The 72089-nt window shown below is 42.5% G+C and overlaps 1 protein-coding gene across 1 annotated transcript; it reads right to left on the reverse strand.

Annotated features, from left to right (window-relative positions):
- Positions 1-5845: 5845 nt before the first annotated feature.
- Positions 5846-33603, reverse strand: LOC128832134 (carbonic anhydrase 3-like). Its single transcript, XM_054019210.1, has 7 exons — positions 33495-33603; positions 32712-32909; positions 20354-20472; positions 18222-18314; positions 14205-14270; positions 12263-12418; positions 5846-6982 (listed from the first exon to the last, which is right to left on the reverse strand). The coding sequence occupies exons 1-7, from the start codon at positions 33535-33537 to the stop codon at positions 6863-6865; spliced, it is 795 nt and encodes a 264-aa protein (XP_053875185.1). The 5' UTR covers positions 33538-33603; the 3' UTR covers positions 5846-6862.
- Between the last annotated feature and the right edge of the window lie 38486 nt (positions 33604-72089).

Here is a 72089-nt window from a genome sequence, read left to right on the forward strand (position 1 = left end):
TCTTCCCCAGTTTATAAAATGCACCTTTGAGCAGGGGCAGCAGAACAAGATGGAACTTTTTTGGGAGGAGGGCTAGCACCCCCACAATAGAAAAATTTTGTTGGTTCCTCCCCCCCGACAAACTCCCACACACAGTGTGTGTGCATGTGTGCACACAGGACACAGAGGGGCTGGAGTGGCTGCCTTAGGGCCCACAATTACGCCAGGGAGTAGATGACTGGACCTGGAGGTGCTGGAACAGGCCCAGGAGCAGGAAGGAATTCCCCAGGACCCTCCTGTCCACCCTCATCCCCCACTGAGTCTAAGGTACCTCCCCTCACTCCCCCTCCTATCCATGCACCTCCCCATTTGCAGGGAGCTTCCTCCCTGTCTTTAGGCACAAAGAATCATAAAGATGTAGGGCTGGAAGGGACCTTGACAGGTCATCCTCCCACACTGAGACAGGACCAAGTAAATCTAGACTATATATGACAGATGTTTGTCTAACCTGTTCTTAAAATTTCTGATGACAGGAATATCCACAACCTCCCTTGGAAACCTATTCCAGAGCTTAACTATCCTTATAGTTAGCAACTTTTTTCTTAATCTAACCTAAATCTCCTTGCTGCATATTAAGACCATTACCTCTTGTCCTATGTTTGCGGGACCACCATCTTTATAACAGTCCTTAACATATTTGAAGACTCTTATCAGGTTCCCCACTCAGTCTTCCTATCTCAGGACTAAACATGCCTGATTTTTTTTACCTTTCATCATAGGCTCTCTAAACCTTTTATCATTTTTGTTCTTCTCCTCTGAACTCTCTCCAATTTGTACACGTAAAAAAGTGCACTCACCTCTGAGGTGCTCCCTTGTGGCTTAGTGTGGCATGGCAGGCTCTTTTTCCATATGACACACCCTGCTGACTGCTACTCTGACCCAGTGGTTGTCTTTTTTCCTGTAACTCAGCCTCCATCCAGGTCACAGTTCAATACCACCACTTTTGGGGTCACAAAGGCCAATAAATGAGTCCAAAATCCTTATAAAAAATGTCTTCAGCCCTAACTCAGGGCCAGGATCCTCACTCCCTTCTCTCAGGACTTTTTCACCCTTGTTCCCTACTCAGGGCCTCACACCTCACACCAGGGGTTGCTAGGGGAACCCAGGCCCTCCCACTTGACTGGGCTCCTGTCCAGGGATGCCAGTACAGGCAACTGAGGTTTACTCCACGAGACTTCTTGTTGCCACATCCCAGGTCTTCTTCCTTTCCCAGGCCTTCTCCCCCACAACCTCTCTAGGTTCACCCTTCTTTTAGCACTAGGACTCTCAGGGCCTTCTCCTGTAATCCCCCAACAAAATCCCAAACCAACAAGTATAAACTTCTGCCCTCTTGAGGCCCCCTTTCATCTCACTCTAGTTTCTCCTACTCTACTCATCAGTTAAATGCCTCCCAAGGGTCTTTTCCAGGGCACACCCCCAGATTATACTCCACACCAGTGAATGCTCTGTGTCTCTCCTATCTGTTTGCCAATCTTGACTACTCAGGGTTTACTCTCCCCCAAGCTTCCTCCTTGACCATCTCAGTCTTTAGTCCAAGAGAGTGACTATGCCACTTTCTCTCTTCTCTGCAATCCCCTTCTGCTCCAAACTTCTTCAGTTTAAATTAATGGCCCAGTTCCTCTCCCAGCTGGGACTCATCTTTAATTAAGCCTGACCCACTCTTCAGGTGCAGCCAGGTAGCATAATTGACTCTCAGGACCACATTAACACTTTCAGAGACTTTGTGGGGTACACACCTTATCACAGTTCACATCTTTCTTAAAATGTGATACTGTAGCAGGATGCTAGTGCAAAAGCACCTAATTAGCCCCTGCCCAGTCAGCTCCAATCAGGGAAAACAGACTGGGGCTGATGGAAAAGGCCTGATGCCAGTCTGAGGATTGGCAACATCTACTGGCCTGACAAGCCAAGGGCTATAAAGGCTGGGAGGGGGCCAGAAGGCAGGGGGCAGTCAGGAAGGAGTCAGTCAGGGAGGGAACTGGAGGTCTCCTAGCTGAAGGCTGACTTTGCCTGTAAAGGAGGTGACTAATCCTGTAAGGCTTGTATATAGATAGACATTTGTGGTGGGAGAACCTTTTGTAAATAAAGACACAGGTGTTACACAACCCTGAAGCCTCTCTGGGCCTTATTGGGGCAGCAAATGGGCCCTAGGAAGAGGGGTAGATTGTGAACCCTGTTACAGATACCCATAGCTAAACACAGGACTCCAGCTGAAGCCTCACCAGTGTCAAGTATACTGGGACAATTACTGTCCAGGTCTTACATACAACACTTCTCTTAATACACTCCAGAATGATATTTGTCGTTTTTTTGCAAGCGCATTACATTTTTGACTCATTTTCAACTTGTGATCCACCATAACCCCAAAGTCCTTTTCTGCAGTACAGGTGCACAGCCAATTGTTCCCTGTTTTTTAATTTCTGTATTTGCTTTTTCCTTCCTAAGCATGGTACCTTGCACTTGTCTTTATTGAATTTCATCTTACTGAATTCAGACCAATTCTGTTTTATCAATTTTATCATGTTTTCAGACTAAGTTTCCAATTTATCACCATCATTTTGAATTCTAATTCTGTCCTTGAAATCCCTCCCATCTCGGTGTCATGCACACATTTTATAAGTGTACTGTCTACTCCGTCATCCAAGCCATTAATAAAAATACTAAGTAGCATCAGACCCAGAGTACACCCTGGCAGGACCCCACAAGTTACATCCTCCCAGTCTGACAGCAAACCATTGATAACTACTCTTTGAATGCAGTTTTTCATGTCCATGAACTACAAAATTCAATAAGATCAGACATTGCTAATATCAAAACTAGTAACCAACTCTGCTATGTCCCTGGATGCTGAAAAACACAGGCACTGAGGGTGAAATTCAACCAAATGGCACATAAAAGTGGCTTCCCACAGTTCATTTTTTTATAGGGCCAACTGTATGTTAGTTCTATTTAATCCCAGTGCTGAGGCTCTGAGGGTTTGGCGTGCAAATGAAGAGCGTGCATGGGAGGGATCTAAACTAGAGTTGAACTAATAATTTATTTATTTTTTGTTTGGTGGCTGAACTGAACACTCTGGGGAAAAAATTACTTCATTTGAACTGAAACTGAATATTTTCAGTCTTTTCTTACCAAAATGCAAAACCCAAAATTTTTTCGCGCAGATCAAACAGAACATTTAGAATGCTAATTTGAAACAACATTTCATTTCAGAAATATCCATCTGAAATGACTTTTCATTGAAAAATGTCAGTTCAAAACTGAATACTGAACCAAAACAAAACATTAAGACATTTCCCAATCTTTTTCCCAGTTTTGTTACCTGAATTCATGAACAGTTTCAGTGCTCTGAAAAATGCATTTTTTGGCAAATTTACTATTCATTGCTTTACTATTCTACTCAGTTCTTTCAGTCTGGACCAAATTTTGACCAGTCCATCACATACAAACTGGGTGTTTGATTGGCTTTTATTACTGATAAACGACACTGAGGTTATAGTATATATTATTTGTCTTAAAGAAGTAATCCTATATCATTTCAGGCTGTGTCTTGGTTCCTTATCCCACATGTAAGCCTCTGCATATGGAGAGGAATGCAAGTGAATTTGACAAGGGTACAGCTGTTCCTTTACATTTGTTTAAAAAAGTGTCAAAATACAAGAGAATGCACTGTGCACCACAGATCCATCTTTTAATGGAAGATCAGCATAGCTGGGTATATGGCGTCCTTGTATAGACCACTGAAAGGCTATGTTTATTTGGCATTTCTGCCTTTGCAACAGAAAATATATTGGCCTTATACAGTGATGGGTTAACCCTTTTTATTGATAGGGGTTAAGAGTTTCAATTTTGATGCCCTTCCCCACAAGGCCACTGCATGTAAAGGCAGGAAGTACAATCTTACTAAGTCATGGGTGTTACTTTCAGCAAATGAATAAATATTAAGTGTATTCAGAGATCCATTGAACACTGCGTACAAGTTATGTGACAGCATTCAGAAAGCCACAGCGAAATGCATGACTGAGCCAAATTCAGTTGAATCAAAATGTTAGAATTGTCAAAGTGGTCGGGATACAAGAAAGGAAGGAGGGTCGCATGGTTCATTTGAGAGATTATATGGTCATGAATTATAAGCTGGATGTTGCTCATAATATAGCAATAGATGCCCACTGCAGAGCTGCTGAGGAAGCTTCTGCCAGGAATGACATACTCTTCTTATATAAACATTCGCACAACCTCACTGCCGATGAGAAAGGTCATTCACTTAGAATGGTCTACTCCAGTTCTGGTCAGATAATCAATATAGAAGCAAAGTGCATGGTGCACTGGAGTGAACATTTCAGCCAACTGCTAATGGTACCCCAACTTTCTTTGGACGCTGACATTAAGGTCACTGCCAAGTTGACCTATTCTGCCCATAATGATCCTTTCTTCACAATATCACTAATTAAAGACAGATTCATGTTATTCCTATGAGACTTTCTTGGCTCATGCTAGCTTGTTCCACCCTAACATTGTTGAATGTTTGCTTGTTATATTGACTTGCACAACTACACAGATGCATAATAGTGCATCTAAATAGATGCTAACAATGTGAAAATATATCCTGCACTATTCTATTACCCCTGCAGGTATGGGGTATGAGGACAGAAAAAGGCATTTTGCATTAGCACTAATGATGGAAGTTCTGGACCTATTGGTTCCAAGAGACTTAATTAGCACAAAATAACCAGCTTTTCTTCAGGCTCATTGGAATCTATTACCTGACTTGACTTCCACCTCACAGGACTACTGAATATCCTTCTATGTCCTCAGGGCAATGAAGCTGCTAATTCCATTCTTAAACCTTCAGGTTTGTGTGTTGCAAAGTACAGAGGCGAGTAATGGTTAAGAGGAAATTTCAAAGTGACCTAACTGTGTTTCCTTGTAGGAAACTATAGTTAATGTACAATGGCATTATTAGAAATGATCCAGATCAGTTCAGAAAAGTTCAAGCAGAATACTTCTGAATATATGGTTAGGTAGGATCCAGGATAGTACATGTCCAAATGAGAAGTAAATGTTATTAGGAATGAGGATTTTCTTGGAAGCAGAGGCCCCCAAATGACATCAGTGGGGGGCAAGTGCCAACTGGTGATGCCATGATGAAGTAGCACATCTTTGAGATGCTATCGGGTGTCATGACTGTATCTTTTAGTTCAAGCAAATAGCTAAATGGGTTGGGTACTACATTCTTCATCCATTTCTAAGTTATATAGAAATGTTGTGAGGGGTTGTACTGGGCTTTTGCTACCCTCTGCTGGAGGCCCTGCCCAAAGGAGAAAGTATCCTTTTGGGGAAAATAATGCCAGAGAAGTTAAACCTCCAGGAACTGCTTAGGGAGGCCTTCCAGCATCAGCCATGGAGGGAACCAATGAGAACTGATCCTCCATCAGCTGGAAGGACTGGGAGAGGACAAAAGCCAATCAGGCCTGATGGCACTGTAAACTGGCCTGGCTACTTCATCCAAAAGGCAATTCTGTCTAAAGCTGGAGGAAGTATCTTTCCTATCTTAACTCCAAAAGCCAGCTTGTTCAGCCAAAGCCTGTTTTGTTTACTTTGTGGAATGTAAAGCCCAGGTGGCCACCTTGAGTTGAATATCAATTTGACGGCTGTAAAATTACAAGGAGTCTGTTTGTGAGCTGCTCCACTGGCTCAGGTGAACCCATAATAGATGTATTATGGAAGATATCGACAAGTCTTCCTGTTAAATTTGTGTCTGTTATTTTCCCTGTCACCCAACATTAGAAATAAAACCAAAACCAGCATCTCTTATTTAAGAGTATTTATTAGTGTTGGTTGTCCTAAGACAGAAGTGGTGCTGTTACTTCAAGTGCAGTCATGCAGTCCTGTTTCATTGCTTTTGCTACCTTAAGATAAGTCCAACAGTAAAGGAAGAGAACATAGCAGTCAATTGCTTTTAGATATTGAATGAAATTCTGGTCTTGGATACTTGCACACAAATGTCAGTGACCTCAGGATGAAATACATATGTGCATGAGGGCAAAATTTGGCCTTGAGACGTAAGAAAAATGTTATAGTATTAAAAATGGAAGTGAAATAACTCTTAGGATGCTAAAGGGCTTTCTACGGAATCTATCCACCTTCATCCATCAAGAAGGCCTACAAATTCTATACTCTTAGTTTGATCTAACATCTTGATTTCAATTTTCAAAATAAAACTGTATAATATTAACCTTTCAGTTGATTAAAATCTTAACTTGCTTTAATCATCTATGGGAATTTAGAGAGTCTTTGTACTCTCCACAGTTCTATACGAATACAAAGGCCAAAACTCTGCCCTCAGTTACACACAGGAGTTCCCACTGGATTACATTAGTACAACTGATAATAGAATTTGACCCATATTGCCCATTTTAAATTCAGATGACATTGTTTCTGTTAGTTGGAAACCTCTATCGTCTTGAAAAAGGTGAGCGCTGAAGAACATAAAGACAGTGGGGAAATGCCTTTTCTAGCCATTAGTAATTATACATTTTTTCTTCCTTAGAATTATCCATAAAAATACTACTGCTAAAGCTAACACAATTGTTATTGAGATCCAAACACAGATTCCACATTTTCATGTTAAGGTTAGAGTTTACCTCAAGTAATTTTTGACCTCTCAACATTAGATTAATTGATCCATGACATTTCATTACTCAGCATTTCAGAATCAGACACACAGATCTGCCTCCAGAGGAAGAGCAGTAGAGAGCACAAAGCTAACTAGGCTTTGGGATGTAGGAATTTCCTCACTTGAAGACACCCAATTTTAGTACAGATTTTATTGGAAAGAGGCTTTCACCACCCTTCCCTTCACAGGCTGAGGAGGGCGCCAGTTATCCACCATGGGGCAAACAGGTTCTGTCTCAGCATTGATGGAAAGGCTACGGAGCTTTGCCATCTGCAAGGAAGCAAAATTAAAATGTCAATATGGAATTCACCTAGGGGCAAATCCAGGACGTAATGCCTAGACCAACTAGCTGGGCCAACCACTCTGTGTTGGGGGGGAATCTCCCTACAAAGTCACAGGAGCAACTGCATGGAGACTATTGCAGCCTAATGGCTGGAATAGCCTCTAGGGATCCTTGCACAGTAAATCTCCATAGCAGTGGATCCTCTGAACATGCCTGGCCTCTTCATGACCCATCTCTTCACATCCTTGCACTGAGGAGCTCTGTGATGCACAAGGGATAGGCAGCCCTTGTGTGCCCCTTGTGCTGTGGAACTGCAATGGAAATTACCTTTCATGATCAGAGAGGCAGGGTCAGAGTATAAAGGATGACAGAAATCATGGCGACAGCTTGCCTGCAGAGTACTTAGTTAATATTTTAAAAAGGCAGTGAAAAGTTCATCAGCTGGATTTTTAATCTGAAACATAATAACAAATCCCATCATGGACCTCATGGCTCACTGTATCCTGTGTTCAGAATGTTAAGGCTGTCTTATTAGGTTGGTGAAAAAGCACGAGTGGTTTAACAAGCTTTTGTTCCAATGAAGGAATGTAATTCTATTTTAGAGAACAGAGGCATGTGTTTTCCTTTCTGTGAGAAATCTGTCCGGTGCAGTATAAAAGGAAAATACACAGTGAGTAGCTGCACCAAAATGAAAAGCTCAGTTTGAAACTGGACTGGTGAATTCTGACCTTTGATGACAGTACTTTAACCAGAACGTCGCCGGAGTGACTGGGTTATGCACTGAGGCTCTCACTAGGGCTGGGGGAGAAGAAATTTCCCTCCTAAACCCACAGAGCCACAATGGCTGCAGTAACCCTCGTGGCCAGTGTGCTACCATCTATGGGATAAAATAGCCTGGGGATCCATTGCCTAGATACTACAGCAACACTCTATAAATATCGACAGGAGATAGATGGACAGACAGACAGACACAGTGGATAGATCCAGTTCCACGCCTGTATTCTCCAGCTCAGTCTTGCCCCGAGGCTCAATGTGATGAGGTGCAGGGAGCACTGGTTTGCAGAGTTCTGTGACATGCAAGGGAAATGGACCACCTATGCAGGGGCCCCAAATCCTGTCTCCTCCCTTTCAGCACACGAACTGCACCATTTGGTCCTAGAAATAGAGTCCTCAGAGGTTGCGGGGGAGGTGTCAGGATTTGGTCCTTTGTGAGAAGCCCTGAGGGCTGGATTTTTCAACAAATCCTTTGCTTCGGTAGTAAGCTGAGGCACAGACTATATCCTGCTGTGGTATAATAGGAAGACCCAGTACTAGTGACAGTAATATTATTAAGTAGGATGCTGCCTCCTGCAATGCTTTGGATGGGTTAGAAGCAGGACCTTCAGTTTGTTTCTTTTTTGCTGAAAAAATTAAAAATCCAGAGTTAACCTCTCTTTGTGTGATGCCACAAGCAGCATTTTCCAAGTACTCTTCAGGACTTGATAAAGTTCTCTGGCTCTGCACCCAAAGGGCCCTACTTTCAAAGGAACCCACTCCTGCTGTATCCCCTGCACACTGGAGTGCACCAATGAGTGTTTGTATATGCATTTGCTGTAAAGTTCCATGTACGCCAAGGGTGTTGTAGAAATAAGATAATAACAGAGTGGATTGGGTACTGGCTCAGAGCCTAATGCAAATGGGGTGAGCACTTCTTTCCAGGTGCACCAGTTACACACTGGACAATTCGGCCCTCAGTGTCCCGGCCATACAGAAGGAGAACAAACTTGGCCTCTTTGGCAAAGGAATTAGCACTTACAACAATTACTGTCAGCAAGTCTGAATGTTAGCAGGTTTCTAGGATTAGAGATCATTAAGGGTCTGATCCTGCGAACTTCTCTCAGGTGATGGTCACTTACACTGTCAGCTCTTTGGAGCAGGGACTGTCAGTGTTTGTGCTGCTCCCAGCACAGTGGGGCCTTGGTCCATGACTGGAGCTCCTTGGCACTATTACAAATATTACTACTACTAATTCTGTCCGTAAAGCAGCATAACCCCAAATAAACAACAAAGCACCAGCTACAAGTACTAATTATCCACTTTTTGAAATGATCAGGCTCTCCGGATGAACTGATCGAGGTGCTTCCTTGCAGGTTACACACAGGACCTGCTGCCTACTGGGAGAACAATTAATGCCTTGCCTAAAACCTGCTACTGACAGTATTTAGAAAGAAGAGCGCTGTCTAATATAACAGTGATCAGAAACACATCAGATGGAGTTGGATCAATGATTCAGCACGTAGCTGTTATATTCTAAATGAATTTCACACTAAGCTCAATCCTTAAAGTGGGGGAAGAAGAGGAAGTGATATTTTATTGCTGATGCAACACAGAGCTGTTCATTAATAGCTATGCCTTCATCGGAGTTCCAAATAAACCCGAACATGATCCCCCATAATATAAATAGCTAAGTCAGTAATGAGGCTCTAACCAGACTTGAGTTGTTGAGTCAGGAAAGCTGATCAGAGCCAATTTGCATTTTGCATGCAAGGAGAAGCTTTCAAATATCTAATACCTTTATATTTTGGTATAAATAGGGAAGTGACCTCCAGACCAGCTCTGTATTTGAAAGAGCTATGTAAATGCAGCAATGAGCTATGTAAATATAGTCCTACAGGAGCGTGTGCTAGCTTTAACCTTTGGGAGTAAGGTTCAAGTCAGCCCTCAGTTCTAGCCACAAAAGTATCAGGTCAGAATTTGGAAAGTAAATTGTTGTGTGATATGCTAATACCAACCAGAATCTATATGCAGTGTCAAAGATGCCTGCACTGGCTTATTTGTACCATATAAAAAAAGCACCTTGAGATTCTAGGATGAGAAGTTATACATATGTATAATCTAATACATATCTGTGTAATATGTCACTCACAGACTCCTAATTTTCATTTTCCTATTGAGCTAGAGTCTTGAAATTTGGGACACTCATACATTGTGGAATGCTGAGTATAGGAACAATCCTAGATTAGAAAACTGATCTTTACACATGAGATCACCAAAAGGATCATGGTCAGATTTCTACCATTTAAGTGCTGGGGAAGTGGGGGTGGAAATGTACAAATATATTTATTTCTCCTCAAAGACCATCATCTTGGGTATAAAGCCTTCAGCTCAGAGAAATGAAGGTCACCCGAAGTTACCACTTCTGTCTACTAGAATTTAGCAAGAAAATTTCCAGAAATGTACTTTTTACATAGAAATTAATGCAAGTTTTGCAATCGCCTTTGTTACACATTGCCAGCTAGAATGTGTGGGGCAGGTCACTTTAAGGTCACTGTTCTTTTGAAATTAGTATTTCAAATAAAATGGATTTTAGGGAAGAATCTTTTGAAATATTAAATAAAAACTAAATTAAAAGAACATTATAGCTGTAAAATGAATCCCTAAGAAATGCCAAATGTAAGGTCGCATTATGATACAGTTTTCAATTAGATGATCATAGGAACCCCTGCTTCATTCAGTGCGTAGTGTATGAGACATCTGTTGACTATTTATTATTAGTCTCGCTCATCCTGCCTCATGCATTGCACTCCACAGTAAAAGTATTTTTTTACTCAGTCTTCATTCAAGAATAATTGGTGATTTTGCTCAAATTTTCAAAAGGAAAAAAAAATCAACGTGAATAGACATCAGACCTGGGAAATTTTCTGCCTGAAAGATGGAAGTTGGAGGGAGTTATAATGGTGGGCATTTCATGGAGATATTTTAAAATTTGGTTTAGTTCGGAAATGAAAACCAAACATTTAAAAATTCTCTGAGAAAGGGAATGGAGCACAGGCTCGGGGCAGTCCCTTTGGGATGCTGCCCCAGGGCTACAGATCCTGAGGTGATCTATTTGTTGGGCTGTCCTGGAGCAGAGGACCATGGGATTTTGAGGAGCTGTGAGCCTGCAAGCCAGGTCTCCCATTATCCCAGGCTCTCAGTTCCCAGTCAGCCCTCTAGGCAGGCTGCTGAGGAACTGGGCTCTCCAGCAGGTGGCCAGGCAGGCTGCCAAGAAGCCAGGCAGGCAATCTGGCTGAAAACGGAGCAGGGTTTGAAACCTGTGAGACAGGCAGGATTCCATTGGAACCCTGCCTGGGTTCTGTCAAAACTGCATCAAAATTAAACCATCTCTGCCATTTGTTTAGATTTCAACAAAATGGCAAATTCCAATAAAACGTTTCATTGCATTTTTTCCAACCAGCTTTAACTGAAGAACCCTTTAGAATTTAAATCAGGGGTTCTCAAACTGGGGGTCAGGACCCCTCAGGGGGTCGCGAGGTTATTACTGGGGGTCGCGAGCTGTCAGCCTCCACCCCAAACCCTCCTTCACCTCCAGCATTTATAATAGTGTTAAATATTTAAAAAGTGTTTTTAATTTATAAGAGGAGTCACACTCAGAGGCTTGCTGTGTGAAAGGGGTCACCACTACAAAAGATTGAGAACCACTGATTTAAATGGTTTAAACATACATAACTATAACTTTTGTTACATGCATCAAATGTTCTACTGATTTATCACACTGCAGAAGTATCTAGATTAGTTGCTTACATTTTGATAAGCTTGGTGTATGAACAGTGCAGGCTTTAGATTTTGCAAGTTCCTATGTGAAGTAACGTGTCTTGTGAGTCACATCCAGCTCCATCTACTACAATCAGGGATTAAAGTAAGGAGAGAGCAGACAGAGAGGAAAGGGAGAGCTACCATTCCTCTTAGGCCGATGTGGTGAGAACTCCCTCTTCTCTTTCAATCTACTGTACCTTGCCTACAATCAGTCCCCTTCACATAGCCCAAAACTCTCATTCAGTTCCTAGTCACCTCCTGCCTCCCCCCTGTGAGCACCCCCATACCCCAGCCTGTTACAACAATTTCCAAATGAAGAAGATAGCTAGGGATTTCAGTCTCTGCTCCCACCTGCTGGCACTGGAATTATATAGACTGGGAAGTGGAGCTCGTGGGTTGGGGGCTATATGTGGTGGCAGGCCCAGAGAAAGCTGGAGTCTTATGCAGCTCTTTTCAGAGTCCCAATGGTGTTCCTAATGAAGCCAACTGAGTAGTTTCTAATAGAAGGGCCCAATCCTGAAATTCAGCTTTCACTCTGTTTTAACTCAGTCTTTATTCATGAAATTTCCCAATGACTCCAGTGGGAGTTTTCCGTATTGAAAGAGTAACATCAGGATGGCGTGTAAATAAATAATCTCAAATTGTGAAAGAACCATGACAATAGGGAGGGTAATGTCCAGCTGAAGTTTTACCTGGTCTGGGCTGACTTCAATAGGCTCCCTCAGAAGAATCCAGGTAATGCACTCTTCACAAGGAGGTGTAGTGAAGGAGCCATGGTAGGTCCAATAGTCCCGAGATTTAGGGAAAAGAATTGATGGATCAAAGTTTGAAAAAGGAGCCTCTTTCCCCTTAAATAAATAAAAGAGAAATCTCTTTAATAACACTAGTGGAGACACAAATCTTTCTTAAAGAGAGACCCAAGTTTCCATGGAATAATTAATGGACCATCCAGCATGATGTAACAGATTAACTTTTTCCTCCTTTCAAACATTTGCCCTACAATTTACTTTTCTAGAAATGACCACTAGCCCAAGTCCGAGATTTTTCATGTAAATAAAATAAGATGCGATTTATCAAAGTGTCCACTGCTGTAAATAAAGGTTGAAATATCTGACAAACTCTTATCACCATAATGTATGTTTACCTAGCAATTATAATTGTGCATGAAATATTTATGCCCAAAATATTTTTGCACTAACTTGTCCTATACATAAATAAGTAGCCTTGTTGAGATTTATACTTCGCCAAGAAAAAATAAGTGTAACAAATGTAATTCAAGGTACCATGTATTTATTTTTATTTAATTCCCTACCCCATGCTCTTATCTTTCTCTGCTTTTCCTGAACTATTTAATTAGCTACACCCCACTTCTGCATTGCTTTGATGTATGCACAGTGACTAGATTTCACTATCCAAAACTGAACATCTATGTTTCCATTGTTACTAAAACAAGGTGTAAAATCAGTTAGGGAATCTCAGATGCCATGTAATGGGGCTAGCTTCAATTCTGTCTTTTTACCATATTAGCTCACTGAGTTCAATCGTCTGTTAACTTTCTCAAGAACTTTTGGTTACAGTAGTGAGGTGACCCACATAGAGGTGCGTATAGGAGAAAGAGATGAATGGAGTGTTAAGGCTGTTGTCTTTGGCAGAGCAGAGAGGGAAAGAGAGGGTAATAAATGACTCAGGTTAATTAGGAAGAGGCAGAATTATGTAGGGATTAGAGGAGAAGAGAAAGAAATTTAAAGTTGAGGTGATGAAGAGGGGGGAGCCAGTGGAGGGATTCAGGACTTCACCCCTCAAGTCAATTGCACTACTCATGCACTTAAAGTTAAGTACAGACTTAAGTGCTTTGCTGAATTGGGGCCAAAGCACTCAGCAATTTGCAGAACTGAGCTCTCTCAAATACGTGGGTGACATGTCAATGTCGGAGGTACAGTGAAGAGTGAATTTTCTTTTAACAGAATTAGAATGGACCCCAATGTTGGTCACAGACTAATATTTTTAGGAAACATCTAGTGTTTGCAGTTACTTCCAGTGTTAAGTAAGTGGCCTGATAATATAATTCTTAGGCAACTAAGCTCCCTTCTGTGGGAGTTCTGCCTATATAAGGCCCTTAGGTAATGAATTAATTTGAAAAACAGTTTAGGATAGGATTTTCAGTGATCATTGTGCTGATATCAGTGAGGGCTGCCTGGCAACTGTGCATTTAGGGGCTGTTCGAAAGCCCATTGAAGTCAATGGGGGACCTTAGAGAAGTGAGATGAGGAAGGAGGGATGGCTCAGTGGTTTGAGCATTGGCCTGCTAAACCCAGGGTTGTGAGTTCAATCCTTAAGGGGGGCACTTAGGAATCTGGGGCAAAATCAGTACTTGATCCTGCTAGTGAAGGCAGGGGGCTGGACTCAATGACCTTTCAAGGTCCCTTCCAGTTTTAGGAGATAGTATATCTCCATTAATTTATTTAAATACATTTCTCCTTAAAGAAGAGAAGATATTCTGGGCCACAGTCACCAGAAAGCTCTGGCTGCTATGTGTTGCTGGAACAATGCACAGCAGACTAGCAAATCTGGCTGCCTGGTTCTTGCTACTGAAGCTACTGAGTTAACCTAATAAAATAAAAACTATTTTGTTACCTTTGTCTTAATATTATCTATTTCTTCAAGAATTCTCTTCATCTCTGGTTTGGGAGTTTTTCCTACCTGTAATGCAGAAAGCATACGTTAAACAGTAGATATGCCAGCTGAATTTGTTTTCCTTCATATCTCACGACTGCATGAAAAATACTACTTGACCCATCCCTGTCAATTAACATTCTCTGACCATTTTGTACTGAAAAACAACAAAACATCACTCCTGATGGAGGGAAAAAACACCCAGAATAATATAAGAATAAATTGCTTGATTTTTCATTACAGTAGTGTTTGCTAAAACTACCTACAAAGCTCAGTCATGCTCCAATTGAAGTGGCTAGTATAATTCCCACTGGTTTGAGTGGGGTCAGGGTGGGATGCAAAAGAAGACATTCTGATGATTAGAAGTAAATTAGTTTCACATCTCACACAATTTTTACTCATAACAAATAGAAAATGTATAGTTTCTTTAGCATATATATATATACACAATTTGGTGGTGATTTTCCTACTAAATGCATGCTTTAGCCCTTATGCAGTAGCCTGACTTTATTAAAGAATAAAACTACATGCTAAACTGAGTACGCAGGGAAAATAGAAGTGGAAAGCTGATATTTTTGCAAAGGATCTCATCTCATGTAAAGAAGTGTAAAGAAATACTACATTATGCCTTTTGATACTTCAGAAGAGGATAACAGCAGTCTAATACTAATGTACTTCTCATCTCTGAAAGAATGGGTTACAACCTGGTTCATGTCACCAGTAATGTACATTTGCCCTTCTTAAACTACCTCCTCTTGGGCCTTGTTCTGCAGGCTTCACATAAACCAAACATTCATTGAAGTAAGGCATCAGAGAAGACACCATGACTCGGTCTAGGATCACATAGAACAGGATGAAATATCTTTAGTGAATAATTTATTTGCTGAAAATGCAGTTTTGGTGACCCACAAGTATTTGTGATTTTGTGTCACATTTGCTGAATAGTTTTGACTGAACTGAAAAACTCAAAACATTTCGATAGCATCAAAATGAAATATGGAAAAGTGTCTCAGCCCTCTAATATGTGAGCATTCCTGGTGATCAGACTCAACGTGCATTTCCAGAGATGTGTGGAGAACTGCACACTGCACCTGCTACTACTACATCTGCTAATAACCAATGCTCATTCTCATCATGGACACTAAAAACCAAATGAGAAAGAAAAATCATTACAGATATAAAATATCTGAGGAATTTTCACTACTCAACTACTATTCAACCCACTAGTTATTTCTACACTGCGACGTAAGCCTAGTGTTAGTAGAATTCAAGTTAGCAGATCCTGGGATTGTTAACGTGGGTCTTGAGCATCTACACTCATTTGTAATCCCAGGATAGGAATTGTTGAACTCTGGGTCCCAACCTAGGGCTCCAGTGTCTACACTGCATTATGTGAGTACAAATCCAACCACACATATTCCATACTTTTCAGTGCCTTCCCAAAATGTGGCCCCTTTTGCCCTTTGTTTGTGGCGCAGTGTGGGAAAACTTGACTGTTCACCAAACTTGACTGTCCTGAGGACAAAGAAAGTCAGCCATTGTAATTGTGGAATACTTTTGTCAGACTCCCAGAGCACAAGTTCAGTGGGGCTGCATCTACACTGAAAAACAATAGGGCTTGAACTTGGGTCCCACCTTGAATCAGGATCAGACCCTCCATCCAGGGATCCTGGGTCTGAGCCCTAGGTTGGTGCAATTTGTGTGTAGGGGGATTAGGATTGAGCATTTGTTCAGACTCTGGGTTTATATTGCAATGTAGACATACCAACTGAGTTTTGCCTGTTTAAAGACAGACTTCAGTAAGGACTTTGAGATTGTGTCTATTAGTATTAGAGAAGTGCCTCAACCAAAATGCTGGATCTAATTCCAGAATTTGAAGATAGTTTGAATCAGGACCAAATCCAACCTTCATGGTGGGGTCCCATTTCTGCAATGGGCGAAGCCAGTGTTGTACTAATGTTGTGCCAATATTTAAAAAGGATAAACAGGACAACCCAGGTGATTATAGGCCTGTTAGCCAGCCATTGATCCCGAGCAAAATAATGGAACAACTGATATGGGACTTGATTAATAAAGACTTAAAGGAGGTTAATATAATTAAGACCATCAACATGGGTTTATGGAAAACTAACTTAATATCTTTTTTGATAATATTACAAGTTTGGTTGGTAAAAGTAATAGTGTTGATGTAACATATTTAGACTTCTGCAAGGCATTTGGCTTCGTTCCCCATGATAATTTGATTAAGATACTAAAATATACAAAATCAACATAACACATAATAAATGGATTAAAAGCTGGCTAACTGAGAGGTCTCAAAATGTAACTGTAAACAGAAAATCATCATCAAGCAGGTGTATTTCTAGTGGGGTCCTGCGGGGATTAGTTCTTGGCCCCACACTATTTAAAATTTGTATCAATGACCTGGAAGAAAACATAAAATCATCATTGATAAAATTTACCACTTGCACAAACACAGGGAGAGTGGAAAATAATGAAGAGGACAGGTCATTGATAAAGCATAATCTGGATGGCTTGCTAAATTGGGCACAAGCAAACAATATCCAAATGTAACATCATACATCTAGAAACAAAGAATGTAGGCCATGTTTGCAGACCTCTATCCTGGGAAGTGGAGACTCTGAAAAATATTTGGGGGGTATGGTTGATAATCAGCTAAACAAGAGGGTGACTCTCTGACCAAAAGGGCTAATGCAATCCTTAAATGCGTTAACAGGGCAATCTCATGTAGTCAAAGGGAGGTTATATTACCTCTGTATTTAGCACTCGTGAGACTGCAGCTAGAATACAGTGTCCAGTTCTGGTTTTCACAATTCAAGAAGATTGTCGATGAATTGAAGAGGGTTCAGATAAGAGCCACAAGAATGATTAAAGGATTGGAAAACTTGCTTTATAGTGATAGATTCAAGGAGCTCAATCTATTTAGTTTAACAAACAGAAAATGAAGGGGTGACTTGATTACAGGCTATAAGTACCTACACGGGGAACAAATATTTGAGAATGGGCTCCTCAGTCGAGCAGACACAGGCACAACAAGTTCCAATGGTTGGAAGTTGAAGCTAGAGAAAATCAGACTAGAAATAATAAGGCATACATTTTTAATAGTGAGGGTAATTAACCATTGAAACAACTTAGCAAAGGTTGTGGCAGATTCTCCATCACAGGCAATTTTAAAATCATGATTAGATTTTTTTCCCTAAAATATATGTTCTAGTTCAAACAGGAATTATTTCAGGGAAGTTCTCTGGCCTATGTTACAAAGGGAGTGAGACTACATGATCACAGTGATCCCTTCTGGGCTTAGAATCTATGAATAAAACTTTGGACCTGAACAGTGAGAAGGTTTTTATCATGATCCCTATATAAACGTAATGAGAAATCATGGCGTATATTGCTGAGGTCGGATGAAAAGCTTGTTGATGGGGGTGGCTGTGGGACAGGTTGCCATGAACAGTGGAAGAAGTGACCCTGGTTTTTAGCATGTTTTTGTCAGGGTAAAATTAAGGCAGATTCTTTAAGCGAGATCTCTGTCATGGAAATCATTCAGTGAGTAACACTGCACAGCTGATTGGTACTGAGCAGATACATACTATTGATACTGCACCCAAAGAGGAGGAGAAAATGCACCCTGGGTTCCCTCACTCCCCATCAAAACATCGTCTCAGTGTTGTAGATGTAGCAACAGGTACAGACTGCAGATAAAATTACTCTGATTCAGGTACATGTATGACACGCACTACTGAATGTTAGGGGTGGTGCTAAAAGACTGTTTTATGGGTGCACTAAATTTCTATGGATCCAGGCCCAACATAATCCCAATGTGTGCATCATTCTGAATATTATCCTCTAATGAGATATATTGCTGAGAAGTAAGTACAACAGGAACTTTTTTTTCCTGCAATTAGCATAAGAATACAGGTATGCAACAGTATAAAGAATGAACACTTCCAAACTTACTTTCAGAAAAATGCCCACAACAGCCACGCCATCAGCTTGTTTCAGAGCTTCAGCAAAATTACTATATTTCGGATTCCAGTGTACCAGATGAAGCTTGAACCAAAGAAATGTAAATGTTAGAAATACTGTTATGCAATAAAAAGCCATCACAGGGCAAGTCCTGCATTCCTTGTGCATCCTGCTGAAAGAGTTTTGAATGCACAGGGAATGCAGAATTGGGCCCCCAAAAGAAAATAGGTATAAATATGGCCTATTGCTTCTACTGCTCTTCCACAAGCTTGTGTTTTTTGCAACAATTGCTTGTCAACTACTTTAGTTTTAAATGAAGCATAAAAATTAGAATAGAGAGACTGCACAACATAATATAAAACTTGCTTGAAATTAATCAAATAATATAATAGAGGAGATGCTTACAAATGCATGTAACATGCACATATGCAATGCAGAAGTTATCCACTGATGTGTTTAATCTCAATTGTATTTTCCGGTTAAAGAAATTCTTTAAAAAAATTGAAATTTATTTGTGCTTTATAAACCATGGCTCTGCAGTTCTTGCTCTACTTTCCATCCCACTCCCCTGCACTCGTAGTGAATGGACCAGGTGACCCTGTCGTTCTTTCTCATCTCTACGGTCTACAATACTAAATGTTAAGGAAATTTTTCATAATGTTTTATTTATTCTTCCAGAGGACTGCTATCTATTTATTTAGCTTCTAATAACGTGGCCATCACCGTGGTATCTGAATATATGCAGAATCTGGACATATCTTCGTATTATACAAATATGGTATGACTTCATTCACAATGATATTATTCAGCAGTTTCATTAAATTTAGCTAATGTACACTGATATTTTAAAAAATAGCACCCTCCCTGAATGTGGCATATAATATATTGCTCTTTATTTACTCCTCTGTTGTTACTCGCATCATTGTTGAGGATAAAAGCAACATGGCCCACAGGCTCCACTTGTATTCTAGCAAAGCACTGTTCACTCTATATATTGTTTCTCCTCTGTGTAAAGGCCTAAGGGTTAAATCTTAGTCCCGCAAACAAAGGCAAAGTAAAAAGGCTTTTCTTGATGGAACTAAAAACAAAAGTTTGGGGGGACAGAATGCTCCCACTCAATCCACTAGTAGTAACTGGGATACCCGTGGAGCTGGACCATGACTGATGCTACTAGACAAAGGGAGGAAAGAGGAAAATCACGCAAAGCGCCCACACAAAGTTTTGGGCCAGGGGATCTATGATATGCATCTTGTCTACCACCATTTCTTCCTGATGGGAGCTGGTGCAGAGCTGCACAGTATGTACATGTGACATGTACGGGCTTTCCGAGTTGGAAAGAACTCTAGCAGGCTGCTGCATGGCTCCTCACAGAGAAAAAACATGTTGTTTCCATGGTAGTTTGAGACTTACACTTCCTCCCATGTAGGATGTGGAAAGAAGGCAGAATTTGTTATTAATTTATTGCTATCAGAGCTTAAGCCCACACCGAACACACACTGAGTCAAACTCAGCCATTAACTACAGTGAGTTTAGCCCTCAGTAGTTTGTGTGTTCATGCCAAAATAGCAGCAAATATTTATGTAAAACAATTCTAGACAATACACTGATAGATTTTTAAAATCAGATAGTTAGACTCTAGAGGATATTCTTCACCACACCAGTTTTAAACTAATTGACATGTCCTTGTAATAAAATTTTTTTCTCCCACTGGTAATGCGTCTGAAAAAATAAATCCTGGGACTTTATTCTTATAAATAATTAAATGTATACCAAAAACTCCTACTGACCAATAAAACCAGCAAAAAATGATATCAGAAGTTTGAGTAAAAATAAAATACGGCCACCAAAGTTGTGTTTGCTGCAAAAAGATCTCATTGAAAATGGTGAATTTAAGGTTGGGGCATATTTACAAAAATGTACAGTTTTAGTAGGGGGCGTGGGGGGGTGTATTTTTGTTATGAAAAGTTGTGTTTGTTGGCAGAAATGATTCATCCCAGGGCACATTTATGAATAGTCACAGCAATAACATATTTCATACAAAATCAATGAATACAAATAAATACTTGAAAAGGAAAGCGGTTAGTGTTGCCCAATATGCTAGTATATACAAAAACAGGTCCCACCTCTGCTGCATATTTCACTCCATCTACAATGTGCTCAGAGCCATGGTCATCAGACGAACCCCAATGAAAGTGGAACTGCCGCAGCCTGTAGGTTCCTGGGAGTGGTCCACCTCGCAGCACTGCAATTGACAATCCACATTAACATTAGGTACAGACCTTTTCAAAGAAGCTTTGATTCAAAATAGAGGTGTATACAGTTACCACAGAGGAGTCCAAAATTTTGAAGGTGTTGAGCACCTACAGCAATTCCAGCTGATTTCAGTGGGAGTTGAGGGCACTCAGCACCTTGCATGATTGGGCCTGTATCTACCTATCACTGGGCTAGACAGCACTATTTGATTTCGTAGCTATAGAAATTACCATGAATCAGGGTGAAACCACAGAATGGGATGCCAATTGTAGCACATATCCCATTCCCCTCATGGCCGAATGTATCATAGTTTGGGGAGGATGGGTGCTCCGGATGGCTCACCATTCGCCAGTGAATGTCCTGTTATGGAATTCACAATTTTATGCTGAGGATTTGATGGGAATCTCTGTGAAACTGGCCTAGAGGAGCCACATAGTACTGCTGCTGGCCTAGAGGTGCCATACAAGCCCTGCCTATGATCCAGTCCAGTAATGGCTTTTTAACCTATGTTGCAAGCAATGTTTACAGTGTAGTCTGTTATCTCTAGGGAAAGGTCTATTTCCTGAGGAAAGAGCAGAAGAAAAAGATAAAAACAGATGAGCTAAAAAATGGTTACTGAGCATTCAGACAAACTTTATTCTCTGAAAAAGTTCAGTATGTATAATAACCATGGCAACATTACCACCATTATTTCAAGCAATAGGAAGGTTTTACTTTGTAGACCACAAAGAACAAGGTACGTGTATTTTATGATATCATCATGAATTACATACTTTCCAACTATTAGCTTAGGTCTGATCCTTGCAGGCTCTGAGCATCCTCAATACCCATTGACTTTCATGGAAGTTAAAGGTGCTCAAACAGCTTCTACAAGGGATCTATACATCACAGGATTGGGTCCGTATGGTAAAGACATACCAGGTAGAGACAAGTATCAGGGGGTAGCCGTGTTAGTCTGTATCTACAAAAACAACAAGGAGTCTGGTGGCACCTTAAAGACTGTTAGTCTTTAAGGTGCCACCAGACTCCTTGTTGTTCAGGTAGAGACAATTACATCCCTGGATCTGAAAAGACAAGGAGTAAGTCCATGCCCAGCTCTTTTCTGAAATGTCCTAGAAAGAAAGTATCTGAAGGATACAGAAGGAGGCCATCTTCTTTTCAGGTGGTCTCTCAGACATGTAATACTGTAGGCAGTTTGTCAATGGGATCAGTAGCAGCTGTCAAGGTTATCAATTCTCCACTAAAACAGATTTATAAAACCAGTTATCCTGTTTGAAGGTCAATGGAGTGCAACCTTTATTTTTTAAGTGCAGGTACTCCACCTCCACCAGTGTATCCTGCCCCACCAGTATCAACCCCCGTCTCAGCACGTTTCTGTATAAAATGGCACCCTCCATGTGGTGTGACTTTGCATATACAGTGTGTGTGAGATCAAAAGTGCAGGAACACTGTTCACACACTTTTCTGCCCCACTACCTTACGTTGTTTTCACTTGTGAGTGATCACCAGTCATTGTTAATCCTTGTATCAGGTGAGGCTGTAAGACCTCATGCCAAAAAACTCATTGCTTCTCTCAACTGTAAATAGGGCTTAACTTAAGCGTAACTGATTTTGAACCAGAAAGACTATACTCTCAATGGGGGGAAAGTCTTTTTCTTTTCTGTTTGTTTAGAAATATGGTAAAAACACACAAAATCACATAATGAGAGTATAAATAGACTCTTTATTTATAGACAGTCTCTGGTGTAAATACCTCTCTTCCATATTCTAATCAGGTAAAAATTGATGAAATCTATAAGATATATCTTTCCCAAAAACTTGGTCCAAATTCCAATGGCTAAAAAATAAAAATGAAGTCCACAGAGGAGATATGGCTCAAAAGTAATAATAAAAAAAAATCTTTATTTTGTTTCAGCTTATGGACTGGTACCAAATTCTTTGAAGCTGCCCTCTTCTTGAAGAGGGAGAAATGAAAGGGGTGAGGTTTACTTTCAGTCAGAAAGGATGAAAGGATTAAGTACAATGCATGTGACCAAAGGTTGGGAAAGAAGCATATACACCTCTCCCTTGATATAGTATTTGGGGATGAGGGGGAAACGATGTGCTACTATTCCCCTCAAACACAATTACCTGTTGTTAAAATCAAAGGCAACTTGTTTTTATACATCATGGAATAATACCACATTATTTTCACTTGTGGAAAGTACCATCTTCTAGTACTTGAGATTCAAAACTGCCAAGCCTAACATTTCACATATGAAGACCATTTTATAAAGGTCCTGTCATCAAGCCAGTGAGCTATGGACAATTTTCTGGAGATGTCACATCCCCCCTGCTGCTGCTGTTTCTTTCTGTGAGTGGGCCCAAAAGGAGACACAGCTAAGTCTGCTGTTTTCTTGACTAGCTTTGATTGCATTAGACCAAACTGGCTTTCAAGGTCCTGCAACTGTAACAAAAAAAGTTGTCTACTCGATCCCCAGAGATTTTCCAATATATTTCTTTAAGCAGGATGGGACAGAGACTTCTGAATTCTATCATCCATGATCAGATGAAGCAGAACAGGAGGACAAGCTTTTTGGGTCGTAGTTCTCCAAGACTGAAGAAATTCACAATTATTTCTTCTTCCATGGTTCTTTCATTTTTAGGAAATGCAATTCTACCCCTCTGATGGACAAATACAACAGTAGGAGATAAGCCAGTTTTGCAGATGCGTTTCTGATATTCCATTAGAATTTGTCTATAGAGGCTAAGCGATTTAGTAAAACAATCACATCCCCACAATGTTTATATTGAAGTTATATTGATTCGGCTTGCTTGATCAGCATTCAGAATTCTCTGATCCTATTTACTTCAGGGAAAACAGAGGCATATTTTGACAATGCTAGTAAAGGTCCCTTTTGACTATTTCTAGCTAAAGAGACAATATCACAAGGGTGTTTTTACCTTCTGTGTTTGATTTTGCCCACAAAACAAAATCCCTATTGTAGGATATGTTGGTTGCACTTTTCGCACCTGAAAGCAAGAATGTGATGGCATGCATCTGAAATCCTCCAGAATGCAAAGATTCCCTGGCAGCAGGAATCTGATCATGGAGAATCCTTAACTTTTTGTAGTACTGGAGTTGGGGGAAACAGGTGGAGAAGTTCTGTGCCTGTCCAAGGAATGGAGAATGCATCCTTCCCATATTTTTGCATGGGGATCTTCAGAATCTCAAAGTTTTGTGTCTCCCATAGACGAGGAATGTTTCAGGGTCCAACGGCACTTCCTTCCAAAGAGAAGATTTACCGCCACATTCTCTGACCCTGGAATATGTTGAGCAGTTAAAGTTTCCAAATTTTATGTCCAGATTTTATGGATAGTGGTCATCCATGCTGATCCGGTTTCTACTAGTTCTAAGTAATAGACCAATCATAATATCGCCAATATTACTTTCCAAACAGTTCATGTTGCATCCTCATATTTTGCATGCTGATTTTGCCTGCTCTACATACTGAACAGAGGTTTTCATTGAGCTGTCCAAAATGATGCCTAGGTTTTAATTTAGAACCCAATTATATGAATCAATAGACTCATAGACTTTAAAGTCAGAAAGAACCATCATGATCATCTAGTCTTATTGCTCTTTCCAAGTAAATTTCAACTGCCATCATGCTTTTTATTCTACTAGCTTTATTAGGTCTCTCTGGAGTTTCTCACAGTCTTCTCTAGTCTCTTCTAATTGAAATAATTTTCAGCAAATTTTGTCACCTCACTATTCACTCCCTCTTTTGGATTAAACAACCCTGGTCCTAGTACAGAACCTTGGGACACCTCACTGGTAACCTTTTGCCATTTTGAAAAATTGACCATTTGTTCCTATAGTTATTTTCCATCTCTTAGCTAGAAAGACCCTTAAGGGGCCTTAACAGATATAGTGTGGGCAAAATATGCCGTATTAAGAACTCCTCTGACTTGCCACATTCAACATATTGTCTAAGGACAAGACTGTGAATAGACCCTATGACATCAATGGAACTATTTGTGTGGGGGAAATTATCCCTGAATAAGGTTTGCACAGTCTAGCCATATAAAATATACACACACGCACACACACATATACCTAAAAATATATACACACACACACATATATATTTCTTCACTCCCAGAGGCCTTGAAAGATGAATAACTAATCATGATCCCATGGTAAACATGCTCATAGCAACATGTAGACCAAACACCATTACCTTCACTGATACAAATTGCCAGCAGAGCCTTGAGATTTCCCAGTAGTTTGGATGCATAGGAATGAAGACAAGGATTGTGTTTAAATCTGTTATTTCATCAAAAATACCATTTTTAAACCATGAATTTAAAGTCTTTCTGGTTGACCATGAGAAATGGATGGGCACTCATAAAAAACTGCAAGGACTTTGAATGTAAGATTGAATTATATCTCTTGGCTGACACAGGAACCATAAAAATAGAGTTTACCCAGCCACCATGAGAATTTTCCTTTGGCGGTACTTCTAAGCCCTGAGACACTGGGCTTTCTATTATTTTTTCTACTAAGACTAGGTGTCACGGGGCAAGTATGCCCTGTCCCTCTTTGGGGCAGGGCAAGGGTGTCACAACTCTGCAGTTAAGTCCGCCTGCCTGCCCTTAGCCTCAGAGCAGAACATCTCAATGGCCAGAGTCAATGTGGTTGCCCTTGTCATCGGGGTAGTGCGACCGAATGTTCCAGAGTTAATATGACCACCCTTGCTGTCAGGGTGTGGCCTAATGGCTGGAGTCAATATAATCGCCCTCTCACTTGGACCATATAGCCTAGTGGCCACAGCCAGTATGGCTGACCTCCTTGGCATGGTTGTGCAGCCTAGTGGCAAGAGTCAATACAATCACCCTCTCGCTCGGGCTGTATGGCCTACTGGTCAGAGTCAAGACAATCATCCTCTCACTCGGGCTGTATGGATGACCTTCTCAGCACAGTTGTGTGGCCTAGTGGTCAGAGTCAATAAGCAGGGCTATGTGGCCTAATGGGCAGAGTCGGGAAAGTGGACCGCCACCTGGTGGGGAGAGGGTTGGCAGCCAGGGTAGGGGGACCTGGGCCCTCCCTCTCCACCAGGTCCTGGCCCAGGGCCTTGGTAGTGGCAAGTGTGCATGCCACTGAGTCAGATGGGATCCGGCCGAAACACGCTGACTCAAAATCCAGTTCACTGTCCACGGTCAAGTTCCCCAGGCTACTTCCTACCGTTCTCCCCAATTCTGTGGTCTGGATGTCTTCAAGATCTTTGTGTTCCTCACCCTGCACTGCTCCTGGCAGCTCCAACTTCCCATGGGCATCCACAGGTATCTGAGCATCTGCCTAGGTATCAGCACCTCTGGGTCCCGTGGTTTGGGGTTCCATCTGCTCCTGGGCTGGAGCCTGTGAGATGTGTCCTTACTCTCTGGCGGTCAGCCTACAACGAGCTGGGCTCCTCCCTTTTATACTGAAGCAGCAGTTGTAGCATGCCCAGCAGGGGCAAGGATGCATGGCTTCCTCTGCCCAGAGTGTGGGGTTAACCCCTTCTTGTCCAGAGCAGGGCAAGTACGCCCCACCACACTAGAGTAATAGCTCTAAGTTTATATATAAAATGGTCCCCCTGCACTGGATTAGAGGTGAACTATAATTTTAGCCTGCCTGGTGTCTATCACAGCATTAATAGGAGAAGATTGAACCTTTTCCAAGTTCAAACACAAAACCCTAGCATTCCTGCCTTTGAAAATGTCTGCTTTGACTGTTGAAAAGAATCTCTGGAAGTGAATGGAGAGTGGCTGCATTTAAAGGACTCTGCCAGTTTCAACCTCTTAGCCTGTAAGTCAATAAGAAAACTGTGCTTACCTTTCCCAGATCTCACATCGCCTGGTTGGTGAATAGTCTTGCCTTGAGATGGAGCGGATAAGTGAAGGTTGAAAATTCTTTTTCAGGCTGGATACTGCATCCTCTTGGTCTTCTTCCTGCTTGGCTTGAAGTTTGCTATCCCAGCCAAAGAGCTGAAGATGTCTCCTCTGTTCTTAAACTTCACTATTACTATGCCTTAGAAACACTGAATTGTCCAATTAGGGACCACAAGTGGTTTGGGCAGGACTTTTCCTACCCATGAGTGAGCGGCGGCTCCAGGCACCAGCGCTCCAAGCATGTGCCTGGGGTGGCAAGCCGCGGATGGCGCCCTGCCGGTCCTTGCGAGGGCAGCAGTCAGGCAGCCTTCGGCGGCATGCCTACGGGAGGTCCGCCGGTCCCACGGATTTGGTGGCAGGTATGCTGAAGCTGCGGGACCGGCGGACCTCCCGCAGGCGTGCCTCCAAATCCGCGGGACCAGGGACCTCCCACTGCCATGCTTGGGGCGGCTAAAAAGCTAGAGCCGCCCCTGCATGAGTTCTCTAATATTTGCTCTACATGGGCACTATTAACCCAGCAGTGAGTCTGGCCTGCTATAATGGAGCCTCCTCTTCCAAGAGAATGTCCCACTTTCCCATCTTCTGTACTAGCTCTGGGCAATGTCGTATTCAATGCAAGGACAGCTTGGAACCCACAAGGTTCCTCTGCACCTCGGTGCACATAATCCACATAATTCCTTTGTCCCTAAGCTTTGAATTTATTTTGTCCTAATGAGAAACACTTTTCTGGAAAATTAAAATTGGACAAACACCTCAGCTAAACTGAGGGTCTCCGAACAGTCTAGATTGAAATCCCAACAATATCTCTCAGCTTCTTTTAATGGTCTCTGAGCTGGGATTGCAGAAAATAGCAAGCAAAGGCTTAATAATGTAGCTCACAGGCTTTCTCATGGTGTTTGGGCATCCAGCATTTTTGTTGGCGGAGATGTCCACTTCAAGAGTGCCTTACCCTCTTTAAGCATTTAGTTGAGTGTTTGGCCTGATGTATCAGTTCTGGATTCTGGGAATTTTACACAGTCCATTCTTCAGGAAGTAACATTGTAGCCACATTGAGGGATCTACAGCAGTCAAAAAGTGACTCCCTCAGGTTTGCTGTTGCTGGGCTCAAGCAACATGGACTAAGCCATTTGGGTGCATTTCTCTAGGAGTGAAACAGCCCAGGAGGGTTCAGTGGAGAAAGTACTTGCAGGATTTTGGTTCTGAGAAGACCCTTGTGAAAACAAGCTCTCATCCCATTGGTCAGTGACTGGTTCATACTCTGTGTATTTGTACATTGCCTAACACTGATCTTGGATATGGCCTTTGGGCACCACAGTAATAAATATTCAATGAATAAGAGAAGTCAGTCCAAGATGCTTCCTGAAATTTAGTGTTCCTAACACCTATTTAAAAGCGGCCTCTGTCACAATGCAGGGCCTGTAACTGTGTGTGCAGAGACAGATGCCTGATAGAGTGGAGACTCTCCATTTCCTGCACTCCTCATGGTTATCCATCATGGAGCTGTTTTCTGATTAGCAAGAGGTAGAGTTTGGATCAAACAGTGCAGTTTTTCAGTTGTCAGTGAAGTCAGTGAGGCATAAGGTGAGCAGATACTCCTCTGTGTGGCTTGTCTCACTGAGGGTCAGGTGACAAAAATCAGTTTGGCACAGAAGGTCAGCCCTGTTTATTATAGACATGAGGAGGGTTTGTCCTTGCAAACATGTTTTAAAACACTCACCTGTTGCCTGATCTACAAGGCCAGGTGATAACCCACAAGGGAACATAATGGGGCATTATTCCCTGAGATAGAAAATGTTGCTTTGCAAGAAAACAAAGACACAATATCATGAGCAAATGTTACAGCTCATTATGTCAATGATACATTATAAAATCCATAAATAAATAAGCAATTGCTCAACAGAAGATATCAGTACACCCACAGTCATTGTGGTTAATTAAGTCAGGTAAGCACTTTTCTGAAAGGTCTTCAATACATAGTTACATCGCTGACATTTTTAAATGGAATTCTCTAAGTAACTGTTAAAAAGGGAAGATAACACTCAAAAGAAATAAGGGGTTTATTTGTATGTGAATTTGGTGTTCTTTAGGAACAAATGGCACTGTCTATGCTGAAGAATAAAGAGTGGGCTTCTCACACCATTTTCCAGCACACATCAATCCTGATTTACTACACAAAACAACCTAGTCTTTCAATTCTGGGCCTGTTTTGAGCAGACACTGGTATAAAATAAGCTCCCAAATTCATTTTCAGGTTTGACCTAAAGCAAGAATACAGCCCATGACTCCGGAGGCAGAAAACTGATAACCCAAACATCTATTGCAGTTCCAGAAGACAGGGTCTGAAAAGCACTGAAGTTCTGACCTCCAACAATATCATGGAGGTTCAAAGTTAACATTAATACAATTCTTAAATCCTCTTGTGCATAAGCACTGCTGGTCTCAAATTAATGCTAAATACCAGACATTCTGGAATATCAAGGGATAAAAGATGTGCTAAACACAAAATGAAAGGCTTAACTTTGCTGTTTGTCTTTAGTTGGCATGTGCCATATCCACTGGCATACATAAGAAAAGCATTATATTGGGCTTTAGCTGTGTAATTCTTGTAAGTCTTATTGACTTCAGTAATACATAAATAAATCATCATAAATAATTTGCAGTTATATAAAGCCTTTTATAAAAGAATCTTGAAGTGCTATGCAAAGATAAATAAGTATTTACCTGTAATTACTAGGAGCCTTAGTCATGGACGTGGCTAAGCACTGTACAAACACATTACAAAAAGACAGTCCCTGCCCCAAGGAGCTTTCAGTCTAAGTATGACAAGAGACAACAGATATATGCAGACAGAAAGGGGAATACAAGGAAATCATGATGTTGCAGTAATCGAGACATGAGATGATGAGAGCTTGGACGAGTGTTTTAGCTGTGTGGATGGATAAGAAAGACTGTATGTTAGAGATGTTATGCAGGAAGAACTGGCAAGATTTAGACCTAGCCTGGATATGAGGACCTAGACAGATGTCTGAATCAAAGATGGAGCTCAGGTTACATGTCTAAATGACTGACATGTTGTCCACACTGATTGAGAAAGGAGGTAATAGGGAGGGTGGGAAATGAAGATTAGTAGCTCTGTTTTAGCCATGTTGAGTTTGAGCTAACGGCTATGAATCCATGAGATGTTAGAGAGACAGGCCAAGATTTTAGTTTGGTCAGGAGAAGAGAAGAAGATCTGTGAGTCATCAGCATACAGATGGTAGTTGAATTGGTGTTTATGGATGAGATTAACTATGGATAAGATGTAGAGGGAGAAGAGAAGAGGACCAAGGACATAGCCCAGTGGAACACCCACAGAAAACTGGAAAGCAGATGAGACGGATCCTCTGAAGAACCCCTATTTCACTTTTACCTATGGGGAAACTGAGACAAAGGCTAAGTTACTTACCTAAAGTCAGACAGCAAATCAGTGGCAGAGCTGGAAAGTTTTCTGGCACAGTTTCCTAGTTCACAGCTAGACAATGCTGTCTTCCTGTAATGTGAGGTGTGGGTCTAGAATAGATTGCTGCACTTAAAAATAATATCTTTGGGTTTTTGGTTCTCTTTGACTTACAGATGGCTTTGTTTAACACACTAAATTTAAGTAGGATTAGACCAAAATAAAAGCCATGCTTAGGCTAGATTTTTCCAGTTAAAAACAGAGTTTTTAATTATTATTTGTCCTCATTGTTTCTATCTCAGAAGCCAACAAATGAACATTCATTCATCAAACGTTGATAAAGAAAATGTTCTTTGTGAAATGTCTACATATACAATTTTTACTTTAAAATTCAGTTATCAGGTTTAGGCATGGACTACTTCCAAAGAGAAACATGCCTATGAAAGGCTGTAATGCGGCAGTGGAAGGTCCTGCATGAACACAGGGGAGGCTTGCAGGAAAGTGTGTCTGAACTGTGCAGCACCACGTTCCTTTCCTGCAGCTTACAGAAAGTCAACAGCAGGAGGGTGGGAATGCAGATGGCCAGAGAATTTGCACATGAGGAGAGACACTGGTGCCTTCCTGGGGTAGCTCCAACCTTGGAAGAATCAGGGTCTATTTCCAAGAAAATATATATAACCGCTGCTGGAATACCATGTCCAGTTCAAGAAGGATGTTATTAAATTGGAGAGGGTTCAGAGTAGAGTACTCAGAGAATGATTAAAGGATTAGCAAACATGCCTTACAGTGATAGACTCTAGGAGCTAAATGTATTAAGATTAACAAACAGAAGGTTAAGGGGTGGCTTGATCACAGGTCTGTATGTACCTACATGGGAAACAAATACTTGATAATGGGCTCTTCAATCTAGCAGAGAAAGATATAACATGATCCAATGGCTGGGAGTTGAAGCTAAACAAATTCAGATTGGAAATAAGGTGTAAAGTGTAACAGTGAGGATAGTTAATGGATCAAGCCTGGCAGTACTAGACACTGTACAAATACATAAATAAAAAGCCCTGAAGAGTTTATAATCCAAACATAAGATGAGAGACAATAACAAGTTGATGCAACATACGGATGAAGAGCAAAAGGAAAAAGGAGACAAACATGATCAGCAGTGGTTATGGAGATCTTTCAATATACTCCAGCTACATCTCTTTAATGATATAACTTGATGAGGTTTATCAAGAAAAGAATTCTAATGCAAATGCCAACAAAATTAATCTAATGAAAATAAATAAATAACATATTAGAAAGAAATGCTATGTGATCTTAGGGAAGTAGATTTGTTTTTTTATTTTGCTAGAGAACTAATCAAAATCCTGCAACTATTCTCAGTCTTTTGTGTGTTTCTAGTTTTTTTATTTTATTGGATAACTCAGCTTGTACATATTTTGACTTTGGATTTATTTTTATTAACCCATCAAAAAATGAAAGAAAATCAAAATTAAGATGCACACACACTTAAATATTTAAGAACATCGAGTCTATTAGCAAAATTCCTCTTACAAATTATGACTATCCCTACTAACAATTCAGCAATAGTAGTTGAAGTTTACTGTGTAGTTTAGAAATAACACCATATGTTGTGTTTTTTGGGTGCTCTGTCACTACATAAAATGTACACATTTGTTTTTCCTTGCTGTAGCTTGGCACTACACATATTACAAATATATGGCAAAATCCTGCAGACCTTACACACAAGTACAAAGATTGTATCCTTGGGTCCAAATATTGTATAACTTTTCAAAAGCTGTTTGTGGCAATTATTGCTAGTCTGCATTCAGGATTATGCACTAAATGCTTTGCAAAGATGGAAGCAAGTTTAGAATCATTTGATTTCTAGAGATGCAAGAATTAGAGTTGTAATATTATTCATCTGATTTCCTTTTTAATGCAGTAGGGAAGAAATTTCACAACTTCTTGCCAGTTACTTTTTTCTATGAAGTGCAGCCAACAATATCAATATGAAATTTCAGAGGTTAAATCAACAGATTATAAATAAATATACTTGCCAAGCAGCATCGGTATATCTAGTAAAAATGTATGGCCACTCTAACCCTTAAGAGCCACATAATAAATATGCAGCATATTGCATGCAGTTGTAAAGTATTTGTGGGTGGACAGGTTAATAAGAGTAATGATAACAGTGTTAATGTTTGCTTTTAAAGAAGCTCATTTTAAGCTGAAATTTCTCAGACTTTTGTACCTGAGGTCTCATTTAGCAGAAATATTATAGGCCTAATCCTGCAGTCCTAACAGGCAAAAATCTCATTAATGTCATTGTTTGAGCAAGGACAGCAGGATTTGGGGTTTATCTATATAGCTACATTGTTTTATCAAAAAATAGTATGATTACACTTTTCAGAAATGATGCTTTGCTTTTACATAGGCATTCCAGCTGTGTACCTTAAAGCCTTTTGGATAAAATTCACTCCTCTCACAGAAAGCCTGAGGATTTGGGCTTCATGTAGGTGGAGTGCAGTGTGGCTGGGGAGGTGAAATCCAACCTCCAGCCCAGGGCCAAGATACCATGTCTGCTGCAGCCCCTCCCTCCCTCCCCCACCCCAACCTGAGACTGAACCTAGGGGCTGCTATAGCAGTCACAGTCTTCCTCCCCCAGTTGTGTTGAGAATTGGGGCAACTGGACCCTCTCAAATGCAGATCATGGTCTATCCAGGTTCCATCCCTAATGTGGCCTTCTGTGCTGGTCTGTTCAGGGCCAGTACAGAGATCCTTCAGCAGTAATGAATAAAGCAGAGCATAGGTTGTCTTCCAAGCACTTTGCAACCATTAACTAATTCAGAATAACTTCTTAAGATAAAACTAAAACTAACCTGATCTATCAAAAGTGTCATCAAACACAACTCTGCAGGTTCTCCCATTGTTCAGTATGGTCTTCGCTGCACCGGGATCATAACCAACAAACCAAGGCGGTAAAGAGGGGTCATGCTGGACCTCTTTGGAATTGATTTCAATAGGTGACTGATGGTCTCCTTTGGCAATAGGGTAATATTTGTGCCAGTGCTCAGGTCCTAGGAAGAAATGCAAAAGGAATGTCATGAAAATCTCTTCCATTTAGGCATAAAGTTGACATCTGTTTAATACAAATACAATCAATGTTACACATTATTCATACATCGCCTCACAGCTGTGCCATTCACTGAGGATATTTTTCCTCCTTTTGGTTTCCAGGCGGAGGCATTTGAAGCATTAGCCGTGACTCCTTTTAAGAAACTGTTTTACAGATGAATATCGTGCTTAGCCATCGGACTGCACTGCCCCTTACAGCCGGGTAGCTGGGGTTGGCCGCCTGGGTTGCAGCGCTCCCGGAGCTGTCCAGTAGCCACGTTCCGGGTGAGGGTGGAGATCGGACTGGGAACGTGGGCTGATCTGGCTGTAAAGTTGTGCCCAGATTTATTACAATGGAAGCAGAAGATGCAGGAGCCAGGAGCCAGCCCCCACCCAGCCCAGCCCAGTCTCACTCCTTACAGCGTCTGCCGGACAAGCGGTGCCGGACAGATGCTGTGACAGCGGAGACCGGGCTGGCCGCGAGCGCTGCAGGCTCCCGCCCCAGGGGATCTGCGGGGCGCAGCGGGGTCGCCCTGCCCCTCACTCACCGTTGTCACTGTCATAGCCCCACTGACAGGATTGCTGGGCCATGCTCTCGGCGCGGGGTCTCAGCACTTTGTGCCTGGGCTGCTCTGACCGCTCCTGCAGGACGGTGGCGCCGGCTCCGCCAGGGGCTTTTATAGGCTCCCGCCAACTCCGTGCCCCCGGTCGGGGTGGAGAGGGACAGAGGGGGCGGGTGTGTCTGGCCGGAGCGCAGGGGGCGGAGAGAGCGATCCCCTGGACTCCCCTCTGGCAGCAGCCGGGCAATCAGAACAGCCGGGCGCGTCTGTGCGCAGCAAGGGCCCTGCTCGCCAGCCCGGGGCAGCTCGCTCTGCCCCGCTGCCCTGCGCGTCTGGCTCGCACCTGGCAGGCTCGGCCCCCGCAGAGCTAGTTCCCGGCTGCAGCCCCACGCGATCGTTAGTTTGTATTTTTAATTGAACGAGGGGTTTGATCCGTCTCCCTCTCGGGAGGTGGGTCTGGGGAAGCGGGCGGCAGGTACAACTGATGCTCAGCAGCGATCCACATATTAACCAGACACTCTTCGTGCTGCCCTGTGCTGAGACATCAAAGAACCCTGCTGAGCACACTCGTGTGGTCGTTTTTTTACTTGGAATTGTCCATGTGCCCCACAAAGAGTGGGCTGATAACCCTGGGCATGAATGGCGGCTCAGCGTGCACCCCTGGCTTGGTTAGTGCCTGGGAACAAGATTTATCTTTATGGCTTGTTACTTCAGGGCGTTGCACAAATCATTGCACATCGCCGTGCGTGGGAAGAGAGACGAACTTATACTTAACCATATGTCTTATACCGCTCCCTTGCCGCAGAAGGTATTCACAAAAATGTCCATAGTGGCGGTTTTTGTTTTTTCAAGTTATTTGAATGTGAAGTGCGTTGCAAACGGGGCCTGGGCTGGAATCTCTGTGGCATATTTAAATTTAAGTTTCAAAAGTACAGCTCTTCTCCTTTGTGCTCTAGTGATTCCAATCAATTTAAACCAGTACTACAAATAAATTAACATCTCAGTAAATGCATCAGTGGCAGTGCAGAGACCATATAATTCATTAGATGAGATATGTCGTTAAGATGCCGCCCTTGGCTGACTCGGACTGGTTTTAACCGATACAGTCTATTTCATGGTTCTCAGTTTATGTTTCACGTTTCACCATTAATTATTAAATTTTGTGCTCATTTTTTTTAAAAGCAATCAATTTCCAGATTCCAGTCTGTTAGAGTCAGGGACAATCTAAATTTGTTCCTTATAGTGAACTTGTGGGAAAAATTCTGGAGAGAATTTGAGAAAGGAAACAGACTTCTTAACAAAGCTACTGTCTCCTCCTGCTGCTGTCTCTGCATGCATGTGACATGGTAGAAATCATTTTCATTACTGAAGGATTTAAAAATATATATGGGAAGCATAAACTGATAGGTTTCTATTCTTGAAAAAAAAATCTTGCTTCCCACTCCTACCCCTGCTGTCAATGTGAATTGGTCAAATTCTTTGGCCAGGTTGAAAAAATGCAGAGTATTGATATGTCACATTGAGTAGACACTGTCATAACACTGCAGCTGTCTGACTGTGCAGGTTGACATATAGAAGCTGCTCCATGCTAATAACTTCTCCATAGCATAAAACTTATGGTGCCACTGTTCATGTTTTATCATATTTGACAGCTGCTCCCATTCCTCTCTGGGTTCTGGTAGCAGGAGAAAAATGGCTATATACAGTGTGGAGATGGCTCCGGGAGAGCCAGTTTGTAACAGTAGGAGGGCCCAGATGGAAATAGTACCTCAAGGAGACACAGTTTCAACATTGTGTTGAATTTAATTCTGGGGTTAGAGTTCCACCAGGGATGAGTTTGCTTTAATCCCTGCATAAACTCTATAGTGTCCCATTGGCTTCACAAACAGTCTAACTGCACCAAGGCAACATTTGGAGTGAATATCCACTTTCCTAGCCTTTTTAAAGGAGCTACTTTCTATAAAGAGGAATCCTATTAAGCTGCAAAATCATTACGCTATATGAAGGTAGTCTCCAAGAACTTCCTTCCTTCCATTTTGACTTCACTAAGTAGGGAGTTATACACCAAATTGCACCCAAAACTCTAATCATACTTCAAGTATCAGGGGGTAGCCATGTTAGTCTGTATCTACAAAAACAACAAGGAATCTGGTGGCACCTTAAAGACTAACAGATTTATTTGGGCATAAGCTTGACTTGCACGCAGCCTGCAGGTGAATTACATATGTGGGGAACACACAGCCTGACCCAGAGCTCACAGTTGGAAGTTGATTTTCAAGGCTCCACTACAAGAATAACCAATTAACTTTTTTCCAGCATAGTACTGAAATGGGGCATGAGTGAGGGCTGACTGGTTGAAGCTCAACCCATATAAGACATTATATTGGTAGGTATGGGAATCAACTGGAAGCAATGGCAGTGATTACGTCATTCCCCTTGATTAAAGGTGTGCATTTGCTATTTGATAATCAAGTTTGCAATTTTGCAGTCCATGATCTGCACTGGTTACTTACTGGCTTCAAGGTGAAGTTTTATGTGTTATTTTGGACCTATAAAGCTCAAATGGTCTGATATCTGCCTATTGGGGAGACCCTTGTTTCCTGCAATACTACTACAGCTATGATCAGCAGAGATGCCTAAGTTCAGAGTCTCTCCAACTTAAATGGCGGGGGGGGGGGAGAGGGTTGCTGACAGGTCATTCTTTAATAGAGCTGACTGAGGAGTGCTCTAGACTGTTAATGTTGATTTCCCATAAGTCTTAGAACACAATGGAAGTGCCAGAAGACTAGAGGAAAACAAGTGTTGTGCCAATATTTAAAAAGGGTAAACAACATGACTTGGCTAATTATGGGTCTGTTAGCATGAAATTGATCCTGGGAAAAATAATGGAATGGCTGAATGAGGGACTTAATTAATAAAGAATTAAAGGAAGGTAATATGATTAATGTCAATTAACCTGGGTTTATAGAAACTAGATCTTGTCAAATTAACTTGATATCATTTTTGATGCGATTACAAGTTTGATTACAATTAGTGTTGATGTGATGTACATAGACTTCTGTAAGTCATTTGATTTGGCACTGCACAACATTTTGATTAAGCAACTAGAACAATATAAAAATCACTATGGTAAGCATTAAATGGATTAAAAACTGGTCACGGTGGACAATCAGCTGAACATGAGCTCTCAGTGTGACACTGTGGCTAGGGTTACCATTCGTCCGGATTCCCCCGGACATGTCTGGCTTTTTGAGCTAAAGTTAGCGTCCGGGGGGAATTTGTAAATGTCCGGACTTCCCCCCCCATGCAGAGCGCGCGCGGCTAACAGGGCAGCCGGCCTGATGGTGCCACTTACATGGGGCTCCGACAGCCAGAGAGAGCACGTCCTCCGCCTCCCCTGCAGTAGAGATCACTCCCTCCCTCCCTGCATTCGCCTCTGGCAGTCTGGAGCTAATCCCCCCCTGCTGCCCAGCGTGCCGGGACGGGACGAATGGCTCAGGCCGTTCCTGAGCAAGTTCACAGAGACATTAGGCGAAGGCCAACAACAAGGAGGCCAGGGGGTCGGAGAAGGGGCAGGGAGGTTTTGGAGGGGGCAGTTAAGAGATGGGGGGGGTCGGGAGTTCAGGGGGGGCTTTCTAGGGGTGGGGATGTGGATAAGGGTTTGGGCTGTCAGGGTACAGGTAGGGGGTAGGGTCCTGGGGGGCAGTTGGGGGGGGTCTTAGGAGGGGGCAGTCAGGGGACAAGAGGCAGGGAGGCTTAGGTAGGGGGGTGGAGTCCTGAGGGACAGTTAGGGGCAGGGGTCCCAGGGGGGGCAGTCAGGGGACAAGGAGCGGGGGGAGGGTTAGGAGTTCTGAGGGGGGGAAGTGGGAGGGGCAGGGGCGGGGCTAGGGCAGGATGAGGGGGGCTAGGGCGGGGCTCCTCCCGTCCTCTTTTTTGCTTGCTGAAATATGGTAACCCTAACTGTGGCCAAAAGGACTAATGCAATCTTTGGATGTGTAAACAGGGAAATATTGAATAGGAGTAGGGAGGTTATATGAACTCTGTATTTGGCACTGGTCCGACCACAACCAGAATACTGTGTCCAGTACTGTTGTCCACAGTTCAAGGAAGATGTTGATAAATTGGAGAGGGTTCAAAGAGTCATGAGAATGCTGAAAGGTCTGGAAAGGACAGGGCTGGGGAAGAGGCAGATGGAGGGTGGGGATGGGGCGGAGCAGGGCCTCAGGGGAAGAGGCAGGGTGGGGATGAGTCCATGGTACCGTGCCCCCCCTCCACTTCTAGGGAGCTCCCAGCACTCACGCAAGCCTCCCCACATAAAGAGTCATTTGCTGCATATGCCCTAAGTCTCACTGAAAGTCAAAGTCAATGGGACCTAGCTTCCTAAGTCACTTTTGAAATCAGGTCACAGGCACCTAAATCACTTAGGGATAGATCAAATGTATCTAGGCTCCTAAAGATACAGGTAGGCATCTTGTGAGATATTGAAAAAGCACCTAACTATGGAAATTAATGGGATTTAGGTGCCTAACCTGCTTAGGTGCTTTTGAATATCTCATGAAGTGCCAATCTGCATTTTAAAGTGCCTAAATATCTTTGAATATCTGGCCTTTAAGTATTTTTGAAAATGTCACCCAAAGGGAACAATCAGGAGAGAAGGTGGGATGGACCACATGGAGTGGAAAGCGGTTTAGAAGAAAACAAGAGGGGAAAAGTAGGCAGGGCCTACGCTATAGAGTGCTTTGGAAGTTAAGAAGAAGGAAGAAGACAGAACAATAGGAGACTAATATAAGCTTGCCAGAAGCATAAATGACTCAGAAGACAGACAGATGAGAGAGAGCATGAAGCTGGAGAATGTAGTGGTTGAGGCAGGCTGTTATAGTGATGGCACATACTTAGGCAAATGTTCATAAAAACTGACCCTTTAATGATTGCTTGGGATAATACTAGGGTATCAATAGTGTTAAAAAGCCCATGGAGAGTCAATTATACCTGTTCATTGCTATATATTACACAATGTTTGAAAAGGGTTATTTTTGAAAAAATAAGTACAAAGGTAAAACGAAAACCAGACTGGAAAGAAACATACATCAGAAATAAAAACCTCGGTATCTTATGGATATCAATAGTACTAAGGACCAGATTCTGCCACATGTAACACCTAGGGCACAGTAGAACACCCATTGAAGTCAATAGAAAGATTCCCTTTGATTTCATGAGTTTTGGATCAAGTCCATAAATAATATGGCAATAGGGGCTTTATAAATATTGATAGATTTAAAGGCCAGAATCGATTCAGCCATCTAATCTAATCTATCAGTCTAGGTACACATAACAAAGTTTTTGGCATTGAGCTCAACACAAGTTGCTACATAGATATTTTCCCCTGAGTGTTGCAATTTCAGTGAGACAAATGTTCAGCTGTGTATCTTTCCTGTGGAGTCTGGAGCCCTACATCAAAGGTGAAGTTAAAAAAACGTTACAGGTGAATTTCTGCTCTTTAAAACAACAACATAGGAATTCAACACATAGTACCCCATAATTTCTCTAACTAGTTGACTACTATATTTTTGCAACAGGCATTCGCATACATGGCACGCACACTGAAATCCAAGTCTCAATACAAGAATGAAAATGTGAGCTGAGCTCTCTGCTTTTATACACTCTGGCACAGTCTGACTCAGAGTAATCCAGGAATGAAAATCTGATCTAAGCTGTTTGCTTTTATAAACTTCAGACATGTCTGCTCTTAAATTCCAGCAGATTGGTGACTCTTCTCTGCAAAGGTAGAGCTTTGTGTCTCACGTTGACCTTGAATTGTACAATTTAAGGTGAATATTCAGTCAACTGGGAACAGATAAAACTGAAGGGTATCAGAACAGTTTGGAAAAAAGTGCAGATGACTACAGGGAAAGCCAGTATTTTTCCCTAGCCATCAACCCTAATTGCTGTGCCAGAAATATTAAGGTGAGTACCAAAATACACATACACAAAAGCTGAAACTAATCCCTACATAAACCATAACAATGGTCCCAACTCCCAATCTATTCGTATCTCTTACAATGTTCACACTTCCTTTTGAGGTGAGCTCACTTGATCATGTTAGGCATGATCTCTATTAGAAGGTACTTTGGGGATAGATGCTTATGTGCAAATATATTGTTAATCTGCGTGCTTTCAGCACTGTAAGACATATCCTGCTCTTATCTTGTGCAGTTGCACAAGGACCATGAAGTATTAGAACTGACTGCCATGGGGAGTGATGGGGCAGGCTGTGAAGAGGCTTCACAGAAGGAATTTACAGCCCTTACATGTCCATGAAAAGTGCTCAACAGAGGCATCTTCCATGGCAGTGCACAGCACAGTCTGAGTATGGGGGAATGGCAGGAGACTGGATTTGCAGCTATGAGGATCCACTGACCAAAGCCCCTGTTGGGTTAGTGGTGATGAGATCAGTGGGTACAGAGACTGCTATAAGCTATAGAGCCTGGAGCGGGTGTGCTTATGTTTCACAGACCACCACCAGACAGCAGAGGAGGATTCCGTTCATATCAGCCCTTACATAGCTCCTCTGCAAAAGTCCTTTTACTTGCACTTTGCTCAGGGGACCCAAAATTAGCACTGTCATTGATTGATTAGCAGAATATCACTTCTATATTTTACCTCTCTTCTTCATTATTTAAAGTACACCATAAATATACACCTCCCTGTACAGACACATGAAAAACAAGATCCCTAATCCAGGAGCCAGCAGTCTAATTTGGACAAGTACACTAACAATTCCAATGCAAGTGACCAAGGGGTATTGCTGGCTAAGAGATCAAAGTTGGAAGGGTGTATTTCCTTCTCACACATATGCTGTTTAGACTATACAGTGGTGGATAGATATTTTTCTCAGTAATGCTAATCACTGTTAGAATGAGGACTGTGACAGAATAGTGAAGAAGAGCCAGAAAGCTCATACCATATTGGCCAGTGAGAAAAAGACACACAGTAGGCACAAATGGCTAGATTCACAAAGGCTGAGTTAGGCACCTAGGCTCTCTGTGCAATGAATGGGGAGAGACTCTCAAAAACCAGCAAACGAAGTGGCTTCTTGCCTAAGTTAGCCAGTGGGCTACGCCAAAGCCAGGGGTGTGTCCTAAAACCTGCCCACCTCAGGCACTTTGGTGCCCAAGTCAGGGCTGCAGGGAGGCACCTTTCTCTGCTTGAGATTCTCAGCTGCAAACCCTCTCTTGGCAGGGGGTAACTACACTGTTTCTGAAAGAAGCTGGGGAAATGAGGAGGAGGCCAGAGTGAGCAAGCATGAGAATGACTATTCATTAGAGCATGTATGTGGGAGACCTAGGATCCAGTCCCCCTGCCCCAATGACTCTTTCAATAATGAAAGAGTCATTATGGGGGGAGGGATAGCTCAGTGGTTTGAGCATTGGCCTGCTAAACCTAGGGTTATGAGCTCAATCCTTGAGGGGACCACTTAGGGATCTGGCAAAATCAGTATTTGGTCCTGCTAGAAGGCAGGGGGCTGGACTCAATGACCTTGCAAGGTCCCTTCCAGCTCTAGGAGATAGGATATCTTTATTATTTAGTCACAAGGGAAGAACTTTTAACAGAAATACCTGATATCAGACTATCCCATAGCCTACTGGTTAGGGCACTCACCTGAGTGATGGCAGATCACTGTTCAAATCCCTTCTCCCCTTCAGATAAAGAGAGGGATTTGAACCAATGATCTCCCACATCCCAGGTGACTACCAAAACTACTGGACTAAAAGTTATGATGGGGGGGCCCCCTCCCCAGCTGTTTTGTGTGAGCTTGCCTATGGGGGCCCAATCCAGTAGGTGAGCTCTCAGCACACCTACTGGATTGGGCCTTGCAGGGTGAGTTAGGAATGCCTACCTTCCTCTGGTTTGCACATCGCCTTGGGGTTGCGGCTTCCAGACATGTAGACATAGGGCTGGTCAACACTAACCCCCCAGTTCGAACTAAGATACGCAACTTCAGGTACGTGAATAACGTAGCTGAAGTCGAAGTATCTTAGTTTGAACTACAAGGTACTTACCACGGGTCCACACACGGCAGGCAGGCTCCCCCATCGACTCCGCGTACTCCTCTCGCGGAGCAGGAGTACCGGTGTCGACGGCGAGCACTTCCGGGATCGATTTATCGCGTCTAGACAAGACGCGATAAATTGATCCCAGAAGATCGATTGCTTACCGCCGAACCCGGAGGTAAGTATAGACGTACCCTAAGGCTAAAGCGTGCATGAGCGGAAGCAAAAACATAGGTGTCTAGGGAACTTTTATTGCAAAAATATAGGTACTGAGTGAGTTTAAGCACCAACAAGGTATGGCAACAGCTAAGTGGGGGTCTTGTGAATCCCAGCGGGGCCTGATTTCCGGGATTTAGGCACATAAACTATCAATTAGGCACCTAAGTCCTTTAGTGAAGCAAGCCCAAAAATGCCTAAGTAGAAGGCCATATATTTTCCTAGGTATATGTGGGTTATATTTGGCAGTAACAAAGACATGGAAACCCTGTTCACAGCCAGATCTGCATCCACATGCCTGCCAAAACAAACAAAGGAGTATGTGTAAGTTATGTTGCCCTTATAGAGTACAAAGATACCCTTAATATTCCAAGTTACTCACTTTTTTTTCAAGAGAGATCAGAAACGAGCCCAACAAAACAGCTGCTCAGACCCTTTCATCTCTGGCCTCAGAATTTTCCCACTACTGTTTGATTGAGAATATGAGTAAGAGGCTATTAAAGCATTGTTCAGCCAGGTTAGAGGGTCAAATTGCAGCCTGTAAAGATTTTTAACATGGGATCATGTGGCTCTACAAATTCATCCCAATACCTCACTCAGACTATGCATGAACATTAACCTAGGAGTCCTCATATTACTTTTATGAATTAGTAAAGAATAGTCCTTCTGATATAAATGTATTATTACCTTCACTTCATACATTTCACATTGCTGGGATTTGGTCCTCTGCTGACAATTTATACTGCTTTTGTGATTCCTATTATGAAAATGTCACAGGAGAAGCACCAACTCCTGGTACTATTGAGCTAGAAAGATCAGGTCATTTGTAGGAGTGGCCTGTAAAAAATCTCATTCCTTGTGTGTTCCTTTAACGGTACTAGATTCAGCAAAATATATGGCAATGATTTGGAAACTCAGTATTGAAAAAGATAAATACATGTTTTCAGTTTCACAAAGGAATCGCTGGTATAATCTTACCCTTCATTACATGCCATCAGTTAATGTATTATCTCACTTTTGTTTTTAGCACATGCATATAAAACTGACCCCTACTGCAATTTTAATTCATAAATCTTAGCACAGGCGTTAATCCCTCAGAAATGGTTTCTTCCTCACCTACTGAGAGACAGAAACATTTATGAGATCATCAAATTCCATTTGGAGCAGCTCATAGTTGTTTGGTCATTATAAACAGGTGGCTTTAGCAGTCTTGCTGAGAGGCACATTTAATCTACTTCACATAGAAAAAGAACACATAATAGAGCCATTTATGGAAATAAGGGATACATTTTTTACTACAAAAAGAAGAGTCACGCCAACTCTTTTTCTGAATTGTTTTCTTCCATTTTTTTTTTTAAAGAGCAATCACTTCCATTAAGAATTCCTACAAACCACAGGAAAGCCTTTACGATTATAGCTTTCCAGTGAACTTTACTTGATTCCATTGTACAAACAAAATAAGTTCACTGTGAACTACAGAAAACTGTAATCTTTCAGCACAGGTTCACAGGTAAGTGACAAATGTAGAATCAGTCAAAAAAGTTATGTGGAATCAGTCACAATTGGTAAGCTGTCTCACATTCTATGGTTTTGACTTATATTTGTCACTCCTTTGCCTTTGCATTTCATCATGAAATGAATTGGACAAAGTAGAGAATGTGATACCTTTAGTTGGCTCAACAAATAGTCGTACTAAAATGTTTTTGGTCCTCTCCCCAAATATCCCTTCTTCGGATATTGGCAACAAAGGATCTTTTTGGTTCATAAACTTGTCATTAATTATTTGTCAACCTAAGATCCATCTTGTCCCCTTCCCCTTTTTCTTGCAGGCAAATATTTTCTGCAAATCATGAAATTAAGATATTCCAGCAGCCATCATTATTTGGTTAAGAAATGACCAGCCTTGAAAGCTTAAGCAGAAGATAAATACCTAATGAATTTACAACTGTGTGCAGCAAATATTTATTCTGTTAAACCTCTCCAGTGCTTACGGTCAATGCACTATCCAACAGAGCAGTTTCCAGAAGAAATAAAATATCAAAGGTCAGCAAAACAAGCTCAGTTTAAATCACTGCCAAGTGACTTAAGAACTTGTAAGTATGTAGGTATATAAAAACCACCTCACACTCCTAAATCACTGAAGTATCTGGGCATATCACAACCATTAGTAAATGGACCATTTTACAGATGGGAAATGAGACAGAAAGTTTAAAGGTGGGATTTTTAAAAATGCTTAATGAGATTTGTGCTCCTATATCACTTAGGTGCTTTTGAAAATACCAATTTGCCCATGGTTACACAGGAAGTCTGTGGAAGAGCAGGATACCAAACACAGATCTCCTGAGTCCCAGTCCAGTGCCTTAATTAGAAGGCCATGTTTACTCCCAGAGAACATATCTGCATACAGTAATGCTGAATAATAGCACTGTAACAGATGGACTTTGGTCACAGATAAACTTCTGTTTCACCAGAAAGATCAAATTTGCTACAATGACAAAATGGGATAGGAAGCAGGAAAGTGGAAGTAGGAGAGGAAAACTGTGGAAGTAATGAAATAGAGCCAAGACTATCACCCATTTCAGGAGTATTACTACTGATTAGGTTTAAAGAATGTTGGCAAGGTTGTTATCTATGATTTTAATTGCAGAGAGGAGAATGCTCTACTTATTCCTATTTTGTTTTTAAAACAAGAAACAAACAAGGTACCAGATAAACTGTAGTTTGAATAAATGCTAAATATAGAATATATAGCTTCTTATAACCCATCTTTGCATAATTACTGCAAAACACAGTCAGTACAATGATGATAAAATGTAAATATGAGTTAACAAGTCGATAAATCTGCTCTCCATTTTTAGTTGAAAGACTTAATTCAATAAAATATTCCAAATACAGGTGACATGACATGGAAACTGATTTTTTTTTAAAAGAATGCTAATTATGTACTGTCTCCGAGAAGATTATTGACAGATGGCTCCATTCTGCTCTCATATCTGTACATGTAAAGCATAAATAGGGAGAATAATCCAGGTACATTATTAGATGCTAACACAAGCCTTCGTGCTAAACTGCTTCTCTGCTACAATACGACAGTCACCCATAAAGTATGTTTCAGTAGGTCAGACGAATACACACATCATCCACTCCTATGTTTCAGGAAAAACAAGATGGGGTGTAGTTTGGCCAAAGCAGAGAGGTTTTAGCTACATTCCAGTTATATATACACTTATGTCTGAATATGAGGAATCTATTTCAGGACTGCAATATATTTCAAGAGATTACTGGAATAAATAACACCTGGTAGCCTCCTCTCACTCCTAGTCAATAAGAAACTGTCCATCCAAAGGGGATTTTGCACAGCTGTCATCTACGTGAAAAATCCAAACAGAAGAGCCAGCACTAGTTAACCGTGCATGGATGTGAAACACTTGCTGGTGGATTTTGAATCAATATGCAACTTCTCCCCTGGGACAGATACAATAGGCAAAATCCGGCTCAGTTTTCTTATGCAAGTAGCCCAACTGAGGACAGTGGGGCTTTTCACTTGAGTAAGGTGAACAGGATTTGAAACAATATGGATATGGGCCCTGATTCTTGGCTGCACCCATAGAACACAGTGCAATTAGAGGGGAGGGGATGTGCAAAGGTGGCTTTAGCACTCCACTAATCATGGGTCAATTGTATGCTGGGCTGGGCCAGTCCCTGGGCATAAATTAAAACAGAAGAAAGGCTGCTATGATCAAATTTATGTCAATTGCCAACAGCTTCCAGGTGCCAACATGGCAGCTGAGGATGGTTGATTTACAGAGAAGTTCTGGCTAAGGCCCTTGTAGCAGCAAGAAGAGGGGAGGCATAAGAGTTACTACACTGTCTGTATACCATTTGATACTGGTGTGAGCTTGCCTTACATGATCAGCTATACTTGTTTTAAGGCTATTTTGCACCATAAAGTGGTGCAAAGTGACTGTACTGCAGTGTGGAAGACGGCCCAATAATCTTATAAAATAATCCGGGCATAATTATTCAAAACACACTGCAAAAATAAAATATCCTTTTTATGTAACAGCTTTTGTGAGAGAAAAGAATACAACAAAATGGAAAATGATTACGCAAAGTAGGAGTGGGACTGCGGCGGTTGGTGGCATGTTGCACATGGCATGCCTGGCAGTTTGAGAAAGGCATGTCACACTGCTTTTGATTGAGGAATGCCATAGTTAGGAGGCATGTCACAGCCAAAGATCCAGATTGTCACTGTCTTTTACTTCACTGAGATGCATGCCTGGATATGGAAAGCATGGTAGGCGTGGATGGAAATCCCATTAACAGTCAGATCTTTGTAGGAAGAGCTGCCAAACCAAAAAGGGCAGTATATGGGGATACGGAGATTTGCCAGTTTATTTACATTTTCTTTTTTGACAAACAGCAGAATCTACCACACATAGACAAAGATTAGACAGACCTTTTCTATCCCTTTTTATTTCAGTAGGCATATAGTGATATACTGTCAGCACAGTACATAGCAGCGGACATGCGAAATCCCATCACAGTTATGCTACAGTTCAGCAACCAGTCCATCACCTACATTCATTTTTACTCAATGAAAGGTAAACTAGCATGAAAAAAATAAACAGCAGAGTTTATTTGGCATCAGCAACTAAGAGACAAAATAAGAGAGTTTTCCCTATGAAATCTGATCAAATGAGCATATAATAAAGAGAAGATCAGAATCAATGTATACATCTAATCAATGAATCAATACATACATATGGAACTTCTACAGCATAACATTTTTATCCATTTAAGGAACAGCTTCCAGATTTGATTCAGTGAACATCATAATCACTGTAAGTAAGTGACTATTATACATTTGTCATTGGAATTTGCTTGCATGACACGCACACTGAAATCCAAATCTCTATTCAAGAATGAAAATCCGAGCTGAGCTATCTACTTTTATACACTCTGGCACAGTCTGACTCCAAATAATCCAAGAATGAAAATCTGACCTTTTATAAGCTCCAGGCGTCTGCTCTGAAATTCCAGCAGACTGGCAACTCTTCTCTAGCAAGGTACAGCTTTACGTCTCTTATTGACCTTGAACGCTACAGTCTGACAAGAACATTCAAATAGGTGAGAACAGTTCAAATCAAACCACAGAAACATTCACGTAAGGCCAGAAAGACTAATAAAATATGGAGGCAGAGCTGTCAAACCACACTGATAACATTATCCATGTGGAAATATAGAATAAAAATCTTAGTTTGCAGTATATCTACGGATACAGCAGATTAGAAACTTTTGCCTTTGCCAACCACCTCAATAAGGGCATGGTAAATGAAAAAGGAGTACCTCAATAAAGGGAAGGTTGTACAAAGTGTATCACAACAAAATCCAAATGAGATACATGTGAGGTGAAGCAAACCACCAGCTTCTGCTCTAGCTAAAATATATATGGGGAGGAGGCTGGTGGCTGGCTGACCCATGCTCTCTAGAGAAAACAATATTATGGTGGGAAGGTCAGTTGTGGTCCCCTAAACTGTCCTAGAAGACACACACTTCCTGTACATTCTCCCTGGGAGACAAATGCTCCTCAATAAGTAACCTTTAAGAGATTCACATTCCATACATGCTCCCACTAAATGGGACACCCCTTTCCCATGAAATGCCTGACACCCCACATATGCACATGAGATATTTGCCCTTAACCGATATCCATAAACATCTGTCTCCAGATTCAGCAGGAGACCAGTGCAACTCTAATCACTTCTTCACCATGTCCTTTAGAAGATACTCCTCATTCCCCCTCTAACTTTTTGTGGGGGCTGCACATGGCTCTGTCCTTGATCACATTTTCTTCCCCTTCTACACTTTATCTATGGGTAATCTCATCCGCAAACACAAATTCAACTCTATGCTGACAACTTACATCTCCCTCTCTCTCGCTCGCTCTCCTCCAGACGTGTCTCTTTCTGTCCAGACTAAAATCTCTGCTTATCTGTGACACATTCCCATGGATGACCTATGGATGTCTCAACATGGCTAACACAGAGTTCTTAATCTCCCGCCTTTCCCCCCAAAGCATCCTCCCAGCCTCCTTTCTTGATTACTGTGGATAAAATCTCCAATCCTGCTGCTCACCCAGCCCCATAATCTGGGCATCATTTTAGCCTGAATGTGAGGATCTAGAGAAAAGTATGAAGCAATGTCTAAATGTAATCTTGCTCCTCTGATATGCATTCATAATGCTGTTGCAAAAATCATTCTGCTAGTTTCTCCAGAGTTTACATTTGTGTAAATACACTGATGTCAAAGGAGTTACTATAAATTTATTCCTATGTAACTGAGAGCAGGATTAGGTTGTGGATTTTAGGGCATATCTGCACTACGTATGTAACCATGTTTAATGTAACTGTCTTATTACATGCCATTGGAATAACAATTAACATGGTTTGACATGTCTAGCACAGCCATTTTTACTGCCTGTTCTCTCCCTCATCTCTATCCTCCTATTTTTTTTGTTCTATCCACATTTCCTCAGCTTCCTTCTCCTTTCTGCACATTTTTTCTGTGAAGGAGACCATTTTGTCATCTTCCCAGCCCCTCATTTTATATAGATTATCTTGGAAAAACTCCTTCCATCTAAAGTTTTTCTTTCCCTAGAGATTATTTAGAGCATTATACACACAAACACACAAAGGATTGGGGCTTGGCACTTGCTTCTGGCTGCCGGCTGCCAACACAGGTTTGTCTTAGATACCTACCAGCCTATCAGTGCATTTCTCTTTCTGTGAAGGTTGCAGAGCTTTGGGTGGATCAAGATAACAATATGCAACACATGTTCAATGTAAGTTTGCAACAACACCGAAAACTGGCAGCCCTACAAATTTGGCTGAGAAGGGGAAATGTCTATCAACATTGTCTTTGAACTTTATCTAATCTCAGATGTGACCCTGATATATCAGACCCAAGAGGCAGACACCTACATTCAATTATTTTCATATATATTTATTTCCCTGTGACCTCTGTGAGCAGCAAGTTTCAGTGGACACCTGTCATTAAAACACAGTCTGTCACTGTAAATATTGCAATTTCAATGGGACTACCCACATGCTTAAAGTGAAACGTGTGAAGTACTTTGGGGAGTGGACCAAAGTACTCAGAACCTTACAGGATTGAGCCCTGAAAGTATAAGCATACTGATTAACTTTTTGACACTTTAGTGGTTTTAAATTTGTCAGATTTGGAAGCCATCATGGTTGTTCCAGTCAACGGGAAGGGAGTATTTTCCGAGTACACCACGACACTTCCTAATTGCAGGTTGCTTCACTGTAAGAACAAACAGTATGGGTGGCCTTGATGTGCTGAACCAATGTGGAGCTAGGAAATTGGGGCTAGACACTGTAGTTGGAGGCAGGGACTGGCATTACTCTTTGTGCTGCATTTGTACAGAGTTACAGGAACAGGAAAATTTGAATAGGCAGCAGCATGCCAAGGAATGACATCAACACACTCCCTCTGTTATTAGTTGTTGCTTCTACTAGTGTAATGGCAACAGTGACTAGACTTAGAGTTTGGATGTGGTAGTGCAATATTAATGAGCAATGAATATGTCAGTCTAGGTACTTATGTTGTTGTCCTGTGAGTGCCACTATCGATAGTCCCCAGAGCTATCACGAACCCCAAACTTCAGCACTCCACACCCCACTTCCTATACCTCCCCACCCACAGCTATAATAAAGATCATGATATCTTTAATGGCTGCAGACACCTTTCCTTCCTCCCAATCATCATCATCATCATCCCCCTTATCAGAGGAGAAGGGGAACAAAACCCTTGACAATATAAACAGTCTCAGAGGTATGTCTGGTGCAGAGGATCCTGCTCAGTTCTTCATAAAAGGGGCAAATGGTTCCTTGCTGGACCCTTGCCTGTGGTCTTTCACTCAGTGATACTGAACTTGAATTACATTGATTTTTAGGAGACATTGGTTGATACTTCAGTTAAAGTCACGGTTGGCGACAGAAATCTGCTGCCGATTTCACTTTGCTGAGCTCAGAACTGCTTGTTACTCTCCTTCATCTGGAAAGCAAGCAAGGTGCTCATCATACTATCAGATTTGGTGCACACTGATGACTTAGCCATTTTGAGACAGGTGGTTCCAGATAGTTGCTAGCACAACAGTTCATCTACCAGCAAAAATGGATGCTGAGGTGCTTGCTGTGCCTTGCTATGGCTGTCAAAATCAAGTTGTTGGCATTTTGAATCAATCCCCCGCTTCCTTGTTACATAGGCAGTATTATCCTGTGGGATAGTTGGGAGGAATTCAAGTTTTAGAAGGACCTGAATACAGATCACTTTGTACAGCTGATGACACAATACACTTTGTGATGACCTGCCAGAGAGATCTGGGAAGCAGGCGGACTGGCTCACACAGTTACTTGAACATGGCTAGACACTGCTTTCTACACAGTAAAATACTCATTCTAGACTGATTCTGACAATCATGCCCTACAGAAAGATCAGCTACACTGTTATAGATGGGAGATGTACAGTTTTGAGGACATGAGCCATGCATTGAGTTGAGTTGAGTTTTAAAACTAGTTAGAAACTGAATAAAATGTTGTAATCTAGACAAGACCTTACTGATTCTTGTTTCACTACTTTAAAAATATGCTAAATTGGAATGGAGAAATAAAAAAAACCACATCAAAATAAATTAAGAATCCTGAAGGAGGAAAACACAGTAAAAAATCTTAAAGCAATCAAAGCTAAAACCTTTAGACTACTGCAGAATATATTACTCACACTTCAGCAACACCCCATGCAGATGTCTGTGATTTTCCCCCAGTACATCATAATTATACAGAAAGGAACAAGTTAGTGATTTGGACATGAACAGAAAACCAGCACCCCTCACTTCTAATCCCAGTTCTAACACTGACATCCTCTGAGGATTTGGGCAAATCACTCAGTCTCTTTGTGCCTCAGATCCTCTATCTGTAGAAGGAAGATAATAATGTTTCACCTATTTCGCAGGACCATTGTGAATTAATTAGATAACAGCTGTAAACTGCTTGACACATGACAGGAGATACATAAGTGCTAAGTATCAATTATTTAGTACTGGAACACCCATATTGCAGGATTTAACGTTGATCCACTATAAAAATCTACAAGGTTCAGTAGCTCTCAAATATCTCATTGTTTTCTTGTGGTGCAATGGTCTACAGAGCATGTGCTGGGTTACAGTTAAAGGTAGATATTTCATTACATTGGCAGCAACCTGAAATACGTACTGGTACTTCTGTGTTGACAAGTCTCTGTCTTTGATTTTGCATAGCCATCTTCACTAATAATTTTTCATCTGTGCACTTCTAACTGGCCATTTTCTAAACCCTCAATTTCATATACAATAGGCTTTAGCTGCATGTCTTTTTTTTTATAGCTACTTAGCAGAAAGTACAGCAAAGTACTCCATGACATTAGGCATAGAAGGAATTCTTTCTAATCTTACACCACTGTACCGTTTACCACAGCTGCCATGAAATCTGTGTTTCAATTATAGATCTTACACACATTGTTGGGCAACAAGTCAGCAACTTTCCCTTGTTTTTTCCAGGGCCAGTAGCATTTGTTTAGCTATAAATTTAGAGATGCTGTAGATGCTGGTAGCCATGCTGAGCTCCACTGAGACTGAGGAAAATATGTGCTTTGTTGATACCGTCTCATTCGAGAGACAGGAAACTTCACGGAATAAAAGCTCATAACATTTGGGATTTACATGTGGAAGCCAGGACCATTAAAAAGACAAAACACTTGGGCTATGAAAGATGAGAGGTACATGGTACTTTAATATCTTGCCTTGTCTACAAATTGCACAGGGGCATTAACTTCAGTCTTATGATGCTAGCCAAAAAAATGCCACCTGAATGGAGAAGAGAGATATATAGGAATAAAATGGTGGTCAAGTAATGTGTGTCCCTTCTCCCTTTGATCATTTAATGTTAGGCTGAACAAAGCACTAGTAGAAATACAACAGGGAATAAGCCTGCATTGGCAGAGAGATGAACTAGATGACTTTTCCATTTCTAGCTTCTATCCCTTTATACTATGATTCTATGCATCTGTAAGAACAGCAACCAGGACCCCAGCTGGACCATCCTTCAGGCTCTAGCAACATAAATTTGCACACAAGATCTGCAGACAAGTGTGTGAGGAAAATATAGGTTCTTTTTGCATACAAATGGATAGGAGACTTCTGTTCAAACAAAACATTAAATCTGAGGTCTTAGATATCAAGTGTAAAATTAGATATAACCCTTACAAACAAATGTTGCATTACAGTTGAGCTTTTCTGGTAGCAAGGGAAGCTGAGGCCACTTTTAGTCTGGCCCCACGTGGCTTCTGGTGGCTAGGAGAAGTTGGTGCAGCTGCCTACCCACAGTTCTGCTTAATGCAAGTGCTATTTACCTGTGACTTGAGTTCTTCCAGATGACTCTGCATAGTCACACTTATGGGTAATGCCAGAGGAACTTTCTCCAAGCAGTGCCTATTGGAGAGCACAAAACAATCCCTCAGCATTCATAAATGTTCTGACGGCAAGGTAATATAAGGAGGTGCTGTGCCTTCTGCTGCCTCAGTTCCTTTCAAAGCTCACCCCAAGAAAACTAAGATAGGACTCTGAGAAAGAGGGGGGAGAGGGTGGGCATGAATATGCAGTGCCACCTTGAAGAACTCCAGTTATAAGTAAGTAACCTTCATTTTGTCTTCAAGTGGTTTTGCATATTCCCATATATGGCTAGTTCGGCAAGCAGTTCTGAAAAACTCAGGAGGTGGGAATGGGCTCCTAATCAAATAGTGACTTAAACACAGCTCTATCAAACCTAGCGTCCACTCTAGAAACCAAATCCAAAGCATATGTTTAGTAAACATAAAGTGACTTCCAAGCAGCAGCCTTACAGATTTCCCCAGTAGGAACATGTTTAAGACAAGTAAAAGCAGGGCCGCCCGGGGGTGCGGGGGGGAAGTGGGGCAATTTGCCCCAGACCCCGGGCCCCACAGGGACCCCCACGAGAATATAGAATTCTATAGTATTGCAACTTTTTTTTTTATGGAAGGGGCCCCTGAAATTGCTTTGCCCCAGGCCCCTTGAATCTTCTGGGCGGCCCTGAGTAAAAGACACTGACACTGGGCTAAAAAAATGAGATCTTAAGCCATTAGGTACAGGGACTGCTGCTAATTTATAACATTCAAGGATACATTGTTTTACCCATCTGTAAATAACATGAGCTGGTACATTATACCCCATATGATTCTTAGTATCAGAAACAAATAACCTTGGAGACTTCCTAAAATCTTTAGTTTGATTTTAATAATATGCTAGAACCCTTCTAGCAAATAAAGTATGGAAAGCAGATTCCCCTTTATTAGCATGTGACTTTGGAAAGAACACTGGTAAATTTATTGTTTGATGTGAAACACAGATACTATTTCGGGTAAAAACCTGGGATTAGGTTTGAGAACCCCTTATTTTTTGAAAAAATAGCAAAAGGCAGGTCTTCCATAAATGCATACAAATCACTCATTCTTCTGGCTATGTTATAACTACAATAATCACAGTCTTAATAGATTATTAAAATTAAGTATGCTATGCCAACAATTCAAAAGGTGACTTCATAAACATAGATAAAACCAAATTAAGATCACCCACTGGAACTAGGTCTCTTAAAGGGGGGGGGAAGGGGGAGAATGTATGTTAGATCAGTAGTTCTCAACCAGGGGTCCAGGGCCCCCTAGGGGGCCGCGAGCAGGTTTCAGGGGGTCTGTCAAGCAGGGCCAGAATTAGACTTGCTGGGGCCCAGGGCAGAAAGCCAAAGCCCACCACTTGGGGCTGAAGCCAAAGCCTGAGCAATGTAGCTTTCTGGGGGACCCTGTGACATGGGGCCCCAGGCAACTGCCCTGCTTGCTACCCCCTAACACTGGCCCTGGATTTTGTATGCAGAAAAGCAGTTGTTTTGGTACAGGTGAGCAGTGGAATTTTTATTGTGGGGGGTGGGGAAGCTCAGAATGAAAAAGGTTGAGGGCCCCTGTGTTAGATAACCCCTTTGTGACAGTGCAAGGAGTGAACAGGTAAGCATGCATGGTGATCACTTAGAGGCCAATTAGTTCCCCAAAGAAAGCTGATTGAGGTAATTAGATAATCAGGCTGTTGGGTTTGGTGGAATAAAGAGCCAATTAGCCATCAATGGGGGCACAGGAAAGAAGAGTCATGGGAGAGAGAGACAGACAGAAAAAAAGAAACAGGGCTAGTTGAATCCAGTCATACAGGGAAGGGAGACCTCTGTTCCCCTCAGGTCCTGAGAGGGCCAAAAGCACAGAAGATATTGTAAATAGACTGTTGCATGGGGACTGCAGTGATATTGGTGGAGAGAACTCAAAATAAATGCCATTGTGAATGCACAACTAGTGGAATCTTTGCAGTTTCTGCAGGAAAAGAAAAAAGGAGCAAAGGCACACCCCCATTATACCCTTCAGAAAGCTTTTAACCATGTGATGCACAAATAACGATCTGCCATCAGTCAAAATGAGATAAGCTGAGAGAGTTGTCAGAGAGGAATTAGATAACCCCTCAGACTTTAGATACATCAAATATTCCAAAACACCAGGAATAGAAACTGTATCTCGTGACTCAGATTTTCCCTGAATCCCAAAATCTAGTCATTGTTAACATTTGCTTGTAATGTTTTCTAAAGTTAAGCAGTACATTCTGAACCAACAAAGAACAGAACCATTTAGTGTTAGTCAGAGTCCAATAGCCCAGACTGTCGGATGAAGAGAGTGGGGATCTGGATGAAGAATTCTGTCATGTTGCTGAGGCAACAGGTCCAGAGACAAGGGAAGCAGTTTGTACATCCCCTCCAACACCTGAAGCAGGTCCATATACCATTGCTGTCTCACCACACTGGTGCAACCAGGATCAGCCTCACCTTGTCCTGTCTTATCTTCCTCACCACCTTCGAATTAATGGGAAAGGAGGGAAAGCATACAGAAGGCCCTCTCACTAATGCATTAGATAGTGTCCAAGATGGACTGACTGTCCTAATCTTGAACTGTCAGAGAGCCCAAGTGAGTTCCCCATCTACTGTCTGATGCATCTGAGGTTATCATGACCAACTCCAAGGGAGGACAGAGCAGAACTCTCTTCAGAGCGCCAGTCACTGTCATGAGACACATCAGACCAAAAAAGAAAATATATATTTCTGGGTTTGATAACGATGAATCTCTGAAATAGATTACACTATCTTCAGAAATCTTTTCTCTGCAAGGGAAGCTCTTCCTGCTACTGAGTCCAGTACCAATCCTATAAAGAGAATTCTCTGAGTTGCACAGAGATTTGACAACTTCACATTTAGAAGCAGTCCTAAATCTGTAAGAAGGGAAGTTGGAAACTGAATGTGTATCAACAGATCCTCACACGAACTGAGTATAGCAGCCAATTATCTAAGTATGGGTAAAAAAAGATACCCAGTTTTCTGAGATGTGCCACTACCTCAAAAGGCCCTTTGTAAAGACTCTTGGCACCGCAGAAAGATCAAATGGTAGGACCTTGTACTGAAATTGTCTCTGTCCCCCACAAAATGGAAGTACTTCAAATGACTTGGCCAAATAGAAATATACATCCGTTAAATAGAGAGTTACAAACCAATCTATGCTTGAGATTGAGAGAATGATGGAGGATAGGTTTAACATTCAAAACCAAAACTTCTGGATGAATGTGTTAAATGTTCTTAAATCTAAAATTGAATAGAAACCCACATAAATTAATGGAGATATCCTATCTCCTAGAACTAGAAGGAACCTTGAAAGGTCATTGAGTCCAGCCCCCTACCTTCACTAGCAGGACCAAGTACTGATTTTGCCCCAGATCCCTAAGTGGCCCCCTCAAGGATTGAACCCATAACCCTGGGTTTAGCAGGCTAATGCTCAAACCATTGAGCTATCCCTCCCCCCTCATCTTTTTCCTGCACCAGGAAATATCATAAATAAAAGCTTTCACCCCTAAGATTTTTGGGAACTTCCTCTACATCTCCCATCAGAAGCAATTTCTGAACTTCTGGTAGAAGAACAACTTCATGAGATGGTTACCTTAAAAGAGAAGTGTAGAGGAAATTAAAAGGAGGTAGTATTTTGAACTGTATTGCATAATCCTTATATTATTTCTAGGATCGATTTGTCCAATGTAACAAGCCTCCAATTGCTGACAAAATGGACAAGTCTGTATCCAAACAAAGGGTAGAAAGGAATTTTGCCAGTTGGTCCACAACTCTTTACCCTCACATCAAATCTGTGGCTGCATATTCAATGAAGAAGGTGATGGAGCAGTTTGCTTTGACTTTGATCTACAAGTCTTCCTTTGTTATTGAGATGGAAAAGAAGGGTGTTGTTGATTTAGCAGTTGCTGCTGCCTTTGAGTTAAGAAATCCGAAGATGATTGTGGATAAAATTGCCTCTTGTAAGTGAAAAAAAAAAAAGAAGTAGATGGTCTCCTTTTAGCAATAGAATATAAACCAAGTAATCAAGCAGTAGATCTGGTTCCTTTTCATTTCTCCAAAAGTTTGTTTGTTTATTACTAAACAGACCATCACCCTCAAAAGGGAGGTCCTCAACTTTAAATCTAGTGCCCATAGCCAATGAAGAAGATCTTAACCATGTATGCCTTCTAAGAGTGACAGCAGACACTAAAGCCCCTGGCTGCTGTATCAGAAACATCTAAAGAAGTCCTGACAGCATATTTTGCCACATTCTGACCTTCTGTGACGATACCATTGGTAAGTCTTTTCTGATCATAGAATCATAGAATCACAGAAATGTAGAACTGGAAGGGACCTCAATATAGGTCATCTAGTCCAGTCCCCTGCATTTAAGCAGATTTAAGTATTATCTAGACCATCCTGACAGGTGTTTGTCTAAGATGTTCTTAAAAATCTCCAGTAATGAAGCTTCTACAACCTCCCTAGGTAATTTGTACTAGTGCTTAATGACTCTGACAGTTAGGAAGTTTTTCCTAACGTCTAATATAAATCTCCATTTCTGCAATTTAAGCCCACTATTGCTTCTCCTGTCTTCAGTGATAAGGAAAACAATTTATCACCCTCCTCTTTATAACAACCTTTTACGTATTTGAAGACTGTTATGCCCCCACCCTCCCTCAGTCTTCTCTTCTCAAGATTAGACAAACCCAGTTTTTTCAATCTTTCCTCGGAGGTCATGTTTTCTAGACATTTAATCATTTTTGTTGCTCTCCTCTGGACTTTCTCCAATTTTTCTACATCTTTCCCAAAGTGTGGTGCCCAGAACTGGACAGAGTCATCCAGTTGATGCCTTATTAGTGCAGAGTAGAGTGGAAGATTACATCTCATATCTTGCTTACAACACTACTGCTAATGCATCCCAAAATTATATTTGCTTTTTTTGAGAACAATATTACACTGTTGACTCATATTTAGTTTGTGATCCATTATAACCCCCAGATCCTTTTCTGCAGTGCTCCTTCCTAGGCAATCATTTCCCATTTTGTATTTGTGTGTAGTTGTTCCTCCCTGTGAGATTCGGAGGGAGGCCCTTCTGGGTCACTATGGCCACCATAACAGTCAGTCACCAGTTTCTCATTCTGGCCCCCTAGGTGGGCAGAGTAACCTACAGTCTATAACCCCAGCCACTTGGACAGGCAGATGGCAATTAGCAGTCTACAGGCCCTCACCCTCTGTGTGGGGCAGCCTCCAGTAAGCAGTCTTTAACTTCAGCCTTTGGTCTGGAGCAGACAGCAATTACAGTCTAGAGCCAGGGCAGGGCAGAGCAGGGAGCAGACTTTAGCCTAAGCCTCCTAGCTAGGGCAGACAGCAATTACAGTTGGAGGGGTGGGGGATCAGAGTAACAAGTAGTTTCTAGCTTCAGCCTTCAGGCTGGTGCAGACAGCAAACACAGTCGGAGCCCATAACCTCCGGGCTGGGGCAAACCACAAAAAAGACACAGGCCTTCTGGCCTAGGGGTGAATAGGCCACCATCTTAGGGGTGGGGTTGGCAGCATGGGGTAGGAGGACCCAGGCCCAGCCTACTCCACCCCAGTCCCCTAACAGTGGCGGGTGATTCCGCCACCAGGTCAGCGGAGATCCCACTGAAACACGCTGACTCACTTCCTGGCAGCACAACTGGACTAATGTCTGGTTCCCCTGGGCTACTTCCTACCACAGTCTGTTGTCATGGCACGGTTGGCCACATATCCTCAGCGGCTAGACAGCCAACAGAAGTCCCAGTAACTCCTCTTCATCCACGGTTCCCTCTGGTGGCATGGCCTGGAGTGGCTCTAGACCTGGTCCAGAGTCCTGCAGAGGGCTTGAGATGTCTGCTTCCTTCCCTGGCTTGGTCTCAACTTAGGGTTACCATTCATCCGGATTTACCCGGACATGTCCTTCTTTTTGTGCTAAAAATAGCGTCCGGGGGGAATTTGTAAATCACTCAAAATGTCCGGGATTTCCCCCCTCCCCGGCAGAGCAGAGCGAGCGGCTGGGAGGGCTGCAGGAAAGTCACCGGCTGGACTCCGGAGCAGCTGTAGAGGAGCTCCTCCTCCCCCCCCCGCCGCCTCCCTCCCTCCCTGCATTCTGAGCCGGCAGCTCCTCCTCCCAGGCAGCCCAGTGTCCCGGTCCGGCAGCACTGTGCAGGGCCAGGGACCGGGTTTTGTTGTGCTGGGGAGCGCAGCCACATGTCCGACTCGCACAGAGCCCAACACCCTGTTCTGAGCAGCAGGGTAAGGGGGCCAGGGGGCAGGAGAAGGGGAAGGGAGGTTCTGGAGGGGGCAGTCAAGAAACGGGGGGGTCGGGAGTGCAGGGGGGGCTTTTTGGGGGGAGTGGAGAAAGTTTTGGGCAGTCAGGGTACAGGTAGGGGGTAGGGTCCTGGGGGGGCAGTTGGGGGAGGGTCTTAGGAGGGGGCAGTTAGGGGACAAGGAACAGGGAGTCTTAGGTAGGGGGTGGGGTTCTGGAGGGCAGTTAGGAGCAGGGGTCCCAGGAGGGGGCAGTCAGGGGACAAGGAGCGGGGGGGTGGAGGGCTGGGAGTTCTGGGGGGGAGCTGTCAGGGGGCAGGAGTGGGGAGAGGGATCGGAGCAGTCAGGGGACAGGGAGCAGAGGGGTTTAGATGGGTTGGGAGTTCTGGGGGGGGCTGTCAGGGGGTGGGGAGTGGTTGGATGGGGCGTGGGAGTCCCAGGGGTCTGTCTGGGGGTGGGGGTGTGGATAAGGGTTGGGGCAGTCAGGGGACAAGAGGCAGGGAGGCTTAGATAGGGGGTGGAGTCCTGGGGGGCAGTTAGGGGCAGGGGTCCCAGGAGGGGGCAGTCAGGGGACAAGGAACGGGGGGAGGGTTGGGGGTTCTGGGGGGGCAGGAAGTGGGAGGGGCAGGGGCGGGGCTAGGGCGGGGCTCCCCCCGTCCTCTTTTTTGCTTGCTGAAATATGGTAACCCTATCTCAACTGAGCTAAGGGACCCTCTCTTTATATTTCCTGTCCTGCCCCTGCATTTCCAGCAGGGGTCGAGCTGGTTTAGCTCTGCTCACCAGGGGGAGCACAGTGGTTCCTCCCTGTCATGTTCAGAGGGAGGTCATGCCACCTCACTACATTGGGCAATTGATTATTCCTTCCTGAGTGGAGTACTTTTCATTTATCCTTGTTGAATTTCATTCTTTTTATTTCAGACCATTTCTCCAGTTTGTCCAGATCATTTTGAATTTTAATTCTATCCTGCAAAGCACTTGCTATCCCTCCCAGTTTCATATCATCTGTTAACTTTATAAGTGTACTCTCTATGCCATTATGCAAATAATTTATGAACACATTGAATAGAAATGGACCCAGAAAGGATCCCTGCAGGACCCCACCTGATATGCCCTGCCAGAATGTGAACCATTGATAACTACTATCAGGCCATGCCTACACTACAAACTTATGTCGACTCAAGATATGTCAGCATACAGCTGCTGCAATTAGTACATCACTTGAGCATAGGCATACTTGGCTCTTTGTGTCAGCGGTGCATGTACTCACCAGGAGTGCTTGTGTTCATGCAGAGTGCAATGCACCATGTGTAGGCATCCCACTGTGCAACTCACCACCATTCAGCACATTGACTTTTGGGGAGTTTGGCAATGCGTGATGGGGCCAAAATGGGTCACACCAGGGTGACTAGGAGCATGGGGTCATCTTCCCAGTTTGCAACTATCACCATCCCATAATTGTATCTATAGCGCACAATTTTCATGCCTTTTTTCAAAATCCCACAAACCTGCTCAGCCTTCCTCGCTGTCTGCTGTCTCTGACAGAACCTGCACAGCTCTGCACTATTGTCATGAGCATTGCAAGCACAGGGCACACAATCCTGGAGTATTTGTAGAGCTGCAAGAAGAACCGAATGAGTGGGAAACATAATGATTCCTCGGAGGACAGATTGCTGTGGGACATAGCGAGAACCAAATCAAGGTTTTTGGTGGCATTCACGGAGCAGCTGCAGATGATGGAGAGCCACTTCTGGGCTCGAGAAACAAGCACTGACCAGTGGGATCACATTATCTTGGGATGACAAACAGAAGCTGCAGAACTTTTTGATGCACGAGGCCTCATTCCTGGATCTGAGCGCTAACTTCACCCTAGCTGTCCAGGTCAGGGAAACCAAAATGAGAGCTGTACTAATAGTAGAGAAGAAAGTGGTGATCATACTGTGGAAACTTGCAATGCCAGACTGCTATCTGGAGTTGAAAATCAATCTGGAGTCAGGAAATCCACCATGAGGGCCATTGTCATGACCAGACCTAGATCTGTTTCATGCCGGTGCAAAGAATTTGGCATAGGGTAAGTATGAAAACACAAAAACCCCTCGTGTGGGAGCTGATACAGTTAGTGTGCCGTCTTAGCGATGGGCTGGTGGGAAGCAGGAGAAGCCCAAACTACTTTAGCAGGTTGCACGAGTCCATCCAAAATAGTTAAAGGGATCCTACTTCTCAAAGGTGCTCCTAAGATGTCAAATACTGGATGCAAAGTATCAGGGGGTAGCCGTGTTAGTCTGTATCTACAAAAACAACAAGGAGTCTGGTGGCACCTTAAAGACTAACAGATTTATTTGGGCACCTTAAATACTGGATGCAGTGTCTCTTCTGTAGCAACAGAAGGTAAGTTCAACTTAGATGCTATTCTATCCACCAACTCATGTAATTGTGATGTATCATCTGAAGTAGATGAAGCAGAAACAATGCTCACTTTTTCCATCAGGAGACTACTCTGTCTCCAGTTCTGAAGCCACCTGTTGTTGTTCCAGGAGATGAACCAACTCTTCTTCCTCAGACAATGTATTACGTACTATTGTCTGGGCTGCAGAGAGATCTGGGGCAATCATATCTGAAGAGACCACTGAGACCAGCGCCTTCTCACCTGGAGCCACACTACCCCATCCATTCTGTGGACAATCACAAAACTGTCAAGACAGGGCCCAATAAGGCCCTGGAGCCCAGGACTGCCAATGTCTCCAACAGTTTGGATTTGGAAACATACCCATAGGATGGGGAAGTACAAATCATCCACAAGGACTGCAGGAAACCAATTCTAGATGGAACAAACCTAGAAGGCACAATTCTTCTAAATCCATCTTGATCCTCTTCTAATTCTGGATCCAGCCTCAGATTCACAATGGATCTTACCGGGGATAACAATGGCACCAGAAGGTGAAGAGAAATGAAAGGCTGAGAAGGCTCTGTCTGATGATCTCAGAGAAAACCCCAGGTCTGAAGGATTGAAGCAGTTCACCTCTGTAGGGCACTTGCAGCTATAAGGAAATGAGATGGTAGGAAGCACAGCACCCGCTCATATAGGCTCGACCTCACAATGTTCATGAATGCTGAAGGGAGGGGCAGGAAAGTGTTTGTGTTTCAACAGGCACTGCTAGGAGAAGGTTTCGCTGTTAGGCAGCACGGATCGGCACAATACCCATTAGAGGGAATATGCAGAGCCACTTGAAGAACTAATCTAAGAACATACCTTCCATTCCTTGCTCACACTACCTCCCCTCTCTCAACCTCTGCTAGGTTTTTTTTAACAGCAATAGAATTCAGATCTCTTGACTCCCAATCCATTCCTCTGTCAAGGCCATATTGGTGGTCATGACATAGTGGTTGGAACAGGAGCCAGAACTGGAGTTGGGAGCCAAGCCAAGGGTTAGAGTCAGAGTCAGAGAACACGGGCAGGGGCAAGACCAGAAGGCAAGAAGCAGGAGTGGGTCAGTAAAGCAGAAACCAGGAGCAAGGCAGGGAAACAGGAAACAGGGACAAATCAGGAAGGCATGGCTCAGGAGTCAGGCAAGCGGGCAGGGTCCAATGTAGCAGCCAGCCAGGAATTCACCCAATTGCATGGACAACTTCCTGTGTCTCTTTTTGGTTTAAATAGTGTTGATAAATTGTAGAGTCAATTGCTTGACCACACATTTGTTCACTATGAAATATACTCAAGAGACCAAATAACCAATGTCAATCAGGTTTGTTAATATGATATGGGAAAAAGGTGCTATATGATAACAGTCTCTGAAGAGCTGTCCCATGGAGCGATGTTACAAGCACCTTATGCAGAAGGTGTGCTTCCCGAAGTTACACTTCTAAAGCCATCTTTTTATACCCTACTTATTTACCAGTAGAAGGTGCTATATACATCACCTGAAATTGGATTCAATGTATCAGCTTTTCAACTTGTTTGTTTCTGGTACTGTGGTATACCCAGTTATCTTTTGCTCTGAACCTATACATTCCTGGTCATGCTGAACCCTTATATGTGTTCTGAGCACACACATTCCAGGTACTAAGAGGGATGAAGACACCTCCTAGGTTTGTGTGGGTAACTTCTTTCCTGTTGCCATGAAGAAATAATCATATGTCCTGATACTGATAGTTTTCCTCTCTACTCAAGCCAAGTCTTACTTCATCTAATGCAAGGTGTTATGGGAAACGTTAGCATAAGCATATAGGATTATAACAAAGGTACAGATACTTAAATGCTTGGAATATATATTGCAGGTAGTATTATCAGCATAATATATATGTTTGCTAGCCACTGTATATTAGTCAACAATAGTGTACCTAACCCAGTCAGGGACTCTGGAGTTCCTTCAGTTAGGTTCCTGTGGGTGGTACCTTCAGTGGAGCATAAGGCCTTAGGGCACCCAGTTCTCCAGTCACTAGCAGAGCCATCAGGTGGAGTCGTGGATGCAGGAGCGTACTGGATTCAGGTCCCGCAGAACCTCACACCTTGCAGAAACTGAGACGAATGTAAAAACTAAATGAAGATCATAAGTAATGAACAGTAAATGGGATATTTGAAATTCTTTCATTTTTAACAAGATATTGTTATTAGTAATGTAAAGAACTTGTTTATTTACAACATACTTTGAGATGAACAATATCTCTTTATCGTGTTGGGATGCAGCTTGTATAAAAAAGCATATACAAAATATAACTATATTGCAATACCTGCATAAGACTACTACAGTTTGGCATCATACAGTCACAGAGAAGGATAACTCTGTGGCCTGCTCTACAACTTATGAATTCAAGTTGATTTTATGAAATTGCTATATCAATGAATTCCTCAGGGATGTGAAGTCAGCCATACCTCATCAAGATCGGTATCACATCTCTCCCCCAGTCCAGGGACAATGGAGAGTCATTAACCTGAATCAGGTTTCAGAGTAGCAGCCGTGTTAGTCTGTATCCACAAAAAGAACAGGAGTACTTGTGGCACCTTAGAGACTAACAAATTTATTTGAGCATAAGCTTTTGTGGGCTAAAACCCACTTCATTGGATGCATAGAATGGAACAAACAGAAAGAAGATATTTATACATACAGAGCACATGAAAAGGTGGGAGTAACCATACCAACTGTAAGAGGCCAATCAATTGAGATGAGCTATCATTAGCAGGAGAGAGAAAAAAACCTTTGAAGTGATAATCGAGATGATCCATCGAAGATGTGAGGATATTTTAACATGGGGAAATAGATTCAATTAGTGTAATGACCCAACCATTCCCAGTCTCTGTTCAAACCTAAGTTAATTGTATCTAATTTGCATATTAATTCAAGTTCAGCAACGAAAAAACTTCAAAAACAGATTCCAAAGAGAGACTAAACCCCCACGCAGGATATTTAAAAAGGTTCCTGTGTATTTAAAGCCAAAAATTCCTCTTCTAGCTCTCTACCAATAATGATAGTCTCCATGTCCTTTTCTGTGCTATTACTCTAAGGTCTGGTCTATACTACCCGCCTGAATCGGCGGGTAGAAATCGACCTCTCGGGGATCGATTTATCGCGTCCCGTTGGGACGCGACAATCGATCCCCGAATCGGCGATCTAACTCCACCAGCGGAGGTGGTAGTAAGCGCCGCCGACAAAAAGCCGCAGAAGTCGATTTTGCCGCCGTCCTCACAACGGGGTAAGTCGGCTGCAATACGTCGAATTCAGCTACGCTATTCACGTAGCTGAATTTGCGTATCTTAAATCGACTCCCCGCTGTAGTGTAGATGTACCCTAAAGGAAGTCTCCTGCCTTGAGTTGATTAGCTTACCCCATCCACCTGACTAATACTTTTTCCAAGCTAAAGGCATCCAGCACTACAGATACTAATGAACACGAAAGCAGTGTGAATAACATGATATATGGAACTCTATTTTGGAAACTGAAATTCAGGATATAAAATTGTCAGTTACCTAAGTACACAGAAAAGGATTAATCTGAATGAAGTCAAATGAAGATGTGGTGGAAAGTCCATGATGGCTAAGATTTAATAGGCTTGAACTAAGGTGATTATGCAGAGTCAGAGGAAGGAAGCAAAAGAGTCTGATTGACAGGGGCAAATCCTGAGATCCTTACTCAGCTTTCATTCAGTGCTAATGCAAGTGGACTGCTGTTGAAGTCAATGCAGGTATGTCTACACTGCAGCAGGAAGCATATCTCCCAGGCTTGGTAGACAGACATGAGCTAGCTCTGTTTGAGCTAGTGAGATAAAAATAACAGTGTGGATCATGGAGCATGGGCAGTGATGCCAAGCAGCCCGACATGCAGGGTCTGAGCTTGGATGGCTAGCCCAAGCTACCACCTGTGCCCCAACATCCACCTGCTATTTCTAGCTTGCTAGCTGAAGGGGAACTAGCCCAAGTCTATCTACCCAAGCTGGGAGGCATGCTCCCAGCTGCAGTGTAGGCATGGCCTGGAAGTCTGCCTGAATTAGGACTAAATAAAAGCTGGCAGCATGATGGGGTCTAAATTAGCTGTTACCACTCAAGAGAGATCTTGGAGTCATTGTGGATAGTTCTCTGAAAACATCCATTCGATGTGCAGTGGCAGTCAAAAAAGGGAACAGAATGTTGGGCATCATTAAGAAAGGGATAAATAATAAGACAGAAAATATCATATTGCCTCTATATATATCTATGGTATGCCCACATCTTGAATACTGCATGCAGATGTGGTCACCCCATCTCAAAAAAAGATATATTGGAATTGGAAAAGGTTCAGAAAAGGGCAACAAAAATGATTAGGGGTGTGACGTTATTGACATAAACTGTAACCATATAGGCCATTGTTGCGACCACTGTTATATATTTGCAGCAAATATTGTACAAAGGTTGTCGTGTGAGGTGTCTATAAAGAGGTTATTATTTGCTGGTTATGATTATGCTATCTGAACGTGTGTATCATTTTGTAGCTGAAGTTATGAATATTGGCTATGTACTTGTATCTCAATGTGTTTTAATTCTAAGTAGCCTCAGTGAAGCATTTGGTCAGCTTCTTAAGAAAGGACTATTGTCAGTAAGTGCCCAGTCAAGAAACACTTAATTGACAATGAAATTTGGGAGATGCCAATCCACATCTGAGCTTTCCTGGGAACATTCAAACTAACATGTAAACAATGGTGTCAGCTTGCAAACTCAGTCATGCATGGGCATGTGACTTGCCCATGTGACTCCAAGCTCCATCTTGCTGCTGTGATTTTCCACAGTAAGAACAAAGAGGGATCCTTCCACGGGCAGAGAATATAAAAGGCCCTGAAAACCCCTCCATCTTGTCTTCAGTCTTGCTTCTGACCTATGGAGAAACCTTGCTACAAACTAAAGCTCTAAACAAAGGACTGAATGACCCATCCCAGCTGTGGATGTACTTGATTTGAACCTGCAGTTTATTCCACCACTACTACAAGCCTGAACCAAGAACGTTGCCATTACTGCATGTTATTGATTCCATTTAACCAATTTTAGCTCTCATCTATATCTTTTTCCTTTTATGAATAACTCTTTTAATTTTAGATTCTAAAGAATTGGCAACAGCATGATTTGTGGGTAAGATCTGATTTGTATATTGACCTGGGTCTGAGGCTTGGTCCTTTGGGATCGGGAGAACTGTTTTTCTTTTACTGGGGTATTGGTTTTCACAACCATTCATCCCCATAATGAGTGGCACTGGTGGTGATACTGGAAAACTGGAGCGTCTAAGGAAATTGTTTGCATGACTTATGGTTAGCCAGTGGGGTAAAACCAAAGTCCTCTCTGTCTGGCTGGTTTGGTGTGCCTTAGAGTGGAGAAACCCCAGCCTTGGGCTGTAAATGCCCTGCTCTAAGCAATTTGTCCTGAATTGGTACTCTCAGTTGTGTCCCACCAGAGGCAGCATCGTTACAAAGGGTATGGAATGGCTTCTGTATGAGGAGAGATTAATAAGACTGGGACTTTTCAGCTTGGAAAAGAGATGACTAAGGCGGGATATGATTGAGGTCTATAAAATCATGACTAGTGAGGAGAAAGCAAATAAGGAAGTGTTATTTTCTCCTTCTCATAACACAAGAATTAGGGGTCACCAAATGAAATTAATAGGCAGCAGGTTTAAAACAAACAAAAGGAAGTATTTCTTCACACAATGCACAGTCAACCTGTGGAACTCTTTGCCAGAGGATGTTGTGAAGGCCAAGACTATAACAGGATTCAAAAAAGAACTAGATAAATTAATGGAGGATAGGTCCATCAATGGCTATTAGCCAGGATGGGCAGGAATGGTGTCCCTAGCCTCTGTTTGCCAAAAGCTGGGAATGAGTGACAAGGAATGGATCACTTGATGATTACCCGGTCTGTCCATTCCCTCTGGGGCACCTGACATTGGCCACTGTCAGAGGACAGGATACTGGGCTAGATGGACCTTTGGTCTGACCCAGTTTGGCCGTTCTTATGTTCTTATGATCCTGCAAGGTGCTGACTGCTTCCTGTGACATTCTGAGCATCCTCTACTCTTACTGAAGTCAATAGGAGTAGCGGTTGCTCAGCACCTTGCAGGATCAGCTCCTCCAAAAGGAGTTCAGGACTTGGCCTACTGGGCTGATACTGAGCAATCACAGACAGCTAATTAGAGATGGAATAGAACCCAAAGGCTTGGAAGTCCATGCTGCCATTTTCTTCTCTTGTGGCATGTATGTATAACAGAAAGCCATGTGGAGAGAGAAATTTGCAGGGAATTTCCTTCCAAAAAATGTGTATTTGTTTTTAATAAAGTCCTTGGGGTACTTTATTTTGGTACTTGGAGACTCCTGGACCACTGGTCTTTCACAGTTGCTGAAGATGGCAACAGAAACAAAGTAAATAGGGGCTGAACCACAGAGTATTGGGAGAGTGACACCAAAACATCTCTAATAATGGTTTTAATGTAAACCATTGGGAGTGTTTATGACATTTGATTAGTAGACAATAGGCTCTTGCACAGGTCTGGTACAGTAGTGGTGATCGACAAATGAACATACACCCGGTAACAGTAGTGACTGGGTTTCATTTATTCATTACTCAGAGAACCGACCTCATAAACTATCAAACCAAATTCCTTTAAAATGTCTTTATTAGTGATGGGCTAGCATTAAAACCCCAGCTCTGAATATTTCTCATTTGTGCTTCTCAGGTCCTTTTCTGTTATTTACAAGTAACATAAAATATTTGCATATTAAAGAATTGGCTCCCTCCTGTGGTATGTGGGCATTAAACACTGGAAACGTTAGCAGGCAACCTTCAATGAGAATTAGAAAACTAACTACATTAAATAAATTTCCTTCTAATAAATCAGCTTAGATTGTAACCCTCTAACTACTTTGTTCCTCTTCTAATGTGAACTGCAAAATGTGCTTTAAAACAGTTATCCTGAGTGAAGAGATTGGAAACTGGGATTATAATGGAACGTTGCATAGTTACTTGAGTGGCCACTTGCCCTAGCATACTTAATGTTGGAGCTAAAACACAGTATGCAAATACTTCAGTTAAATCATACTGTTCTAGCATATTTATTGACATTTATCCAAACAAAGAATTCATCCTGACTTGGCAATGAACCAGAAGGGCTAGGATTGCTGTCAACAGAAATCAACTCTCTGAGCAATTTCATCTTCATCCCAAATAATTACAGCTTTCAATAAATTAACTTGCTCACAAAGATGACATGAGGTGGATGGATCACAGTCGCATGGCAGAACTGACATACTGAGAAAAAGGATGTGCAGGGTGCTCTAGGATCATTCACAGAACAGCCCTGCCATCAGTGTTCTCCTTAGAGGCAGAGGGAAAGTCTCTTAGTGAGGCTGATCTCACCTGTATCATATACACCGATGCAGTGAAGCACTTAAATATATGTGTAATTTTGAGCAGATGAGTAGTCCCTGTGACTCCAATGGGACTATTCACATACTTAACGTTACATGCATGCTGAAGTGCTTTGCTGGGAGATGTAGTTCTGGACCAACTGTTATACAAGAATTCATAGCAATCGAGATTTGGAATTTCATTATTAATATCTAAATTCTCCAACCATGCAGAAAGGTCTAGTTTGGGAGAGAACTCTGAATCTTGTTTCCCAAACTTATCCCAAAGTGAGCATATTAAGGAAGTAGTCTGTCTGATTTTGGGAAAATGAGCCCCATCCAAACACATACACAGGAATCAGAAATGAGATTCTACAGCTCTAGAGAAGGCCACTTGGCTTCTGTTGTAGAAGTGAGTAGCCATCAAATGGAAAGGGAAGGGTGAAATATGTGTAAATATAAAGCACATATAAACACAGGAGAAAATTCCAACGCTGCCTAATCTAGGGTGACCAGATTACCAGTGTAAAATATTGGGACGGGGGCGGAACCAAAAAAGGGGGGGCGGAGCAAAAAAAAAAAGTTTTAAGGGGCCTGGGGCATTAGCAGGCCCCGCGCGCTGCCCTCCCCGCGGAGCCTCCCACCCCCCAGCCCGCTACGGGCATATGCGGGGCGCAGTGGGTCTGGGCAGGGGCAGCGCGGAGCGGGCAGGAGCCGGGTGGGCGGCAGGGGCTGAATCCCCGCTGCTGCCAAGGAGCCCCGTGCCTCTCCCTCCTGTTCGCGGCTGTGGCTCCTTCCCGGCGGGACGCGCCCCCCGCTGCCCCGGGCACATGCGGCGCGCGTCCCCCACGCCTAGTCTCCCTCCCACCAGGAAGGAGCAGCTGGACGTGCGCCGCATGTGTGCGGGGCAAGCCGGGGGGCGCGTCCCGCTGGGAAGGAGCCGCAGCCATGAGCGGGAGGGAGAGGCGCGGGGCTCCCCAGCAGCAGCGAGGATTCGGCCCACGCCCCCGCGCCACCCACCCAGCCCCTGCCCGCTCCGCGATGCCCCCGCCTGGACCCACCGCGCTGCCCCGCGGGCAGCAGGGCTGGAGCAGCCTTCAGGCTGCACTCCCGGCCCCAGGTGCAGCAGCCCGGGAAGAAGCCCTCTGGCGCGGCGGGGGGGGCTCACAGCTGAGCCCCGTCTCCCCCTTGCCAGGCCCCCTTTGCCCGCCCGTCCGGTGCCCGGGTGCTGGAGCTGACTCACCAGCTCCAGGATCCAGGCACCGCCGCCGCCACCCCCTCCCTCCAGGCTTGCACCGCCATGCTGCAAGCCTGGGAGGGAGGAGGAATGCTGGGGAAGAGGCGGGGCCAGGGCGGGGATTTGGGGAGGGAGCCAATGGGGGAAGGAGAGGGTGGAGTCGGGGCCGGGGGGCCCGAGCACCAGAGCGGAAGGGAAAATTTCTTCTTTGTCCAGTGTCCCGACCAAACATTGGTCGGGACGCGGGACAAAGAAGCAAATATCGGGACAGTCCCGATAAAATCGGGACGTCTGGTCACCCTAGCCTAATCACAGGATGCCTGGAAAGCTACTTCTAGGGCAAGTCAGTTATTGTACTAATTTCAAGTCATGTCAGTTCAAAGCTTTAGCCTTTTTACGAAACACAATTAAGGTCCAGTCTACACTACAAATAAGAATCATGTCTGCAATCAGGTTAGAGGGCAACTGAGTTCTAGACAAATCCCTGGCCATTATTGTATTTGCAGCTTATACAGGGCCTCAAAATACACTGTTAGCCAAAAAAAAGTCCCAGAATCCTTTGGCCCTGTCAACACTGGTTCTCCACTTGCGAAGTAACTCCCTGCTCTCCATGTGTCAGTATATAATGCCTGAATCTGTAACTTTCACTCTATGCATCTGAAGAAGTGAGGTTTTTACCCACGAAAGCTTATGCCCAAATAAATCTTAGTCTTTGAGGTGCCACCAGACTCCTTGTTGTTCTTGAAACAGTGTATCCCTCTCAAATACGGTACTGAGGCCCTTTATTCATATACTAGAGCCCTAGAGGATAAAGAACATCTCACCCAGACCCTCCAGACAATTCTTCTAGCTGTACTCAACCTCCCATAAGGCAAAATCTCCTCTCCGAACTACAAAGGAGATCCTGACTCTGATAGACTCTGTTCTGCACATGAAGGAAGTGCAGAACATTGGAGTTCATATCAGCCATCAGAATCTGAAAGGAGAATTTAATCCTTAGTTCTTATTGTCATACTCAGTGGTCTACAAATACTATATAATTTTCTCTCTCATCAAAGTCCTGCTTTTTCGGCTCCCCTTTTCAGTTCTTTTTAATGTTTCCCAGCTTCTTCTTTAAAAGAAGAAAGATTGAAAATATTTAAACAGTACTAAGCTAGTTGTAAATGGCTGGATCAATCACTGTGTTAATGATTCCTATGTAATCATGTCCCGTAATATACTGTACCATATTTTTGCTTTGTTTATTGAATAGAAAGTTAAATTACAAGATTATGAAGAAAATCATTTAGTGAAAAAAATTATTTCCTGAGAACCCATCTTAAGCTAACACTCTTCACTCCATACATACCTCATGACCAGTGATCCTAGTTTTCTGTGATAAAAAAAACCCAAATTCTCAGAAAAAAAGGATAAAAATTTGCATTTTTCTGTGATTAAAATGAAACACTGAACTTTAGTTTCCCTAGCCATAATATATATATAGTAATCAGTTGAACACAATGTTTTATTGATAAATTTACAATTTTTAAGCAAGTTCAAAGCCTACCAGCATTTAGCGCTTTTCATGTATCCTACAATTGTCTGTCTTCAAATGTAATCGACTGCCTTGCTGCATACAGTACATCAATGTGAAATTTGTCCTTACCAAAATCAGTGACACAGTCTTTAGGGGGGATTTTTAAAGTTGTCTGCATCTTTTCATAACTTTAATTGCTCATGTCTGGAGACTGAAGTGAATTTTGAGATGCATTAAAACACAAATCCCTATATGCCATTTAGTAACCTTTATATGCCAGAAACAGTTTATAGGAGTATGTTTAGCTATGTACATTTAAAATGCATTCAAAAATTAACCACAAGAGGGGGAGGTTGCATTGAATAAGTGACACCATTATTTTCAGTAACATTTAGCTAATATGTGTTTTTTTTTTTTCACAAAATGGAAAAACTAAAGATTCTCTATAAAAATGTAAATTCCACTTTTTTCCATTGCAAAAGGATTTGTAGGATCCCTGCTCATAGCTAAGTGCTCCCTCTGTATTCTTCTCCCACTTTCATATCGGTGAATTCTTTCATGCTGTCCTTGACAGCTGGAACAAGCTCCCTATCCTTGTTTGGCAGGCAACTATCTGATCTTCTGTAATACTTCATTATTAATATCAATACTTCTTCTGTGAGACCTCTCAGGGTCAATCCACCATTCAAAGAAATGCCTATCAGATGCCACACCACAAGCCTGCTGGACCTTCATGTGATGAATCCAACCCACCCTTTGTTCACAATGGCAGTTGTTTGTCTGTTTAGATTGGAAGCTCCTTGGGGGCAGGGAAGATGTCTCTCCAATGATCTTTGCAGTGCCAAGTACACTGCCGGGCTCCATCAAATAGAAAATAATAATTATGATAAATAAT

Source organism: Malaclemys terrapin, chromosome 2 (genome assembly GCF_027887155.1).
Source record: "Malaclemys terrapin pileata isolate rMalTer1 chromosome 2, rMalTer1.hap1, whole genome shotgun sequence".
In the NCBI taxonomy this organism is placed as follows: Eukaryota; Metazoa; Chordata; order Testudines; family Emydidae; genus Malaclemys; species Malaclemys terrapin.

Coding starts and splice junctions, on each gene's coding strand:
- LOC128832134 (XM_054019210.1), bottom strand. CDS start 33,537: ATGGCCCAGCAATCCTGTCAGTGGGGCTATGACAGTGACAACG. Junction 18,315..20,353: donor GAGTGAAATATGCAGCAGAG/GTGGGACCTGTT, acceptor CTTTGGTTCAAG/CTTCATCTGGTACACTGGAA. Junction 6,983..12,262: donor TTGAAGTCAGCCCAGACCAG/GTAAAACTTCAG, acceptor GCTTCCTTGCAG/ATGGCAAAGCTCCGTAGCCT.